We start from the raw sequence: 72,089 nt of genomic DNA, 5'->3' as shown, positions 1-72,089 counted from the left end.
ATAATCGAATTTCGATTTCAACTTAGCACTGCTATATTCCATATTCGTTAATTCTAGCCTAATATGGAATATAGCAGTGCTAAGTTGAAATCGAAATTTGATTATTATAACTTGAATTAATCGCATTGCTATTTCAACTTGAACCTGGTTTACTATGGTTGGCTTGGTAGAATTAGCGAATATGACGAATGTATTCCTCATATTCCTCAAAACGAAGATAACTAAGTATTCTCCATCTTCGTTTTAGCTACCTATTCGTCAACTTCGCTAATTCTAGCAATCAAATAGGAAGGTTGACTATAGAGACAGCTGTGTTTAATTCGCTATGCGATTATTATACTTAGCTTTTTTTTTTTTATAAATAGAATCATTATAATAATCAAGTATTTAACTATTACATTTAAAAAAAAAAAAGCAAAGTAATATAATCGCATAGCGAATTAAACTTAGCTGTCTCTATAGTCAACTTTCCTATTTGATTGCTAGAATTAGCGAAGTTGACGAATAGGTAGCTAAAATGAAGATGTAGAATACTTTGTTATCTTCGTTTTGAGGAATATGACGAATACATTCGTCATATTCGTCATCATCGCTAATTCTAGATATCAAACCAATAGGAAAGTAGCCTTAAGTTAAAATCGCAATACGCGATTATTTAAATCGCATAATAATCGCGATAGCTAGAATAATGACGAATATTCGATTTCGACGAATATGAAACGAATATTCTATCGAATATTCGCGAATTTCATCGAAATCGAATATGGCACCTGCCGCTCATCACTATAGCTTATGTGGGAACTGCAAAAGCTTGTTGTTGTCATCTGAATATCATTCTGTATTGTATTATGTGAAATCCCTCTTTACCAGGCTGTCAGGTGCACCACATACATCTTACCACTAGATGGGGTAGAACCGCAGTTCAGGCCTAGTTAGTCAGTTGAGAGGAGAAGTAGGAGCTGAAGGAGCGAGAGTGCAGCTGCTAGCTGTGTTTAATGAAAGCCAAGTCAAGGAAAAAGAGTGGATAAAGACACAAAGGACAACAGCCATTTATTCAGGCTTTAAGGACCTTTGTATATAGGTAATGGACTTATTAGCTTCTGGCAGCCTCACCATTAAAGAGCTGGAGAAACAGAACCAGATTAAAGAGCTGAAGATCAGTGAGTACACAACTAACTACCCTAGCCTGACACAATACTACCAGCACAGCCTGTTAATGGGATTAATCACATCCAACTTGCATGTGTACCAGAGACTTTTTTTTATTACTGGATGTAAACTGTTATCAAGAACCTGGTTATAGTAAAGTTCCCAGTTGGATTTAAACCTGCCTCTTTCTTCTAACGTCATACTACTACCACTCTCAACATTTTGCACCATCAAGGTGCTGGCGTCACGACAATACCTAAGTCAGGGTCCCATCTGCACAAGCACTAAGAAACCCAATCACCATCAAGGGCATCTCAATCACCACCTGGCCGGTGTCCCCTGTAATAGAGTGTGCCCCAGAGAATCCAGTGCTGTTCTCCCCTTCACTGCACTGCTGGCCCAGGGAGGCATCTGCTAAACCATGAGTAACCGATGAACTGTTTGTATGCTTCTGCCCACCGTGAACCTCACGTGTTCCACCCCTGCACGTTGCATATAAAATTGGCGTCACGAACAGGATGAATATCCTCAGTGCCTTATGTGAATGAGCCCCATTTGTTTGACTGTTTTTATTGGGCTAAAGAACTGTTTAAACTGCTTAAAACTGCGTGGCTATACTGTGCCAATTGACTACTTTGAAATCGCACTGTTAAAACTGAGGCAAGCGCAGATTTTTGTGTCACTAGAACTGCTTGCTGCGATTGAATTGACCCAAAATGGCCGCATGAAGTATAAATCTAAATTACTGCTGCGCCATCGCTCTGCAAAACGCCCTGCTTGGCGGGAAAATTGAGTGGCACCCCTATATGCAAAATAACTTGGACGGCCCCTTATACCTTCATTGTAGTGATCCGGAAAGGCCGGCCTTGTATGCAAAACATTGCGCCGTGTCGGACACACTGGAGGGAGGAGCCTCGCGCAAGAGGGGAGCATGACATGGGTACGCACGACCGAAAAAGACGCGAGACTTGGCGTGTAAGCAAATGGGAGGAAAGTAAGTGCGATCACCAGCCGTCCTCTACGGAACAATTATATGTTTAGTGCTCTGATACCCCTGCAGCCTGAGAACTCTCCAGAAATAACAGGGAGTGCTGCCAGAAAGGTTAACTTGAGAACTTATTAAGCATTATATTCAGCTAGCCCACGGTTTCTTAATAGAAACGCAGTAAAAGTGTTTAACCAGATTTCACCTGCCATTACTATGTCTGTGCAGGAAGATAATGTGCAACCTGATCTCAATAGGTCCCCTGCAGTAGCCGCAGCCGGTTCCAACGCATCACCAGCCGCTTCAGCACCAATTATGATGCCTTTAACAATGCCTTACTAATTTGGGGCACCCTGGTTTCCACAATACTCTGGGGAAGCTCAAACTTTAAGAGACTTTAAAGAAAAGATTCTTGTTGTATTCAGGTTGTACCCTGTGACAGAAGAGCAACAAATGGAAATTCTGCCTGCGCAATTGGAAGGAGCTGCCCTCAGAGAAGTGAAGTCCTGGCCAAACTCAGAAAGGAAAACGCTAGAGCAGATATTCGAACGGCTCTGCACCACCTTTGAACCCAAGATTGTGTTGGAGGTCAAGATGAGGTTCTTCAGCAAGAAACAGCAATCTGGTGAGTCACTCAGAGACTTTGCATTGTCATTACAGGAAGCACTCATAGCTGTTGTACAGGTAGACCCCATGAAGTGGAAAATGAAGATAAGACACTTAAGGAGCAATTCATTTAAGGTGTTAGCACAGAAAGCCTTAAAAAGTCATTTAAGAATGTTAGCGGCTCAGTATCCAAGTTCCACTTTCCTAGACTTCAAAGAGTTAGCAATCAGTATTATGGGGACAAATACACCATCGGAACCTACTAGGCCTGCTAAAATATCTTTGGATACGCAAGTTGCATCTCCAAAATGTTATTCTATAGCCAGTCAAGCAACTCCGGCTCCAGCTCCTGATGCAGTTGACGCCTTGACAGAGCAAGTCAACTTTACGACCAAAAGTCTGGAGAAAGTATGCAAAAAACTAAAACAGTGGGAAAAACCCTTGGTGCTGGAGGATGAGACACCATTACGAAGGAGGCTTTTCCCTCTGGATGATAAAGAGACATTTCACCGAAATTCTGGTGAACGCCTTCCTGACCGCTTAAGTGCCTGTAGTCGACCCACTTGCACATACTGTCACAAGCCAGGCCATTCAGAAATTATGTGCTAGCAGTTAAAAAGGGCAACCCTCGAGGTTAAGGATCGCACCTTGGGAGGTGAAACAGTAGGTCCAGAAGATCCCCACTGGATGCCCAGATTTGTAGGATCCCGTCTAGAAGTGGTTCTTCAAATAAAGTGGGTTCCCTTTGCTGCTTTATTAGACACCGGGTCTCAAGTCACAACTATTCAACAGTCGGCATTTAAGAAATACTGGGATCAGAGCCAGTTAACACAACCCCCAGAATCCTGGCTGAGTCTTATAGCCAGCAACGGCAAACCTGTGCCAATGCATGGTTACTGGGAGCCAACTCTCCTAGTAGGAGGAACTTTACTGCCCCAGCAAGGTATCATTGTTGTGCAGGTCAGGGAAGATAAGAACCCTCCGGTAGTCCTAGGGATGAACGTCCTTAGGAACTGTTATGCTGAAATGCTTGAAGCTTTACACAAATCTATGCCTACCGCCGCACCTTCCTCCAAAAAAGACGATACAACAGACTATCCGTGTGTTAAGGTATTATGTCCAAAAGTTCGGCACTGCAGGTAAGATGTCGTAGTGCTCGCGTCCTAGGATTGGCATCCTATTAAAATAACAGCAGAAAAAGGGCCGGCACTCACTTCCACTTATATTCAATGATTCTGTTTATTGTCACATAGCACTGTGACGCGTTTCGACACTCACAGGTGTCTTTGTCAAACAGTAGCAAACACATTGCAAACCACCCTTAAATAGCCAAACCCCTCATCAAGGTGTGTGAATCACATGATCGTGATGTCACAAAACACCCCCTCCCCCCAACTCAATACAAATACACACAATACATGCAGATATTACAGATATTAAGTCTCATCCTGGACAGAATCTTCTCTTATTGTCACTCTTAGTATACAGCGTAATTTCGCATCATTTCACCTGTAGAGAAACATATATAAATTTGTCTATCTCTCGAAAACCTGCCCATATTAAATACACAGAAATGTAAATAAAAGGTGAAAAATTAGAAAAAATCGGAAGAAAAGCCGATGGATCCAGTATGCCTCTCGTTTCCTCAACAATAAATTCCTGTCTCCTCCTTCAGATACCTTATGGTAGAAAGAACTCAACGTGGGGGATTCCTCTACCCTTGAGGAACAAATTGAAGGAGTCTTAAAAGTCGTGCAAGAGCATCATCATGCCTTCAGTAAACACCCTACAGATTATGGTGAAGTCAGTGTAATCAAGCACACCATCTCTACCGGTTCACATCCTCCAATCAAGGAAAGGTACCGGCCTATACCACCGACAATGTACCAATCTGTGAAACAGATGATCCAAGAAAGGAATCATTCAAAATATTCAAACATCATCCAAGACAGCCATAGTCCATGGTCTGCACCTCTAGTCCTTGTCCGAAAGAAAGATGGTAACATTCGATTCTGCGTGGACAATAGGAAGATTAACAAAATCACCCACAAGGATGCCTATCCTTTACCAAGAATCGAGGAGTCCCTGACAGCATTAGGGTCCTCAGCTTACTTCTCTACCCTGGATTTAACAAGTGGGTACTGGCAGGTACCTATGGCTCCCGAGGACCATGAAAAAACTGCATTTACTACCCCTATGGGCCTATTTGAATTTAATGACATGCCTTTTGGACTTTGCAATGCCCCTAAAACTTTCCAAAGACTAATGGAGAGATGCTTAGGCCCCAAAAACTTTGAAACTGTCCTGCTATACCTGGATGATGTAATCATCTATACAAAATCCTATGATGACCACTTGAAACATCTTGCAGAAGTTTTCATCAAGCATGGGCTCAAGATCAAACCATCTAAGTGCTATCTACTAAAGTCAGAAGTTAAGTACCTGGGACATGTAGTCGGTGCTGTCAAGCCAGACCCAGAAAAGATAGCGGCAGTCCGGAATTGGCCTACTCCTACCACAGTAATAGTTCGTTTTGCAGGATACTACAGACGTTTCATCCCTCACTTCGCCCAGATTGCTGAACCGATACAAGAGCTCCTGAGAGGACATCCTAAAAAGTACCAGAAATCCAATATATCTGTTGAATGGAATAAAGAAAGGGAAATCGCTTTCCAACTCCTGAAGAAGTAGTTAACAGAACCACCTATCTTGGGCTATGCGGATTATCGACAGCCATTCCATCTCTACACTGATGCCAGTCAGAGGGGCCTGGGAGCTGTCCTGTCTCAAGTGCAAGAAGGTAAAGAGAGAGTAATTGCTTATGCTAGCAGATCTCTTAGAGGTGCTCATAAGAATGACCAGAATTACAGTTCCTTCAAGTCCGAGTTCCAAGCACTTGTCTGGGCCGTCACAGAAAAATTTTAAGACTACCTCGCATCAACCCCATTTGTGGCCTATACTGATACCAACCCACTGGCGCATCTAAACACAGCCAAGTTAGGAGCCTTAGAACAAAGATGGGCCTCACGTCTTGCCAATTACGACTTCACCGTCAAGTACAGAACCGGCAAGTCAAATGAAAATGCGGATGCCTTATCCCGCCTGCCTACCACAGAAGATCCTGCTAAACAGATAGACGTATGGGAAGAAGTGGAGATGCCTGCTTTTTACCGACATTTTGTCCAACAAGATGTCATCAAAGTCAAAGGTAAAATAGTTTTCCAACTCCATCAACAGACAGAAAGTTACAATCAGAAAGCATAGTCATAGGTGAACTTCAAGACTTCTTCACCAGTGGAAGGACCCTGGAAAGAATTTGCAGGAGAAACGCAGACCCAGAGTTACTCAAGCTATGGAGACACCGAAAGCAACTCTTCATGCAAAAGGGTCTAATGTTAAGGAGAACCCTAGATCCAATCACCAACGATCGGCTGTATCAGATTCTAATACTACGCCGAAATGCCAGAATCATCCTTGAAATGTACCACGATACTTTGGGGTACAAAAAACTGAGGCTACTATCCACAGAAGATTTTATTGAATTGAAATGAGATGAGATATTGAGAATTGATGTCGAAAATGATCTACTTGTGCCGCTGGAAAAAGTGAAAGGCATGACCAAAGAGCACAATTACATTCTATCATGAAATAGTGGCCATTGATTATGTAAAGTTAAAACCAATTCGCTCAGGGTATATCTATGCCATGACCATAATTGATCACTACACCAAATTTGTAGTAGCTGTACCTGTTAAAGACCTGACAGCCAAAACCACAGCAAATGTTTTCTGGAAAAACTTCCTGTTGCCCTATGGATGCCCTGAAAAGATTCTTACAGATCAAGGATCTGCCTTCGAGTCCCAACTGTTTCATGAATTGTGTTCACTTCACAATTGTCAGAAGATCAGAACAACAGCTTACCATCCTCAAGGTAATGGACTTTGTGAAAAAATGAATCAAACCTTAATTGAAATGTTGAGGGCTGTACCACCTGCTAAGAGAATTGAGCGGCCAACTTTACTACCTCAATTGATGTATACTTACAACAATACCAGCCATTGTTCTACTGGATATACTCCAAATTATCTTATGTTTGGCCGCCAAGGAAAGTTGCCTGCAGATCACACCCTGGATGTACAAGTTCCAGATTCAATTAACCCTCTACCACACACTGATTGGGTGAGTGAACATCAAAAACGCCTAGCCGGAGCCCAGGAGATTGTCCAAATCCGCATGGCAAATGCACGCAACAAACAACAGACTACAGGGAGTGCAGAATTATTAGGCAAGTTGTATTTTTGAGGATTAATTTTATTATTGAACAACAACCATGTTCTCAATGAACCCAAAAAACTCATTAATATCAAAGCTGAATATTTTTGGAAGTAGTTTTTAGTTTGTTTTTAGTTTTAGCTATTTTAGGGGGATATCTGTGTGTGCAGGTGACTATTACTGTGCATAATTATTAGGCAACTTAACAAAAAACAAATATATACCCATTTAAATTATTTATTTTTACCAGTGAAACCAATATAACATCTCAACATTCACAAATATACATTTCTGACATTCAAAAACAAAACAAAAACAAATCAGTGACCAATATAGCCACCTTTCTTTGCAAGGACACTCAAAAGCCTGCCATCCATGGATTCTGTCAGTGTTTTGATCTGTTCACCATCAACATTGCGTGCAGCAGCAACCACAGCCTCCCAGACACTGTTCAGAGAGGTGTACTGTTTTCCCTCCTTGTAAATCTCACATTTGATGATGGACCACAGGTTCTCAATGGGGTTCAGATCAGGTGAACAAGGAGGCCATGTCATTAGATTTTCTTCTTTTATACCCTTTCTTGCCAGCCACGCTGTGGAGTACTTGGACGCGTGTGATGGAGCATTGTCCTGCATGAAAATCATGTTTTTCTTGAAGGATGCAGACTTCTTCCTGTACCACTGCTTGAAGAAAGTGTCTTCCAGAAACTGGCAGTAGGACAGGGAGTTGAGCTTGACTCCATCCTCAACCCGAAAAGGCCCCACAAGCTCATCTTTGATGATACCAGCCCAAACCAGTACTCCACCTCCACCTTGCTGGCGTCTGAGTCGGACTGGAGTGGTGGTCGTCTTTCAGCCTTTCTTACCTTGGCCATGTCTCTGAGTATTGCACACCTTGTGCTTTTGGGCACTCCAGTGATGTTGCAGCTCTGAAATATGGCCAAACTGGTGGCAAGTGGCATCTTGGCAGCTGCACGCTTGACTTTTCTCAGGGCAGTTATTTTGCGCCTTGGTTTTTCCACACGCTTCTTGTGACCCTGTTGACTATTTTGAATGAAACGCTTGATTGTTCGATGATCACGCTTCAGAAGCTTTGTAATTTTAAGAGTGCTGCATCCCTCTGCAAGATATCTCACTATTTTTGACTTTTCTGAGCCTGTCAAGTCCTTCTTTTGACCCATTTTGCCAAAGGAAAGGAAGTTGCCTAATAATTATGCACACCTAATATAGGGTGTTGATGTCATTAGACCACACCCCTTCTCATTACAGAGATGCACATCACCTAATATGCTTAATTGGTAGTAGGCTTTCGAGCCTATACAGCTTGGAGTAAGACAACATGCATAAAGAGGATTATGTGGTCAAAATACTAATTTGCCTAATAATTCTGCACGCAGTGTATAACCAGTCTGCTAAAGCAGAACCTTTAGAAATTGGTAACCATGTGTGGCTGAGAAATAACCATTGCACTAGCAAGCTGGATAGCAAATGGAAAAGAGAACTCTACCTCATCACAGCTATTCCTAATGGTGAGGATGATGTCTATGAAATCACTAAGGAAAACTGAGCACCACAAATAGTGCATAGCAACTGTCTTAAGTTGTGTCTAAAAAGAGCTGTTCAAGAAAAAATTCCATCCACAGTGCAAGTGCCTGAAAAATGAACTGAACCAGAAGGACCAATGCAGGCCATTGAGAAATTGTTACTGGAATCAGATCCTCTACAGTGGTTCCTTATGCCGTGGCTTAACATTCTTCTACCCGCAAAGGTAAATACAGTTCCACTTCAGCCAGAAGGCCTACCTCATGGAGGATCCTCGGAAGTCCCTGATGTACCCAGATCTCTTGAACCAACGTCTATGGAGTCACTACCACTTCGGAGATCCAACCGGACTACTAAGGGACAACTGCCTGCCCGTTACAGAGACTTTCTGCAACTGTGGCCGAGAAGAAGACTTCCAGCCCTGCCTGTTCAACAGTAATTCCCTTTCCTACAATTTGAAGCTACAGAGCCAGGTGAGAGACTTATTACTTTGATTGTTTTGCCTTACCCTAAGGACTCTCTACAAACCTGCTTCTACCTGTTTTTTTCAACATTTAAGCCTTGTGCCCGGAGATAGACTTTAACGTACCTGACCCTCCATGATATTCCCCTATTGACATTTTGCTCAGGGAACGGACTCATGCCCTGTGAGCCTCCTGTAAGGATTATTGTTGGATTTTATCATGGACTATCCTGGATTTGACTGCTCGCTGTGCCAGGTCAGCGCCTCAGATCACCAGTCTTGAAGAAGAATGACGGCCCCTTGTCACACAGATTATTCTTTGAAGTATTTTTATAATGTAAATTTTCATACTGTTTCTTATTTATACCTGTGTGAGGGGGTCACAGTCTGGGGCCCCCAAGATGAAACATATGATACTCCAATTGGATACATCTGTGACTACATTGAATAAGCTATAGTGATATAACATGCAGTTTGTGTGACTGGCCACTAGAGGCCCTTAGTCGGACAGCCCCCTTAGAACTAATGGAGCGAGATGTTGACAATTAATATATAAAAAGAAAAGTAATCTTATAGCTGCACCTGATTGGCTTTCTTATTGAAATAGACTGTAAAAAATAGCTTCTTATTTATTTTGTGCATTTTGTTATTTTGTTGCCATGTCCTAACTTCCTGAGAAAAGCTACAGGGGCTGGAGAAAGGAAGTGGCAGGAGGACAGAGAGTCGGCAGTTGGAGAGCAACGGATTCAGACGTGTCTGCTAAATTGTTTACCTGAGGTGTCCTGTCATCAGCCAGAGATTGAAGGCTTTATCCACAGCAAGCAAGGGACGATTGGTGAATATCTGCTGCCTGCTAAAGAGGATCTGTAGTCTTCATTTATAATCAGGAGCTGAGGAGACCAGAGGCCTGCCTGCCCTGAGGCCAGCGGTGAATCATCATCAAGAAAACCAAGCTGCCATTCAAGCCTGCACTGGAGATCTCAGCCTGAAGCATTTTACACTCGGTTAGTGCGCACTTTTAATAGGACTTAAATCCTGAGCTCAGGTCCCTCCCTGCAATCAGGGTGAGGACAAGTTTTGGCACCGCTGCAGCAATTAAAGCTTTACTGCGACAGCAAGTGGATCCACATCCCGGCTCTGGAGTTACAAATAGCCACGTGGAAGTTCAAGGGAGTCTAGCTGAGGTGGGGGAGTGGGCATTACCGGCATTTGGGGGGATAGTGTGGTATTTTTCTGTATTTGGCCTCTGTGAGCCACAGTGCCCCTCAGCCGAGATCCCAGGTACACAGACCCCAAATTTAGTGTTGATTCCTAGTGGCTTCGGTTCGCTGTGTTTGGTTAGGAGATCCTGCCATATTTAGTGGCATTTAGGCAAAATATGAATATTTAAAGGTACAGTACCTAAATTAGGGAATTCCCGGCTGAGGTCCCACTGTGGACAATCTTGGGTTGCTAACAACCCAGAGAGGTTGTATCACCACTTCAGTACACCAGAGCATACCTCACTCAGTGTGGTCCGGCTGGATCACGGTGTACATTTTTATTGTATATAGTTTTCTCTTCTAAAGTCAGTAAAACTATTTTGGTTCACACAGCTCACTGTCCGTGCATTCATTCTTGTGTGGTTCACTGTATCCCAACGGACTCCCTCGGGTCCACCTCTTACACCTGTATGCTTGTTTTGCATGCTTTCCTCTTTTGTGTCTTTCAGGAGACTTCATGCAGAATGTGTCGAGGTCGACACATATTAAACAAAGGGTATATGCAGCGTCCCACTAGCTTATGTGGGAACTGCAAAAGCTTGTTGTTGTCAACTGAATATCATGCTGTATTGTATTATCATGTGAAATCCCTTTTTACTAGGCTGTCAGGTGCACCACATACATCTCATTACTAGATGGGGCAGCACCACAGTATATATAGTGCAGTTCAGACCTAGTTAGTCAGTTGAGAGGAGAAGTAGGAGCTGAAGGAGTGAGAGTGCAGCTGCTAGCTGTGTTTAATGAAAGCCAAGTCAAGGAAAAAGAGAACAACCTAGATGGCCAGCAATTCATCAAAACAGCCATTCTAATTCACTCAGACCAATGATGCATCCTCGTTTAAAAACTTTCAACTGGGCAAACTGTCTTTGAGTGTGTTGTAGACGTATGTCTTAGCAGTCAACGATCTCTCACCAATAGATACACTACCCAAAAATAGCCTCTGAGAGTGTTTTTATAGAGGAATGAGGGAGGCACTTTTACCCCCTCCTGTGGCAAGACCCATTGTCTAATCAGACCACACCTGTAATCATTTATAATTCCAAAATTGTATAACAAATAAATTGCATTTTCAGATACATTTATCACTATATCTGTTTGGTTTTTGCCTTGTGAATAACCTTTGTGGTACTCACAATTAGGGGTATTTTGAATGGATAATGTTTGAGACCCAAGAAGTAAGTTAATGTTGGCAGAATTTATTTAATTATGAGGCATTTTGAACAAAATTAAAGGGGTTGTCCGGGTTCAGAGCTGAACCCGGACATATCCATAATTTCACCCAGCCAGCCCCCCTGATGTTAGCATCAGAGCATTTCATGCTCCGATGCGCTCCCTTGCCCTGAGCTGGATCGAGCATGGCTAGCAATCTTCCACCCAGCAGTTTGTTCGGTGATTTCACCGGCTCTGATGGGCGGGCTTTAGTGCTGCCCTAGCCATTTTACAGGCTAGGGCAGCACAAAGCCCGCCCATCAGTGCAAGTGACGTCACCGGGCTCACTGCTGGGCGGAAGCCTCCGCCTGGCAGCCCCATGGAGAGGCCGATACATTTTTATTGCTTATTGGTTTACAGTCAGCTATGAGTTGCCTTGTGTTTTCTACATGGATCACACTCATGATATAATCATTATATAATCTATCTAATCTATGATTCACACATGGCAAATATTCAGCCTAGTTCAGTGAAATTTACAGGACAAAATGTACTTGAAATTTTTTTGTACTACTGAAACAGCTTTAACGTCATGTCTTTTATATTTAATATGTTCCCCATTCACAATAGCTACTGATACTGAACTACAGTGAATAAGATTTCTGTTTTTCAAATTTCTAAAAATAAAATTCCATAAATGTGACACAACTGTGGAGGAGGCATAGAACATAGGAAAGGGTGTTGCCCTTAGAAAAACATGATGGCCAGTCTAGTTCTTGTCTGGAACTTAGTGTGATTAGGGGTGAATCATTGATCAGACCTCTCCTTCTGGTTGGAACTATGATGCATATCTAGGTTGGGTTTACATGGAGGAGAAAATTAGGTTTCCAAATTAAGCCACTTCAAATGAATCAGTCCATGGGCTCTGTAGAGTCTATATATAACAGTATCCTTAGATCCCATACTCTCTTGGATTATCCACAAGAAGGAAGACATGGATGTTTTCATTGCTTCCCAACACGAGTACATTTTCCCATTAAAACAGTGGGGATTCTAATGATAAATAGCTATAATTTCTGTTAGTGTGACTCCAGATAGTAAGCATGTTTATTCAGTGGAAACTAATTTGGCTATTTTGCCTGCTGGTAATTTGTAGATCACAATCATTTGGTAAGGAAAATGTATTAAAGGGAGTCTTTCACCTAAAATCACCATTATAGAACACTAACATCAGGATCTCCATTACATTCCCCATATTAGAATGCTACCTTCCATATTGCTGTCCATCGCCGATTTTATCAGAAAAACGCTTTAATTCAATATGTTAATTAGCTTCTGAAGGCCGTTGCCCAGGCCTCTCGTCGCTTTTTATACGAAACCCCTCCCCTTTCACCCCTCTGGCCCTCCCTAGGTTCTTCTGATTACATCCTCCAGCGCCGTTTAACAGATTTGCCGCGCCTGCGCACTTCATTCCCCATTATGGGCCAAGTTTTTCATTTTTACAATTGATAAAAGGAGAAAATCACCTCATAATTATTTTTACCCATTTTCTCCTGGATGCAACAATACCTAATGTGTATTTTTCTTTTTCTATTTTTTTTTTACAATTTTATATGACTTGATTACGGGAAAGGGCCTTTTTTACTTGAAACTTTTTTTTATTTTGTAAAACACTTTTAAAAAGGTTTTATTTTTGTCCCACTTCGTGTATCGTAATACATTGAACTGTCTTTAATAACTGACAATGTGCCTATGAGACCGAGCCTGGGGGCTGGGCCTCATCTGCTCCAGTAGGTGGCAGGCTCCTATGCTTGTGTTTAAGGGATCGGGCTGCCTTAGCACCTATCACCTCGCTATTCCAGCTAATCATATGTATCACAAATCATGACTGTCTGTGGCATTGTACACACATAGACAAAATTGTTGGTACGCTTCCATTAAAGAAAGAAAAATCACAATGATCTCTGAAAGAACTTGAAACTGACAAAAGTAATAACAAATCAAAATTTACTGAAAATCAACAAATGAAAATCAGACTTATGCTTATGAATTATAGTTCAAAAGAATAATTTATAAAACAAACTAATGAAACTGGCCTGGACAAAAATGATAGTACTCTTAACTTTTGTTGTACACATTTTTGAGGTAATGACTGCAATAAAGCGATTTCTATAACTCTCAATGAGACTTCTGTACCTGTCCACAGGTATTTTGGCCCACTCTTTGTCAGCAAACTGCAGCCGCTGTCTCAGATTTGAAAGGTGCCTTCTCTAGACTGCATGTTTCAACTCCTTCTACAGATGTTCAATAGGATTCAGATCAAGGCTCGTAGAAGGCTACTTCATAATAGTCCAAGGCCATTCTTGGATGGTTTTAGCTGTGTGTTTTGGGTAATTATCCTGTTGGAGGACACATGATCTGCGATCGAGACCAATTTTTTTCATACTGGGCAGCACATTTAGCTCCAGAATGCCTTGAAGGTCTTGAGATTTCATGGTACGCAGCACAGATTCAAGACACCTTGTGCCAGATGCAGCATGTTTCACAGTAGGTGCAATGTTCTTTTCTTTGTATGCTTCATTTTTGCATCTGTGAGTTAAAGTGACTTGTCAGAAAGCTCCAGTTTTGTCTCATCTGTCCAAAGTACATTCTCCCAGAAGATTTGGGGATTTTCAATATCCATTTAGGCAAATTCAAGTCTTGCTTTTTTATGATTTGCTTTCAACAATGGTTTCCACCTTGGCCGTCTTCCATTAAGTCCATTTTGGCTAAGACAATGACGGATGGTGCGATCTGACACTGATGTACCTTGACCTTAGAGTTCACCTTTAATCTCTTTAGAAGTTATTCTCGGCTCTTTGGTAACCATCTTATCCATCACTTCAATTTCTCATCAATTTTCCTCTTGTGGTCACGTCCAGGGAGGTTGGCTACAGTTCTGTAGACCTTAAACTTCTGAATAATATGTGCAACTGTAGTAGCAGGAACATAAGGCTGTTTGGAGATAGTCTTATAGCCTTTACCTTTAACATGTTTGTCTATAATTTTCTTTCTAATCTCCTGAGACAACTCTCTTAGCTTTCTCTGGTCCATGTTCAGTGTGGTACACACATGATACCAAACGGCACAGTAACTACTTTTCACCCTCTAAGTAGGCAGACTGACTGATTACAAGTTTGAAGACACCTGTGATGCTAATTGCAGGACACACCTTAGTTTAACATGTCCCTATGGTCAAATTATTTTCAGTGTTTTCTAGGGGTACCATCATTTTTGTCCAGGCCAGTTTAATTAGTTTGTTTTTTTAAAATGATTCAGTTGAACCACAATTCATAAACAATGTCTGATTTTTATTGGCGGATTTTCAGTAAATTTTGATTTGTTATTACTTTTGTGAGTTTTAAGTTAATTCAGTGACCATTATGTTTTTTCTCTTTTTTTTTTTTTTTTTAATTTTTCAAAGCTTTATTGAAAACTTATTTCAGCAGTACAAGTAGGTCTATTTCAATAGACAAAAGTAGAGATATACAGCCGTATACATTGTCAGTGTACCACAAAAGCAATCAATATAGTAACTGAGTTAACACAAGTTACAACATTAACATAGTAGATATTATTATTAACACAAGTTGCAACACTGAGAGGCATTGACAATTTGCAAAAAAGTTTGCTTCTCACCGAGCAAGCACTCTTTGGGGTAGATGAGGGAGAGGGTGACAGAGAGGAGGCTGAGGAAAGTGAGGTAGCTAGCTGGGTAACATTTAGAAAGCGGGGTAGAGGGAAGAGTGCCAGGGAGGCTAGCCCTGATCTGACACACCCCAACAAGTTTGCACGTTGGCAGATGAGGGGGATGTCAGTCCAGGGACGGCACTGCCGCAGCCGGACACTTCCTCTGCCAGTCAGGGGAATGTCAGCTCCGGTAAGCAGGGGACCAGGAGAGCAGGGCAGGCCAGACAGGTGCTGGTAGTGGGAGACTCAATTATTAGGGGAACAGATAGGGAAATCTGTCACAAAGACCGTGATCGCCGAACAGTGTGCTGTCTTCCTGGCGCTAGAGTTCGACATATCGCGGATCGGGTTGACAGATTACTGGGAGGGGCTGGAGAAGATCCAGCGGTCATGGTCCATATCGGAACCAATGACAAAGTTAGGGGTAGGTGGAGAGTCCTTAAAAATGATTTCAGGGATTTAGGGCAAAAGCTTAGGGCAAGGACCTCAAAGGTAGTATTTTCCGAAATACTACCGGTACCACGGGCCACACAAGAAAGGCAGCGGGAGATTAGGGAAATTAACAAGTGGCTCAAGAACTGGTGTAGGATGGAGGGGTTTGGGTTCCTGGAGAACTGGGCCGACTTCGCTGTCGGCTACAGCCTCTATCGTAGGGACGGGCTGCACCTCAATGGGGAAGGAGCAGCTGTGTTGGGGAAGAAGATGGCTAGAAGGTTGGAGGAGTGTTTAAACTAGGGACTGGGGGGGAGGGTAATTACACTATAGAAGGGGAAGATAGTGCAGATAGAGACCGGGGGCAAGGTAGTGGGACTGGGGGAGAAATGGAAGGAGGGACAAGAACAGTTCAGAAGGAAAGGTGTAGGGTAAAAAATATACATAAACCTCTCATATGTATGTATACTAATGCCAGAAGTCTGACTAATAAAACTGGTGAACTGGAATTAGTGATGTGTGAGGAGGACTATGACATAGTGGGAATAACTGAGACATGGCTGGATGATAGCTATGACTGGGCAGTTAATGTACAAGGTTACAGTCTGTTCAGAAAGGATCGTCAAAACCGGAGAGGTGGAGGGGTCTGCCTTTATGTAAAATCTTGTCTAAAGCCCACACTCCGTGAAGATATAAGTGAGGGACATGAACATGTGGAGTCACTGTGGGTAGAGATACATGGAGCTAAAAACAACAATAAATTACTAATAGGAGTCTACTATAAACCACCTAATATACCAGAGTCCACAGAAAATCTACTACTAAACGAGATAGACAAGGCGGCAAATCATAATGAGGTGGTTATTATGGGGGACTTCAACTACCCAGATATAGACTGGGAAACTGAAACTTGTATATCTCATAAAGGAAACAGATTCTTGGCAATAACCAAAGACCATTATCTCTCCCAACTGGTTCAGGACCCGACTAGAGGGACGGCCATACTGGACTTAATATTAACCAATAGACCTGACAGAACAACAGACGTGCAGGTCGGGGGACACCTGGGAAATAGTGACCATAAAGTAATAACCTTCCAATTATCATTCAAAAGAGCGTTTCTACAGGGAGAAACAAAAATACCAAACTTCAAAAAAGCTAAATTTAGCCAACTAAGAGAGGCCATAGGCCTAACTAACTGGGACAAAGTCCTCAAAAATAAAAATACAGCCAAAAAATGGGATATCTTTAAAAACATCCTAAAATCTCATTGTGAGAGGTACATACCGTATGGGAATAAAAGGTTAAGGAACAAAAAGAAACCAATGTGGATAAACAGAACTGTAAAGAAAGCAATAAATGACAAAAAGAAAGCATATAAAACCCTAAAACAGGAGGGTAGCACGGAAGCACTGAAAAACTATAAGGAAAAAAACAGAACATGTAAAAAACAAATAAAAGCGGCCAAACTAGAGACCGAGAGATTAATTGCCAAACAGAGTAAAACTAACCCTAAAATGTTCTTCAATTATATAAATGTTAAAAAGTATAAATCTGAAGGTGTCGGCCCTTTAAAGAGTAATGAGGGGGGAGTCGCAGAGAGCGACGAGGAGAAAGCAAAGCTGTTAAATATTTTTTTCTCCAATGTATTCACTGAGGAAAATAAACTGTCAGATGAAATGCTGAATGCTGAAATAAATTCGCCATTAAAAGTGTCCTGTCTGACCCAGGAAGAAGTACAACAGCGACTTAAAAAAAATCAAAATAGACAAATCGCCAGGACCGGATGGCATACACCCCCGTATCCTAAGGGAATTAAGTAATGTCATAGCCAGACCCTTATTTCTGATATTTGCGGACTCTGTACTGACAGGGAATGTCCCACAGGATTGGCGCATGGCAAATGTGGTGCCAATATTCAAAAAGGGTCCAAAAACAGAGCCTGGAAACTATAGGCCGGTAAGTTTAACATCTGTTGTGGGTAAACTGTTTGAAGGTTTTCTGAGAGATGCTATGTTAGAGCATCTTATGGGAAATAAGCAAATAACGCCATATCAGCATGGCTTCGTGAGGGATCGGTCATGTCAAACTAATTTAATCAGTTTCTATGAGGAGGTAAGTACTAGACTTGACAGCGGCGAATCAATGGATGTCGTGTATCTGGACTTCTCCAAAGCATTTGACACTGTACCTCATAAAAGGTTAGTATATAAAATGAGAATGCTCGGACTCGGAGAAAACGTCTGTAAGTGGGTAAGTAACTGGCTCAATGATAGAAAACAGAGGGTGGTTATTAACGGTACATACTCAGATTGGGTCACTGTCACTAGTGGAGTATCTCAGGGGTCAGTATTGGGCCCTATTCTCTTCAATATATTTATTAATGATCTTGTAGAAGGCTTGCATAGTAAAATATCAATTTTCGCAGATGACACTAAACTGTGTAAAGTAATTAACACTGAAGAGGACAGTATACTACTACAGAGGGATCTGGATAGATTGGAGGCTTGGGCAGATAAGTGGCAGATGAGGTTTAACACTGAGAAATGTAAAGTTATGCACATGGGAAGGAATAATGCAAGTCACCCGTACATACTAAATGGTAAAACACTCGGTAACACTGACATGGAAAAGGATCTAGGAATTTTAATAAACAGCAAACTAAGCTGCAAAAAACAGTGTCAGGCAGCGGCTGCCAAGGCCAATAAGATAATGGGTTGCATCAAAAGGGGCATAGATGCCCGTGATGAGAACATATTCCTACTACTTTACAAATCACTGGTCAGACCACACATGGAGTACTGTGTACAGTTCTGGGCTCCTGTAAACAAGGCAGACATAGCAGAGCTGGAGAGGGTCCAGAGGAGGGCAACTAAAGTAATAACTGGAATGGGGCAACTACAGTACCCTGAAAGATTATCAAAATTAGGGTTATTCACGTTAGAAAAAAGACGACTGAGGGGAGATCTAATTACTATGTATAAATATATCAGGGGGCAGTACAGAGATCTATCCCATCATCTATTTATCCCCAGGACTGTGACTGTGACGAGGGGACATCCTCTGCGTTTGGAGGAAAGAAGGTTTGTACACAAACATAGAAAAGGGTTCTTTACGGTAAGAGCAGTGAGACTATGGAACTCTCTGCCTGAGGAGGTGGTGATGGTGAGTACAATAAAGGAATTCAAGAGGGGCCTGGATGTATTTCTGGAGTGTAATAATATTACAGGCTATAGCTACTAGAGAGGGGTCGTTGATCCAGGGAGTTATTCTGATTGCCTGATTGGAGTCGGGAAGGAATTTTTTATTCCCCTAAAGTGAGGAAAATTGGCTTCTACCTCACAGGTTTTTTTTGCCTTCCTCTGGATCAACTTGTAGGATGACAGGCCGAACTGGATGGACAAATGTCTTTTTTCGGCCTTATGTACTATGTTACTATGTTACTATGATATCAGTGCCAGGCGTATTGCATATTTGAGCAGTATAAGTGCAGATATATAAGAAATATAGTAGGTCCCATATCCATTAGTGGATCTCGTTGAAATGCCTATAGACACTCCAGGGTTTCCAAAGGGCAGTGAATTTATCGTGAGACCGGTTTTCCCAAGCTGAGAGTTCTTCAAATCTATATATGGAATCCACTTTATTAACCCAGTAATCAGTAGGTGGGAGGTCTGAAGAAAGCCAAAATCTAGGGATTAAGAGGCGTGCAGCTGATAAAAGCTTCTTAAAAAGTGGAGTGACACCGATGTTCGCATGGGGGGGAGGAAGGCCCAAGAGGGCAAGTTGAGGAGATAATGTAATCTTGGTTTTGCAGACTGTATTACAGTGTTTGAAGATCTCGGTCCACCAGTTGTATATAGGTGAGCAGGACCACCATATATGTAGAAATTTGCCAACCTCTTCTCCACACCTCCAGCACGCGTCAGAACCAGAACTGTTGTATCTATATGTGATATCTGGCGTTTTGTACCACCTGGTGAGTATTTTGTACCCATTTTCCTGAGTCCTGACGCAACGGGATGAGTAATGGGGTTCTCTAAAGAGTTTAAGCTGGTTCTCTTCAGAAAGAGTAATATTTAGGTCTTTCTCCCAGGCACCAATGAATGCCAGTTTAGGAGGGCAGATAGGGATACTCAACCTTCTATATATCTGAGAGATTAACTTCTTGGGGGGTTGTTTCGTGTTTATGAGGCTTTCAAACCAAGTGAGGGGTCTTAGCAGTGCATGGTAGGGAACATATTTTGTTATGTTGGATTGTAAAAATGAATACAGGGAGGGAAATAGCTTAGTTTCAGGGAAAAGGGAGGCAAATTGATCTTTCTGGATCATGTTATCATCTTCTCCAAAGAGGGAGAGAATCAGGGTTTCAGAGTTGCGAATGTAAGTAGGAAGGCTTTGTTTCAGTTCCATTGGGGCCAAATCTATTAAATCCTTTATTTGTATAAGTGGGGAGGGTAGTGGGATTCCGTTATCAGATTTTTGGAATGTATTCCATGCTTCTATAGTGGCCATTATGTTAGGGCTGGTATTTTTGAATGTGTTATGGTTTTGTTGAGAGTGGATCAATAAAGTTCTAAAGGGGATTTTAGCTATGGCCGCTTCCATGTCAGGCCAGGATTTGTATGTGGGGTTCCTGAACCAGTCGACAGATCTGGCTAATAGGGAAGCTAAATTGTATAGAGAAGGATTCGGGAGATTAATACCTCCGAAGTTTTTGGGTTTCTGAAGTATAGAAAGGCGTATGCGGGCTTTCTTATGAATCCATATGAAGGATCGAATTTCTTTGTCAAAGGCTTGAAAGAAGGTTTTAGGGATGGGGAGGGGGAGGACTTGTTGTAAATAATTTAACTTAGGGAGAACTAGTGAGGTAAATACATTTTTTCGGCCAAACCAGGATAATGTATGAGAGTGGAGGTTCCTTAGTTGTTCTTGCATATTTTGTAACAATGGGGCATAATTTAGTTGGAACAATTTGGAAATGTCAGTACTAATTTTAACTCCCAAGTAAGTTATATAAGGGGTATCCCAATTAAACGGGGATTGGGCTGCTAGATCACTTTTGGTTCGAGATTTTAGACCTATGCTCAGAACATGTGATTTTTTCATATTAATTTTAAGGTTAGAGAGGGGACTGATTTTTTCTAAGGTTTCGTATATTAGTGGGAGGGAGGTTTTGGGGTTGGAGGTAAGAAGAAGGAGGTCGTCGGCAAATGCTGCGACCTTGTGTTCATGGTTACCGAGTTTAATACCTTTAATTTTGTCGTTTTGACGGAAGGATTGTAGGAGCTGTTACATGGTTAAAACGAATACTAGGGGAGACAGTGGGCAGCCCTGGCGAGTGCCATTTCTAATGGGGAAAGGAGGGGAGATGGTTTCGTTCACCAGCACCGACGCCGAGGCCTTGGAATACATAGAAAAGATCGCTTCTATAAAAGGTGTTGGCATTCCAAATTTAGACAAGGTAAGACGCAAGAAGTCCCAACTAATCCTGTCGAACGCCTTTTCGGCATCGGTGCTGAGAAGAACTAAGGGGTGAGAGAGTTTGGTGGCATAATGAATGGCATTAATAATTCTGACCGAATTATCTTTACCTTCTCTTCCAATCACAAAGCCAGTTTGATCTCTGTGTATTAGTGAGGGGAGAATAGGGGAGAGACGGTTTGCCAACATCTTAGCCATAAGCTTCAGGTCAAGGTTTAGTAAAGAAATGGGCCGGTAATTAGCACAATGTGCTGGATCTTTGCCCTCTTTAGGAAAAATGGTTATTAGGGCTCTGGTCATATCAGTAGTGAGGGGGGTACCTTTGAGCGACTGGTTACAGATATTTAGAAGATAAGGGGAAATAGTTTCTCTAAAGGAGTTATAATAATGGGCTGAAAGACCGTCGGGACCTGGGGCTTTATTTTTTGGTAGTTGTTTGATGGCTTTCTCCAGTTCCAACATAGAAAAAGGAGATCCCAATGTTTCCATATTGGAAGTGTTGAGTTTAGGGAGGGAAACAGTATCTAGGAAGTTGTTGATAGCTTCTATGGTAGGTGGGGCATTAGATGGTGGGGCATGTTGGGGTAAATTGTAAAGGGCTTGGTAGAAAGCTTGAAATTGGGAGGCTATATCTTTAGATGAAGTGACTATTTCACCTTTATTATCATGGATCTTACAGATATAGTTAAAATTCCTTCTTTTCTTTATCCTGTTCATGATGAACTTAGATGCTTTATCGCCATGGGCGAAATATTTAAATTGGGAATTTAAGAAATATTTGGCCGATATAGCATTTAAATTGTTTTTAAGTTCAGATCGAAGGGAGTTAAGTTTAGGAAGATAGTGGTCAGAAAGGGATTTTTTGTGGATCGTTTCCAACTTTCGGATTTCAGACAAAAGGTTATCAATGTGAGCTTTCCTCATTTTGTTAATATGAGCACCAAGGCTAATAAATTGGCCTCTTATGTAGGCTTTGTGTGTATCCCATAGAACATGTGGGGAGGTATCTGGGAGGGCATTTAGGGAGAAGAAGTCATTAAGGGTTTTTTGGATTTTTTCTTTGTTTTCTTTTGAAGAGATCAATTGCTCATTGAGTCTCCAGGTGTTAGTTTTACCGGCTGGTTGAGGGGTTGTTATAGTGACAAATATTGGAGAGTGATCGGATAAATGTATAGAGTCTATATGGGTTTTTGAGCATAACTGTAGGTGTGCTTTTGAAATAAATAAGTAGTCTAATCTTTGGTATGAGCCATGTACACTTGAAAAGAAAGTATAATCTTTTTCTGTGGGATTAAATGTTCTCCATGTGTCAATAAGGTTAAGATTATGTAGTTTATTGTTTATGGAGTTAAGTTTTTTCTGTGAAAGGGCAGACTTCCCTTTTGAAGAGTCTAGTATGGGGTTGAGGGTAACATTGAAGTCTCCTCCCATGATAATTGTGCCTTCTTGGAAAGATTCTATAATTGGGTATATAGTATCAAACCATGAAGCCTGGTCAACGTTAGGAGCATATATGTTTATTAGTGTGTAGGTTTGGTTAGCTATGGTACCTTTTAGCATAATGTATCTCCCGTCCGCATCCTGAATATGTGCAATGTATTGGAAGGCTGTGTTCTTGTTAAAACCGATGCTGACCCCTCTGGAGGCGGAGGAATCCGAGCCGCAGTGGAACCACTCAGGAAAGCTGGAACGGGAAAGATCAGGGTAATGGTTAAACTTAAAATGAGTTTCTTGTAATAATAGTATGGAGGTGTTTCTTTTTTTCAAAAGAGAGAAAATTTGACATCTTTTTGAGGGGGCATTAAAGCCTTTTACGTTAAATGATGCTACAGTGAGATCAGCCATATCTTTCTGTTTTGTAAGATGAACCACTGCGTCTCAGATCCCTCCACACGAGAGGTCCACATATAGCCCAAGATGTCTGTTGGAATATACCTTGGAAATAGGAACACACTTATATGAAGTCTCAATTGAGAGACGGTTTGGTCGCCACATGCAAGATATCTACGGAACAAGTACAATTGAAAAGAACTTAAACATGGAAATAAGAACAAACTAAAATAAAAGAATATCTGCGCACTTGCGCAAGTAATTATTTGGTTGATCAGAGGGGGAATTATCAACCTGTGAAAGATATCACCCTATTTGGGCTAAATATCCAAGATTTTGCTGGACAGTAATAGGAATTGGATTGGAGGTAAAAGTAGAAGGGTTAGATAAGAGAGAGGAAAATCAGGATGAGAGGTTGTATGTAGATAAATCAGTTAAAGGGTTAAAGTTTGAAGAGTATGAGAGATAATACATGACATAAAATATACATGTGACAGATCATCTCACTCTCCCAATGGAAGTCTTCTCGGTGTTGACTGTGGGACTTCTCTTCTGGTTCTATTAGGTCTTGGGGTATGTTGTTTTTCCCATGGAATCGGGATAGGCAGTTCTGGTAGTGAGGATAGGTCTTGAACAAGATCCCAGTTCTGGATGTTCATAGGTTCAATGTTGAGGTGGTCGTACACTGAGTTAAGATCAGTGTAGGTGGAAATATTCATCCTGCGGCCTTCGTGGAAGAAAGAGAGACCAAAAGGAAAGGTCTATCTGTACGGTATGTTGCGTGCTCTAAGCCAATCTGTTAGGGGTTTTAAAGACCTTCTCTTCTTGAGTGTAGATTGGGAAAGATCTTGGTAGATGGTGATGCTGCTTCCATCCCAGGATATCTCTTCCATAGGACGGGCTTTGATTAGTATGGCTTCTTTAACTTGGAAGCTTAAAAATCTGCAGATTATATCCCTTGGTGGGTCTGTTGCGGCTGGTTTGGGTCTTAGTGCCCTATGAGCTCTCTCAATCAAGACTTCATGGGCTGAGTCAGGGCCCAAAATAGAGAGGCAGATTTGAGTGATGGTATGGGGAATATCTCTTGCGGTGATTGTCTCCGGCACCCCCCGGAATCGCAGGTTATTACGCCTGCCGCGGTTTTCCTGATCTTCAATAGCACAGTATAGGCTGTTTAGATTTCTTTGTACAAGGATCAGGTTATTTGTTACCCCCATTTGGTGACTCACCAGAGCCGCTTGTGTCTCCTCCAGGACCTCGACTCTTCTGCCTACTTGCCGGACATCCTGTTTTATCTCCGAAAGATCAGTGCTCAGGGGTTCCAGCGCTGCTGTCAGGGAGGAGGTAAGTATGTCTTTTAGGTATGTTCTTGATATAGGTAGCTTGTCTGATTCTGCCTCTGTGAGCTGCGCTGCTGCAGACGGTTCTTTCTGCGAGCGGCCTGAGGCGCGAGGTGAAGTCGGCGCCATCTTGTCTTCTCGTGCTACATAGATAGCCGCCGCTTTCTTGATAAATTTGTCCATGTCCCCTTTGCAGACAGGGGTTTTATGTGGATCAGTAGTGTCGCTAGGCTTGGGACCTCCGATCTTGACCATTTTTGGATTTTCAAGCGATGATAACAAGCTTACTAGGGTGATTTATGTACGGAGCTATCTACTCATGCAGCCATCTCCTGACGGCGCTAGCTCCGCCCCCCCGTTTTTTCTCTTTTTTAAAGGAAGGGTACCAACAATTTTGTCCACGTGGATACAATGCCACAGACAGTTCTGATTTTTGATACATATGATTAGCTGGAATACTCAACCACTCAGCATGCACTTCTCCAAAGGTCTTGTGACTGACCACAGAAAACAAATGCATCACATTATGTGCAAGTGTTCAGTGGGCAATGTACTAATAAAGCACGCTAATTTAGTGTCTATATACAGTATAGTGCTAAATGTACTGTTACCTTTTTGAGCAGCTTGTTCTTTACTGGTCTATGTCTCTACTACATGTACTGCTATCGGCATATATTGTACTGCTATGTACATGTACTGGTATCTACCTGAGCTACGTGTACTGTACTGCTTTCTTCCAGTACCAGGATGAGCTGATCCCTTGAACACCAAGTACTCCACATTATGTTTCTAGGTACAGAAGCTCCTATTTTCCCACATACAGTAGAAAGTGAATAAATAGCTTCCAATAACTTTTTCTGACTTTATTGGTTATCCTCTTATTTTTTTATTCAAATATTTTTTTCTTCTTATTTTGCATTGATATTTTGGGGGCTTTGGAACCACTTACAATTTGAGTTATGGCCACAAGTTATTATGCTTTAGGCTTCACAGGTCTTTTCTGAATTAATTAATATAGTAACTTGAGAGAGCACTGTATATTTTTAGACCATGATAACTGTACAAATAAATTTACAACAATTTAAATTGTATAAATCAGAGGGAACAAATATTTTAGTGAGCTGTTTCAAGATAAGATAGAGCTAAATCCAGAGTGAGGAGTATATATACGTATACAAAGAAAAAAAAAATTACATTAGAACAAGGTATTCACAAGCTGAAATACATATGCATTAAAAGCAATTTGTTTTTTAAATTAAACATAATGGGACCCATTTACTATGACTACTATGCCAGCTTCAGGTCTGTCATTTTTTAATCAGTATTTTGCCTAAATTTTGGTGCAATGGAGTTTCTCTGCCACCCTTTCTGAAAAGGGACTCTCCAGCCCTCCTGTGAACTTTGATGTGGCCATCATTAGTACAAAGGCAGGACCTACTTTCATCACTGAACACGATTGTTTGCCATTGATGACCACATCAGAGTTCACAGGAGGGCCTACTGCCATCATCCACACTGTGGAGACACACAGGACCAACACTATGTCTCATGGTGTGGGTCACCATTAGCTACCTTGGCTGTTTCCATCTGATATTCATGGAGGGAACATTGACCAGCCTTCAGGATATCCAGGACATTGTGGAACCAGTTCTACTGCCTTTTTTTTTACTCAGTTAGGGGACGTGGTGTTTCAACAAGATAACACCTCTGCACACACACTGCCCACACTACACAATGTGCTCTTCATGGTCTCCAGAAGCTCCCTTGACCAGCATGATCATCAGCTCTCTCCCCCATCGAGAATGTCTGGGACTGGAAGGGGCAACAGATCTCCCATGCACAGCAGCCAACAACCACCTTGGCTGAACTACGGCTCCAAGCTGAAAGAGCTTGCATATGACAGCAGGATACTCAGCATCTGTATGACTGTTACCATGCCAGAGTGGCAGCAGGGCCGGCCTTTGGGGTGTGCGGGCTGTGCGGCCGCACAGGGCGCCATAGTAACAGGGGCGCTGGGCGGCCGACAGCTCGCAATGTAATATGCGGCAGGCGAGGCTGAACTTGTGTTCTCCCTCGGGGCGCCCCCTCCATCTAGCCCTCCCCTGTCTGACCTGATTCGTTCCTCCTCCCCTGTGCCTGACCTGCCTGCTGCCCCCGCCGCTGCCAATAAGAAGAGACAGGAGGAGGAGGGGAGGGGCTGTGGCCACTGCGCCACCAATGAAGATAACTGACCTGAAATACAAATACAGGAGGCGGGTGCCGGAATCAAATAGCCGACACCCGACCTCTGTGACAGGGAGCTGCGATCAGCTGCAGTTGAGTTAACCCTTCAGGTGCGGTACCTGAGGGGTTAACTGCCGCTGATCGCAGCTCCCTGTCACAGAGGTCGGGTGTCGGCTATTTGATTCCGGCACCCGCCTCCTGTATTTGTATAAGAAACGTTGGTGGCACAGTGCGCCCCCCCCCCCAACACCCCAGTATAAGAAACGGTGGCACAGTGCGGCCTCCCCCCCAACACCCCAGTATAAGAAACGGTGGCACAGTGCGGCCCCCCCCCCCAACACCCCAGTATAAGAAACGGTGGCACAGTGCGGCCCCCCCCCCCAACACCCCAGTATAAGAAACGGTGGCACAGTGCGGCCCCCCCCCCAACACCCCAGTATAAGAAACGGTGGCACAGTGCGGCCCCCCCCCCCCCCCCCAACACCCCAGTATAAGAAACATTGGTGGCACAGTGGGAAGTGCCAGTGAGGGTTAAAAAAAAATAAAAAAAAATTAACTCACCTCCTCCAGTTGATCGCATAGCTGCCGGTCTCCTGTTTTCTTCAGGACCTGTGGTGACGTCACTGAGCTCATCACATGACCCATTACCATGGTGATGGATCATGTGATGAGCACAGTGATGTCACCACAGGTCCTTTTACAGGTCATGAAGAAAGAACAGAAGACGATCAATTGGAGGAGGTGAGTTAATTATTTTTTAACCCTCATTGGCACTGCCCACTGCGCCACCAATGTTTATTATATTGAGGGGGGGCGCACTGCGCCACCAATGTTTATTATATTGGGGGGGGGCGCACTGCGCCACCAATGTTTATTATACTGGGGTGTTGGGGGGGGGCGCACTGCGCCACCAATGTTTATTATACTGGGGTGTTGGGGGGGCGCACTGCGCCACCAATGTTTATTATACTGGGGTGTTGGGGGGGGGCGCACTGCGCCACCAATGTTTATTATACTGGGGTGTTGGGGGGGCGCACTGCGCCACCAATGTTTATTATACTGGGGTGTTGGGGGGGCGCACTGCGCCACCAATGTTTATTATACTGGGGTGTTGGGGGGGGGCGCACTGCACCACCAATGTTTATTATATTGGGGTGTTGGGGGGGCGCACTGCACCACCAATGTTTATTATATTGGGGGGGCGCACTGCGCCAATGTTTATTATATTGGGGGGGGCGCACTGCGCACAACAATGGGTTAGGGAAATTTCACAGCAGAGTGCGCATGCGCTGGGAGCCTCGCCGGCGGTTAGGGTAGGGAAAAATTATGGGCCAGTGCACAGGTGCGGTGATCGGATGGATGTTCTCAGCTGGACACCGGCCGACACTGCGCATGCGCTGGGAGCCTCACCAGCGGTTAGGGTAGGGAAAAAGCACTGGCCCGTACGTAATTTTTCCCTTCCCTAACCGCTGGTGAGGCTCCTGGCGCATGCGCACTCTGCTGTGAAACTTCCCTAACCTGTCGTTGTGCGCCTGCGTGGCGCTGCACACCTCCTCACGTCATGTCCGGTGCGACTGGAAGTGACGAGGGTAGGGAAATCTCACGAAGTAGGGAAGTATAACATTACACCGGCCTTTGGGGTGTGTGGGCTCGTAACTACTTGGTTGGATAGTCAGCCAGCCTATGCCATGATGCCAGCAACAAGCAGTGTTTTTTTTTTGGGGGGGGGGGGGGGGGGGCGCCACAAGGTTAGCTCGCACAGGGCGCCTGAACACCTAAGGCCGGCCCTGAGTGGCAGCCTGTATTGCAGCAAGGGAGATGCCACATATCACTATTGTATCTGTACTGTAGTAACATAGATAAATTCTCTTCAGTAAATTTGGCCTGTAATAAATACTAAAAACAGCAATGTTCTGTTACTGAGAATACTGTAATTAGTTTAGAGCATGATTGTGTAAGGCTTTGCTGTGTAATTGCTGTTGGTTTAGATAATCTTCATCATCTTGTTTAAAGGGGTATTCCCATCTCAGAAATCATCAGTCTATGAACTACCTTCATGGTGTGCCTGTGAGCTGCATGTAAGGAGGTAGGGCAATGGTCTTTAGACTTCTATAGACTTCCTGTAGGCACTGTAGCCAAAATGTAGTCGGATATGTCCTAATGGAGCTGAACAAAAATAGTATATGCAAGGAAATTAAATAGCAGATAATTAATACCTGTATATACTGAATTACATGTTATTTTGAGTTCACAACTCCTCATTATTGTTATCATTATTATTTATTTTGAGGTGAAGTTAATTAATGTTTGCTGTACATACAATGCATTTTGAAAGTCTTCAGACCCTTTCACCTTTTTGACATTTTGTTATGTTGAGGCCTTGTGCTAAAATTAAAAGAAATGCAAGTTTTCCCCCATTAATCTGTACTCAATATCCCAAAATGAGAAAGCGAAAATAGAATTTTAGAACGTTTAGCAAATTTATTAAAAAAAGGAAAAACTAAATTTTTGCATGGACATATGTATTCAGACCCTTTGCTATGACAATTGAAATTTAGATCTGGGGGCCTCCTATTTCTCGTTATCATCTTTGAGATGTTTCTACATCTTAAATAGAAGAAGTTTAGAACAACCAGGACTCTTGCTAGAGCTGGCCACCTTGCCTAAATAATGAATTAGGGGAGAAGGACCTTGGTAAGAGAGGTCACCAAGAACCCAATAGTCACTGTGGCTAAAGATCAACTCTGGCTAAAGATCCTGTGTGTATATGGCAGAGACTTCTAGAAGGTCAACCATCACTGCAGCACTCCACCAATCTGGACTTTATAGCAGAGTAGCCAGAAAGACACATGAAAGCTCACCTGGAGATTTAAATAAAGCACCTAAAGGACCTCAGACTGTGAGAAACAAAATTCTCTGGTCTGATAATGAAACAAAAATTGACCTTTTGTTACTCAATTCTAAGTAACATGTCTAGAGGAAACCAGGCACTGCTCATCATCTAACATCAATAATGGCTGGACTTGGAACAAGAAGTCCCAATTACTTGAAAGTGAAGTCTATTTAAATATTAATATTAAAGTAGGCATATGAAGTATCTAGATCTCACCAAATTGGGTACTAAAGTAAGTTTACAGTTAGACATGTGCAGCCCAAGCAGCTAGCTATACAGTACAGGATCATTCCTTTATTATTCCTCCTGGCTGGTATGTCTGCAAGTGCTGCAATGAAACTCCACCGCAGATACCAGGTTTCTTCGTGTAGTATGGTATTCAGCATAGAAAAACTCATAGTGCCCGACCAGTTTAGCTTTGCAGCTTTCTAAAGGGCATTAACATAAAATACCTCCCCACTTGTATTTAAAAGGTTACACCCCATCTGAGGTCTGATATCATCAAAGTCCAAAACTGTTTTTTTTTTTAAATCATATAAAACAATTTAAATCCAACTCCACATTTAGACCATTAGGAACCAATGTGTTCAATAGGAAAATAAATTCAGTTTCTTTTTGGGATATTTATTTTATAATTTCCCCTCCTCTCCAGTCTAGTTCACACTACATTATCCCCCTGGCCCTATGGCCCTCCGGATTCTTGTTGTGTTTCTCAACGAAAGGACCTGGTATCTGCAGTGGTGCTTCATTGCAGCACTTGCAGACAAAACAGCTAGGAGGAATAATAATGGAACAATCCCGTATTGTATAGCTGGCTGCTTGGATTGCACATGGCTCACTAGAAACGTACTACAACAGCCGATTTGGTGAGATCTGGATAATTAAAATGCCTTTTTAATATCAATATTTAAATAGACTTCAGCTGTCAGGTAATCAGGACGTCTTGCTCCAAGTCCAGCTATTATTGATGTTTGTTGTTTCTTGGTCCATCTCACAAGGACTTACTGGGACTTGTTTAAGATCGCCATTTATGGTTCTACGCGTATTAATTTTGCTCTACTGCTCTTCACCTGTCTAATACCATCTCTACAGTGAAGCATGGTGGTGGCAGCATCATGCTATGGGGGTGTTTTTAAGTGGCTGGGAACCTGGGACAGGGACACTGGTCAGGGTCAAGGGAAGGCTGAGTGGTTCAATGTACAGAGATAATCTTAACAAAAACCTGATCCAAAGTGCTCTGGACCTCAGATTCATCCAAAGGTTTTCCTTCTAACAAAACAATGACACTAAGCACATAGACAAAACATCACAGGAGTGGCTTAGGGACAACTCTGTGAATGTCCTTGAGTGGTCCAGATAAAGCCCTGATGAACCCATTTAAATATCTCTGTAGAGTCCTGAAATGGCTGTCCTCCAACAGGCCCCATTCAATCTGACAGAGCTTGAGAGGATCTGCAAAAAAGACACAAAATCCCCAAATTAAGATATGCAAACCTTGTGGCATCTTACCCAAGAAGACTGGAGGCTGTATTCGCTGCTAAAAGTGCTTCAACTAAGTACTAAGTAAAGGGTCTGAATACTTATGTCATTGTAAGAGTTTAGTTTTTCCTTTTCAATAAATTAGAAAATATTTCAATCGTTTTGTTTTCACTTTTCATTATGAGATACTGATTGCAGAGTATAGGGATTTTTTTTTTTACATTTTAGCACAAGGCCGCAACATAACAAAATGTGATAAAAAGTGAAAGGCTCTCAAGACTTTCTGAATGCCCTGCATACTGCATACAGTAAAGGGTTCAAGTATACAGTATGATACAAAAATAAGAAAAATCCTAAGCATGAGTCAAAGCAACTGTCTGATCTAGGGTGTGAATCTGCTGATAGAGGGCCCCCTCTGTGTCACAAAGTGACCAAACCAATGCTGACAGGATACTCAATTTTTGGTTACACCCAGATATTTCATGCAGATGTTATGTATGCAAAGGGTGCTGCATAATAGTATTCGTCATATAACCTTCTAAATAGTAATCAATATTTTTCAGAACAACAAAGTCTCATTGTTGCTCATGTTGGACAACTAGTCTCATCCTCTGGTGCATGTTCTATCAGGGGAGTCTTCAGATCTCAAAAGGCTCCATGGCAGAACTTAGTATGCTGCCTCATCCAGTTTCCCAATTTATATACAGTCATGGCCCAAAGTATTGAGACTCACACAAATTTTGGTTTTCATGAAGTTTGCGGCTTTCAGTTTTTATGGTGGCAATTTGCATTAACTTTAGATTGATATGAAAAGTGATCTGACAAATTGCAATTTATTCCACAGTCATTCCTTGGCATAAAAGGGAATGACTGTGCCACAAAATGGCCTGCTATCATCAGGAGAATGTGTTAATGAGGGCAAGGCAGCTGATATCACTCTGTCATGCTGATTGAATTAGAAGACTGGTTGCTTTAAAAGAAAGGAGGTTGCATGAAATATTTATCTTCTTCTGTTAACCATGGTTACCTTCAAGGAAACACGTGCAGGCATCATTGCTTTTCAAAAGGGCTTCACAGACAAAGACGTTGCTACTTGTAAGATGGCACCTAAATCAACCATATATTGAATCATTAAGAACTTCAAGAAGAAAGGTTCAATTGCTGTGAAGAAGGCTTTAGGACACCTAAAAAGTCCAAAAAGTGTCAGGACCATCTGTTAAAGAGGATTTAGCTATGGGATAAGTTCACCACCAGTGCAGAGCTTGCTCAGGAATGGCAGCAGGCAGGTATGAGTGCAAATAGTAAGGTGAAGGCTTTTAGAGGATGGCCTGGTGTCAATAAGGGCAGCAAAGAAGCCACTTCTCTCCTTCTATCTCACTGGTCCTAGTGGATTTATAGCATTAGAGCTTAAAAAGTACCAGAATGGTGTTTTCCACCATCTATGATTTAAATCTAAACTTGAGGTTTGTTATAAATTCCAATGTGTAGTAATATATTTATGAAAAACACTGAATATTTTATTATTTTATTTTTGGGACTTTCCACCTCTCCCTGAAATGTCATCTGCAGACATAAATATAATAAATATATATGGTAGTTTAAAGTTAATGTTTCACTTGTAATTTTTCTGTCAGTTAAAACCAGATAGTACAGATAATGTAGTAGATGTCACCTGCAGTCCTATGTAACACCACAGATAACACAGTGATAACTCTCTGAGTACAGATAGTAGATGTTACCTGTAGTCTTATGTCCTCATATAATATTTGGGGAGGAAGTGACATTATGCGTTCCACCTTGGAACGCACGCCAACAAATTGAGTGTGGAAAATGTGGGCCCAAGTTGAGGTATTAATGGATTTTACTTTTTGGTCATTTACAGAGTATAAATAGGTTTGTAGTGCAAACCCTGAGGAAGCTTAGGGCGAAACGTACGTCGGGGCTGAAGCTGCACTGGTCGGTATTAGATTCTCATTACTTATCCCCCTGCAGGGCTATCTTTATATATTGCACTACTTATTGTTATATGGATTTATCTTGAGAATTTGTATTTTAGCTGTTTATTCGTATCTACCTCATTACCTCCACTTTATGATTGCACTAAGCACTTTGTTACTTGCTAAATTTGGAGGTATATATTACTTAAGGGATTTACCATATTTAAATAATCAGTTACAACCAGATAGCGACAGATTTTTCTAATGTGTTTTTATTTTCCAATTATAGATTTTTTATTCTGTTTCCTGATCATGATGTAGCATATGCCTGATTTGTTGTGTAAAGCTTCAAGAGAGATGCTTTACAGCAGCCACCATGGGCCCTAGATACAAGAGACTGGTAGTGGCCGGGGGGGTTAGACACATTAACATTTAAAAGGAGAGTTTTCTAGCCATGTTCTGTGACCTATGCAGTGGTAATTCAATAAGGAAGGAGTAGATAAGATGTGACAATCACCTTATATGAATTATGTATCCTACGTTGCCTACATACAGTCCTGATCAAAAGTTTAAGACCACTTGAAAAATGGCAAAAAATCATATTTTACATTGTTGGATCTTAACAAGGTTCCAAGTAGAGCTTCAACATGCAACAAAAAAAAAAGCATTTTTTGAGCATTCAATTAATTGAAAATAACGATTAAACTGAAACAGGCTGTTTTTCAACTGATCCAAATTTTAGGACCACATGCCTTTAAAAGGCCAAATCTGTGCAAAGATGTGGATTCATTGTCATTTTCTGTCAGGTAGTCACACATTGTGCTGGCCAAGGCAAAAAAACTCTCCCTTTTTGAACGTGGTCGGGTTGTTGAACTGCATAAGCAGGGTCTCTCACAGCGCGCCATCGCTGCTGAGGTTGGACAGTCATTTGGAATTTCATAAATGATCCTGAGGGTTATGGAACAAAAAAGTCAAGTGGAAGACCCCAAAAAATTTCATCAGCACTGAGCCGGAGGATCCAATTGGCTGTCCGTCAAGACACTGGACGATCCTCGACCCAAATTAAGGCCCTTACTGGTGCTGACTGCAGCCCCATAACCATCAGACGGCATCTGAGACTAAAGGGCTTCAAAAACAAAAAACGTCTTTAAAGACCTCGTCTCCTTGAACGCCACAGAACTGCTCGTTTGGACTTTGCAAGAGAGCACCAAACATGGGACATTCAAAGGTGGAAGAAAGTTTTATTCTCTGATGAGAAAAAATGTAACCTTGATGGTCCTGATGGTTTCCAACATTACTGGCATGACAAGCAGATCCCACCTGAGATGTTTTCTACGCGCCACAGTGGAGGGGGCGCCATAATGGTCTGGGGTGCTTTTTCCTACAGTGGAACAATGGAGCTTCAGGAAGTGCAGGGGCGTCAAATGGCCGCTGGCTATGTCCAGATGTTGCAGAGAGCTTTCCTCATGACTGAGGGCCCTCGTCTGTGTGGTAACGACTGGGTTTTTCAACAGGAAAATGCTACAGTACACAATGCCCGCAGGACCAGGGACTTCTTCCAGGAGAATAACATCACTCTTTTGGCCCATCCTGCGTGTTCCCCTGATCTAAATCTAATTGAGAACCTTTGGGGATGGATGGCAAGGGAAGTTTACAAAAATGGACAACAGTTCCAGACAGTAGATGGCCTTTGTGCGGCCGTCTTCACCACTTGGAGAAATGTTCCCACTCACCTCATGGAGATGCTTGCATCAAGCATGCCAAAACAAATTTTTGAAGTGATAAACAATAACGGCGGAGCTACTTGTTACTGAGTTCATGTTGGATTTCTATCTTTTGGGGAGGTTTAGTTTTTTTTGGAGGTGTGGTCCTAAACTTTTGATCAGCTGAAAAACAGCCTGTTTCAGTTTATTCATTGTTTTCATTAAATTGAATGCTCAAAAAAAGTTTTGTCTCACTCCCATTTCTTCTTGTTGCATGTTGAAGCTCTACTTGGAACCTTGTTAAGATCCAGCCATGCTAAATATGATTTTTTGCCATTTTTCAAGTGGTCTTAAACTTTTGATCAGGACTGTATAAGAGATGTTTGTCATTACAGTCCTTTCTGTGATGATAACGAGATGACTACTGAAAAAGGATATGGATCAAGAAGTGATGTCTATTTGTAGGCTTACTGGCCAGTGCAAAAACTGCAGGAGTTTAGGATTTTTAAAGATATAGATACCAACATGGAAAATTAAAAATAAAATCACTAAAAAAGCTTGATTTAAAGACTAGGTCATTTTCTGATGACATATTCCCTTTATACATAAAGAAAAAAATAATATTGCTGTAGTAATGAAAAGAGCTCACTGGATCCAACTCCAGCACCATCTTATAGGGTCCGGACATGTACCGGTAGATAATACATATAGCTTTTCAAGCTTTAAAAGAGACCCAGCCTTATATCAATCTGTTTCTCTGTTTTACCCAAGGGCATACACACCATAGAGACAGACCATGCAGTTGCCATGTGACCCTTTGAGTAAAGGCCCAGCCATGATTGGCATGGCGCCATCAGGGCAGGATGTCTGTACTGCTGTCTGGGGCACAGCCACAAAAGGCAATATTGCTGTATATGGTGGTAGATAAAAGGGAATATTTTTACTGACCATGATCCTCTGTCTGGCAAGTGTGACCCCCTTTGCTCTACAAGTAATTTGGGGTTCTGAAATTATTTTGGTATAGAGCTATGCAGGTGATATGGGTGCCACATATAAGGAGGAGAAATAGAATTTGTCCAGGCATGCAAGGGGGTGGGAAATCATGGAGCTTACATATCCCCCCCCCTTCCACACACAACCTCCCTCACACCCCTGCCAATTTCCATTACCCTGCATTGTTTTGTGATTCTGGAGTCACGGTCACAGGACCCATGTGTTGCACTGCAATTCTATTAATTTGTATGGCTGCAGTGTGATCCTAGGTTGCTCAACAGCTGTCATGCCCAAGATCGCCGTGTAACCCCTATACACATATGAAACTTGCACCAAACAGAACTGTATTGAGCTGCTGTGAAGTAGCGTTGAGCGCGAAAATTCGATTCACGAACATTAATCGCGAATATTGGCACTTCGAGAATTCGCGAATATTTAGAATATAGTGATATATATTCGTAATTTTGAATATTCTATATTTTTTTTCACAGTACACATGATCCCTCCTTGCTTCTTGCTTGAGGGCCAATGAGAAGGCTGCAATGTCTTTGTCTGAGCTTAGCAACATCCCTAGCAACCAATAGGAAAGTTGCCTACCCCTTACTATACTATATAAGAACATTTCCAGCAGCCATTTTGTGCTGTTTCATGCAGTTTTGAGAGAGAGAGAGGAGTGTGCTAATTGTGCTGTGCTGAATTGCTGCTTTATAATACTTCTTATACCTCATATATAATCCAGATATTTAATGGTAGATAGTGTAGGTTAGTTAGGGAATAGGTTAGCTGATTAGGTTCAAGTGTAGGGTGTTAGGTACATCAGTTAGTTAGCTCAATCATATATATAATCCAGATAGTTAGTGGTAGATAGTGTAGGTTAGTTAGTGTAGCTTATAGGTTCCGGTGTAGGGTGTAGTGTAGGTTACTTAGTTAATAGTTAGTTAATAGTGTAGCTGATAGGGTTTAGTGCAGGGTGTAGTGTAGGTTAGATAGAGATATACAGTAGTATAGTGTAGCCTTTTGCTGTCTGTTTAGCCTGTGAAAAAAAAAAAGTCTTTTGCTGTGGTTTAGGTTTTTGTGTGCTAGGATTGTCTGCGTCTTTTTAGTCTGTTTAGTCTGTGAAAAAACAAACAAAAAAAAAAGTCTTTTTGTTTTAGTGTTACCGTTTTAGGGTTTTGTTTGTTAGGGAGGGATTATTGCCTGCGTCTTTTGTCTGTGAAAAAAATTAAATAAAAAAGAAACAAAAAAAAAGTATTTGCCTGTGTTTTAGTGTTACTGTTTTAGGGTTTCGTTAACTAGGTAGGCATTATTGTCTGCTTTTTTGTCTGTGGAAAAAAACCAAAAAAAATCTTTGCCTGTGTTTTAGTGTTACAGTTTTAGGGTTTTGTGTTGATTTTTTTTCTTTTTTGCCCCAACCCAATTAAGTTTGCCCAAACTCCCTCATTATTTTCTTTCTATATTTTTTTCGGGGTTGTTTAAAAACATTGTGGTCATTTACTCTTTTGGTGAAATAATAAGTGGACATGGTCGTGCCGGCAGCTGTGGTCGTGGTAGGGGAGTTGGTTCTGGTGCTGGACCACTGCCAGCACGGGGCCGCTCCTCTACCCACAGAGGGGCGGGCGCCAGGCTGATCCCCTTTACCCTTTGACACCGCACGGTGGGGGGTTCCCCCACTCCCCGCCGTGACATTTGTGCTCTGTTCATCATAGATTGACAATATTTATATATATATATATATATTAAGATTCATTTGAATAAAATATAATCATGCGGTGTTATGCTTCATTCACCAAAAAACTTTTTTTATTTTTTATTTTATTTCATATGTTATAATTTTGCTTTACTTGGGTTTTGGGCGGCCCTAGTTGTGGTTCTTACTAAAATTGGTTGGGGAACGCATGTGGGCTTCACTTGTCAAAAGGTCTTGTGCAGTTAACATTGTACAGGACTGATTGAGGACCCTAATTAAATTTTATTATTTTATTATTTTCTTGTTTGCTTTAGGCCTCATGCACACGAACGTTTTTTTTCACGGTCCGCAAAAACAGGGTCCGTAGGTCCGTGATCCGTGACCGTTTTTTCGTCCGTGGGTCTTCCTTGATTTTTGGCGGATCCACGGTCATGAAAAAAAAGTCATTTTGGTGTCCGCCTGGCCGTGCGGAGCCAAACGGATCCGTCCTGAATTACAATGCAAGTCAATGGGGACGGATCCGTTTGACGTTGACACAATATGGTGCCATTTCAAACGGATCCGTCCCCATTGACTTTCAATGTAAAGTCCGGAGTCCCTTTTATACCATCAGATCGGAGTTTTCTCCAATCCGATGGTATATTTTAACTTGAAGCGTCCCCATCACCATGGGAACGCCTCTATGTTAGAATATACTGTCGGATATGAGTTAGATCGTGAAACCTCATTTCCGACAGTATATTCTAACACAGAGGCGTTCCCATGGTGATGGGGACGCTTCTAGTTAGAATATACTACAAACTGTGTACATGACTGCCCCCTGCTGCCTAGCAGCATCCGATCTCTTACAGGGGGCCGTGATCAGCACAATTAACCCCTCAGGTGCCGCACCTGAAGGGGTTAATTGTACTATCATATCCCCCTGTAAGAGATCAGGGCTGCCAGGCAGCAGGGGGGCAGACCCCCCCCCCCCCCCGTTTGAATATCATTGGTGGCCAGTGCGGCCCCCCCCCCCTTCCTCCATTGTAATAAATCGTTGGTGGCACAGTGTGCGCCCCCCCCCCCTTCCTCCCTCTATTGTAATAATTCGTTGGTGGCACAGTGTGGCCCCCCCCCCCGCCCCCTTCCTCCCTCTATTGTAATAAATCGTTGGTGGCAATCATTGGCCCCCCTCCCTCTATAGCATTAACAACATTGGTGGCCAGTGTGCGGCCTCCCATCTTGCGCCCCCCCCCCCCCCCCCCGATCATTGGTGGCAGCGGGTTACTAGCAATAGTACAAGATTCATACTTACCTGGGAGCTGTGATGTTCGTGTCCGGCCGGGAGCTCCTCCTACTGGTAAGTGACGGTTCATTTAGCAATGCGCCGCACAGACCTGTCACTGTCACTTACCAGTAGGTGGAGCTCCCGGCCGGACACGAACATCGCAGCAGCAGGTAAGTATTAATCTTCTACTATTGTACTATTGCTAAGTAACCATGGCAACGAGGACTGTAGTAGCGTCCTGGTTGCCATGGTTACCGATCGGAGCCCCAGCGATTAAACTGGGACTCCGATCAGAACTCCGCTGCCACCAATGATGATGGGGGGGAGGGGGGGGGGGGAGATGGGAGGCTGCACACTGGCCACCAACGTTGTTAATGCTATAGGGGGGGGGGGGGGGGGGGGGCAATGGGGGGCGCACACTGTGCCACCAACGATTTATTACAATAGAGGGAGGAAGGGGGGGGGGGCGCACACTGTGCCACCAACGAATTATTACAATAGAGGGAGGGGGGGGGTGCCGCACTGGCCACCAATGATATTCAAACTGGGGAGGGGGGGGGGGGTCTGCCCCCTGCTGCCTGGCAGCCCTGATCTCTTACAGGGGGATATGATAGTACAATTAACCCTTTCAGGTGCCGCACCTGAAGGGGTTAATTGTGCTGATCACGGCCCCCTGTAAGAGATCGGGTGCTGCCAGGCAGCAGGGGGCAGTCTTGTACACAGTTTGTAGTGTATTCTAACTAGAAGCGTCCCCATCACCATGGGAACGCTTCTGTGTTAGAATATACTGTCGGTTCTGAGTTTTCACGAAGTGAAAACTCAGCTTTGAAAAAGCTTTATGCAGACGGATCTTCGGATCCGTCTGTATAAAAACTAACCTACGGCCACGGATCACGGACACGGATGCCAATCTTGTGTGCATCCGTGTTCTTTCACGGACCCATTGACTTGAATGGGTCCGTGAACCGTTGGCCGTGAAAAAAATAGGACAGGTCATATTTTTTTCACGGCCAGGAAACACGGATCACGGATGCGGCTGCAAAACGGTGCATTTTCCGATTTTTCCACGGACCCATTGAAAGTCAATGGGTCCGCGAAAAAAAACGGAAAACGGCACAACGGCCACGGGTGCACACAACGGTCGTGTGCATGAGGCCTTAATCAGGATATAGGTTCGAACATTGTGTTTGTCCTGAACAGGATGCCTGACTTCCATGTTGACCTCTACACATGGTTGGGTGTGACTGGCGTTATACTCATCCGTGTGGTAATCCTGTTTTGGGAATGGAGCGTTATTGCCACATGTATATATCTATATATACATTTTTATTTGATGTTACTTCTTGACAACTATGTAATGATAATGTGCACATGCGATTTTTATAGAATCAAAGCTTTTCACTTTACAATATAAAATGTGGTATATATAATATTCTTGCAGCCATGTCACCATTTTGGGAGCTATTTTTATCATTTACAAGGTTTGCTATCATGTGACTGCATAGAATGGATGTGTTTGTGGCTCAGCTTGCGTTCACTTTCTGGTGGGAACACGTGATCTGTTATCATTTGAACGCCCTGTCTTGGACACTCTTGTTCCTCCTCCAAGAGTGTGAGTTCCTCATTCGATGCGATCACATTATTGCATCACATTTTTCTTTATGTAATGTGGCAGCAATGCGCCAACATGTGCAGTTAACCAAAGGGGACGCTATATTGGATCCATGCTGGTTCTTGGCCCCCTCCATTATGTTTTTAATTAGTATACCTGATATTTTAGTGACAAAATTGCAAAATTAATAGTTTTCATAAAATAATCACCTGAGTTTGTATTTTTACTTGTCTCCATTTACTTTTGTCACTGCTTGAGAAAGGTCCCATTGTGTGGACTGCAAAGTCACTTTTGGTTGAATAAACGCACATTTTCTTGAGGCTGTGCCGTGGCATGTATATATATATATATATATATTTATATTTATATTATTAAATTTTTTTACATTTCTTGTTGGCTTTACAATCTGAAAAATGCTTTAAAATAAAAATTGTCAAAGGTATATATTGAAATTTGTATGCATGGGAACACATTCCTGCTGCCAACAAAGAACATGCTGCTGTCAGATGTGTATAAGTTTATTTTTGGTGTTGATCCGATCAGGCAGGGTCCCATTCGTGGGAACATATTCATCCTACAAACAAAGCACCGGCTCCTGTCTGTTCTGACTGAGTTTGGCCCACCTATGTGTAGGGCCTTATACTACACCCTTACCATTTACCTGTTGCTGTCTGTCCTGATGTGTTTGGCTGAGCTATGTGTAGGCCTTTTACTACACCATTATCATTTACCTGATTATGTTTGTCTTGATGAGTGTGGTGGAGCTATGTGTAGGCCTTATACTACCACGTTACCATTTACCTGCTGCTGCCTGTCCTGATCCTGATAAGATTTACCCAGAACTAAAGCAACCTTATCAGTTTAAATTACATGAAAACATAACAATATTAAAAAACTTAACCACATGTTATAACAGGAAAACAATATTTATTTACAAACATGCCGCTAAGGCAACTTTTTCAACACTTCATGGAGGTCTGACATTTCCTTAATTTTTTTTTTGTGCAGCACCCCCATCTTGCGCAGCTGTCTCCGCATGTCCTGCAGCCGCCTCCGCATGTTCTGCATGCTTTCATCTTGTTGGGCTTGCAGTTGGGCCATTTATTTTTGCAATTGAATTAGTACTGTTAGGATTGAATATTTTTTTTAAAATTAAGTGCAATTCAGATTAAGATGCAAGGATACCGAATGATATTGCTGTGTGAACATATTTACCCTCCTGGCTGGCGCTGGTGACAACCTCCTCCTCATCAGGAGCCGGGTGTGTGGAATTTGGCTTCTGGAAGGGACCAGACTCTGCAACCTCCACCTCCACACCCACTTAAGGTGGTGTTGTTGGTGTCTCAGGCTCTTGCTGTAAGGGTCCGTCTGGTCTCACTTCCCCTCCTCGCTGGACATCACCACCACCTCCATCCCGTCTGTCGACGACCTGCGACGAACTGAGGGAAGTAGAACCCCTGTAATCAAACAATATTTAGAATTTAAACAATCAACTCAGAACTCATAACATAATAATAATTTTTCACCATTCTGGCCAGGCCATTTTTAGCAAATCTGACATGTGTCACTTTATGTGGTAGTAACTTTAAAACGCTTTTACTTATACAGGCCATTCTGATATTGTTTTCTCATCACATATAGTATTTCATGACAGTGGTAAAATTCTCAAAATGTAATTTTTATATTTAAAAAAATACCAAATTTACCAAAAATGTTATCACTTGGAATGACGCTTTTTGTGATGTATGACTTTTTTGAAACAGTTTTTACTTTCTTTTTTTTTACGGTGTTCACCTCAGGGGTTAGGTCATGTGATATTTTGTTATAGCAGGTTATTACTGACGTGGCAATACCTAATATGTATACTTTTTGGGGGATTTTAGTATTACACAAAGATAGCATTTTGGAACCGAAAAAAATAATGTTTTAGTGTCTCCATATTCTGAGAGACATATTTGTTTTATTTTTTGTGCGATTGTCTTAGGTAGGGGCTCATGTTTTGTGTGATGAGGTGACTGTTAGATTGCTACTATTTTGGGGGTCATACACCTTTTTGATCGCTTGGTGCTGCACTTTTAGTGATGTAATGTGCCCCAAAAATGGTTTATTTAGCAGTTTATATAAAAATAAAATTTAACAGTGTTCCCTCAGGTTAGGTCATGTTATATTTTTATAGAGCCGTTCGATACGGACGCGTCGATACATAATATGTCACTTACTTTTTCATTAACTTTATTTTGGGAAAAGGACGCTTTCTTTTTCTAATTGAAAATATATATATAATTTTTGGAAACCTTTCATTTTTTTAACTTTCTTTTAAGTTTATTTTTCGTCCCCTTCTGGGACTTCAACTTTTGGGGGTCTGATCCCCTTTACAATGCATTACAATACTTCTGTATTGTAATGCATTGGCTGTACGTGTATTACCAGTGTAATACAGGGGGCTGGATCTCACAGGCCCTCCCGGAAGGCAGCCATGATGCCTAAGGAAGGCATCGGGCTACCTTCTGTGTCATCAGGTCCCCGTCACAGCAGCGCGGGGACCCGATGGAAACCACGCACATGTTTGAAGCTCGCAAGTGCCGTGGTCAGCGGCCGTGCAGGGGTTAATTTGCCGGCATCTGTGATTTCACCCATGCCGGTGCATATAGCAGTGGTCCGGCTATCAGTGACTGCCGGACCCCTGCCGCCGATCGGGCGGGCGCAGCTCCTGCACCCTCTCGATCACCATGCACTGGGATTTAAGTCACATCCAGATCTGACGTACATGTACGTCATCGGGCGTTAAGGAGTAAAGTGTGTGATGTATCTAATGTAATGATGTACGGGGCCTTTTACTGGAATACAGAATGATGATTGCAGTTTATGTATATATATACACACACACACACACATATATATTTCTGTGTGTGTAAAATGCACAAAATCAGCTGGTTACATCATATTTGTACCTCGCTGTGTGTATAAATATATATACACTCATGGCGAGGTAGAGATGTATGTATGATGTAACCGGCTGATTTGCTACATGTCACACCAGTTAATAAGTAATCATTTGTAAAGGAATGAAATACTTATTTTTATAACTGCATATATACACATTACAGAGTGTTGGAGAGAGATACAAAAGTAATGTAAGCATTGTACCTGGGCATTTTCTGTCACGGATCTCTCTGATTCGATCCAAATTCCGACGCTTCAAATCGGACACCGAGGGTGATTGCCCTTAAATCTCCTTTTCAGCTCGGAACGGATCTCACTCACAATGGCCTGCTTCTCTGCGTGGACCCGGGTGCTGTCGTAGCCCCGCTCCACCATGACCTGCAGGATAAAGACGCAAGCATATAATCCCAATTTTTTTTTATACAAGTATTGAAAATAATGTCCTCAACATAACATCAAAAAGTATTTAAGTCTTTGAACGGGAAATATTAGATTTAATGTTACCGTTATAAGATGGGATTGTATTGCGATTGTATGTGTGTGGGATATGAGCAATCGGATATTGGCCAGCTGAGCAGAGATGTGCCTGTCTAGTGAAGTGACTGTACGGTATGGGGTGTAAAGCTGGTTCGCCCTGGGTAACGCTAAATGAACCAGCAAATACTGGCAGTAAGACAAAGAAAGCTTCTCCTGAGTCCTGACCAATAGGAGACAAACTCTAATCTATAGACTGTGTTTGTGTGTGTGTGTGTGGTATATAGTGTGCGGCAGGAAAATGGATGTGCAATGTGCATGTGAGAGATATTTCTCTGCTGTCCATACATACCGTACATGCTACTGACATAGTGCTGTGATGTCACAACAATACTTAGCGCACCAATCAGTAATATCTATTGAGACCTGATAAAAAGTGAAGTTATATGTATCGCTGAAAAAAAAAATTGGATCATAAGTGGCGATTTTCGCTATCACGAATATTTTATAACACTCTATCTGCATTGTGGCAGTGGAGCTGCCAGAGGGCCACATGACAGCCATTGAAAGGATGTATCTCACCCAGAGGAGCCTGGATGAGAACAGAAAAGTCCCAGGAAAGCATGGAAAGGGGGTGTTGTTTGCACCAGGAGTGTGTCACCAAGGGGCCCGGCCTTGGTGGTGTGAAGACCCTAGATATAGGTGGCCACTACGCTAGTTGGTGGACACCAAGCTATATAGCTTAGCTGGCTCCAGCTAGTCCAGGGCGGGCTTTTACTGGGAACAGGCAATGTGTTGGGTGGGTGCCCGTTCCCCATGCTCCACTCTGGGATTTAAGTATATGCCTATGTCCAGGGATGCTATTTAATCCTGTTGCTGGACTTGGGTGGGGCTCTCAGTCTGAGGAAGGAATAGGCTGTGCTAAAGCCTATGGGAGCCGGGACCCTTTGACCCTGTGTAGGGTAAGCACTGCAGTGTTTTGGGGAGCTGGGTGGTAGACCCGGATCCTGCTAGAGAGGGACTATACTGTTTAGTCAGTGGCCAGACAGCTGAGGATATGTTTTGATTTATGTTTTGGTTGCTGTTTGTGCATGAAGACTGCAAAATAAATGCACTGTTTGGACACTAAAGCCTTTGTCTGGAAGAAGTCTGTGAGAATGACCCCAGAATAAAAAGAAGATCCCTTACAGCATATAAAGCGATTGTTCTGATATGCATGTGAAAAGTAATCAAATACACTGGTGTAATGTCAAATTACTTACAGTGATCATTAGTTCTTCCTCACCATTGCGAAAATTGCTTCCCACCATCTTTTCCTATCTTCTGAAACTTCGGGTAGTTTGAAAACAGTTCAGGAATTAGACCACGACTCTTGTGCATGCGCATTACGCGAATTTTATGGTACGAAGATATATATCGCGAAATCAAATATTGCCCCTGCCGTTCATCACTACTGTGAAACTATAACTCCCAGCATGCACACATACTGTCCTTGTAACTCCCACAGAAGTGAAAGGAGGATTTTGGGCGTTGTAGTTGAGTAACAGCTAGAGTGCTGGAGGTTGCTGATCCCTGTTGTATGCTGTCATACTGATCATGGGCATCTGAACGCCATGTCCCCCACCAATCATCACAGTGAAAGGAGCTCCACGTTCCTGCAAGTCATGCACCTTGTTTTTTATTTTGCAAATGTTACCTGTAGTCCTATATAACACCACAGATAACACAGTGATCTCTCAGAACACAGATAATGTAATAGATGTCACCTGCAGTCCTATGTAACACAATAGATAACACAGTGATCTCTCAGAGCACAGATAATATAGTAGATGTCACCTGCAGTCCTATGTAACACTACAGATAACACAGTGATCTCTCCGAGTACAGATAATGTAGTAGATGTCACCTGCAGTCCTATGTAACAACACAGATAACAAAGTGATAACTCTTGAGTACAGATAGTAGACGTTACCTGTAGTCCTATGTCCTCATATAATTTTTGGGGAGGAAGTGACATTATGCGTTCCACCTTGGAACGCACGCTGAGAAATTGAGTGTGGAACATGTGGACCCAAGTTGAGGTATTTATCTCCATCTGATTTTACTTTTTGGTCATTTACAGGGTATAAATAGGTTTGTAGTCAGGAGCAGGGCATCCCCTGAGGAAGCTTAAGGCGAAACGTACGTCGGGACTGAAGCTACACTGGTCGGTATTAGATTCTCATTACTTATCCCCCTGCAGGGCTATCTTTATATATTGCACTACTTATTGTTATATGGATTTATCTTGAGAAGTTACCCCAGCGCAACATTGAGGAAGGCTTTTCAGCATGCTTTAGGCACAAATAGAGAGGCCTTGCTTACCCCTAAAAAACAAGATAAAAATGAAAAAGCACAGACCAGACTTATTTCCATCTATGATACTGCAAATAAAGAGGTAAAATAAATATTAGAAAAATACTGGCCAATCCTTAAAATGGATCCGGAAGTGAGTAAGAACATCATGTCCTATCCAAGTATTACATACCGTAAAGGCAGAAGCCTGAGAGACAGGCTGGTGTGTAGTCACTATGTACCAGTGGCACTGTCAGGAACTTGGCTGGACCGTAGACCTACGGGCATGTTTAGATGTGGAGCATGCAAGGCGTGCACCTCGATCTCCACTTGTAAGACAGTTACGTGCTCGGCGACTGGCAGAGTTTTCACTATAAGAGATTTCATCAATTGTAGGACCAAAGGGGTGATTTATATTTTCCAATGCCCATGCCCGAAAAATTATATAGGGAAGACTTATAGGGAACTCAGGAAAAGAATCTGCGAACACTTAAATGATGTAGTGAAGAAGAATGTAATGCCAGTCGCCGACCATGTAAATGAATTCCATGGAGGAAGTGCTAAGGCTCTAAAATTTTCTGCTCTGGAGTGCGTACCCATGGACTGGAATAAAAAAATCCTCCAAAGAGAAGCGGAGTGGATCTTTAGATGTAAGTCTCAAGCACCCCTACGCCTAAATGAGCGATTATCTTTTACTTGCTTTATTGAATAGTATAGGTCTGGTCTATCAATATATATAAATATATATAAAAAAATAATTCTATAGATAAAAAGAGAAATTAGTTTGGACCAGATTCTAGATGGACGGTATGAAATTGGTTATTTAAAAATATACATTTAAAAATATACATAAAAATTGGGGAAAATTTCTTAACTAAAAGATCTCCCAGAAAAGAGGATTAAGCGCCCTAAAGCTTCTGTTTAAAGTATCAATGATAGTTCAAAAATTGGTCATGAGTGCGGTAAGTACTCAAAATAAATGCAGGATGACGTCACCAGAGTCATGATTGCGATCTGTCATGAATCAGGATTTGCATCCAAGGATCCGAGATTCCCCTATGTCCTAAATCATTGGACGAATAATTATAGCATCATAAGCCACTGGGGGACCTCTCCCCCCATGTAGGAGGTGTATCAAGGGTTAAACTGTTCACTGCCTGGCCTAAAAGGAGTGCCACTGTGTCTTCCTACCTCTAATAATCATTGGAGGCCGGTGTTCTGGTGAAATCGCGAAACCGGAAGTGACGTTTCAGTTCCACCAGACCGGAAGTAAGGCTGCGGCGTGCGTTCCACGGGCCGGAAGTGCCTGAGGAACGCCGATTTTAAAAGAACAGAATCTCCCATATATGCCACTGCCATATCGACCCTGGGAGGAGGCAGTTATGTCAGGAGCTGGGAGCTAAACTGTAAGTGAACTTGAATGTCTCTGGATGTTTGAAGTAAGGATCTTGACTAAGGGTCTCTCTGTATACATCCTCATTTGCATTTATTACTTGTTCGTTACTATATATGTTGGATTACAGGCAGCAGCACCTATCATCAAAATAGGAGCTAGCGCGATACCCGGCCCACATCTGATAAAGTCTGTTATACCATTTATTGATTATGACGTCTGCAATACCTATTTGAGACGACCAATGGGATAATACATATATGGTGATTGAACCATCTATTTAGACAATGCAAAAAGTGTTGTTGTATATATCTTGGGATAAACACTTTAATAGGTGTCACTATACTCTGTGTATCATTGGAACTGAGACCCCCTGAGGAGCCCTTGAATGGGTGAAACGCGTTGGGTCATTGCTTAGTACAACAATCATCCATGTTGTGGCAGCATCTTTTATATGTTAATTGTTTACACCACACTATCACGGTTAGGGTGTATAGGGAAGGGAGGTGAGGTACGCGGACAGGGAACCCCACCATCAGGTGCGACCCCTGGGCAAAGGTTAGAAGGAGTGTGTATTAGGGAAAGTTTTCCTACACCAATCATCTACCTTCCAATTCACACTATACACTGTGTAAGTCTGTATTGTTTGTATGTCATAACTGTGGCGGAGAAAAATGTAGTAGATGTCACCTGCAGTCCTATGTAACACCACAGATAACACAGTGATAACTCTCCGAGTACAGATAATGTAGTAGATGTCACCTGCAGTCCTATGTAACACCACAGATAACAAAGTGATAACTCCGAGTACAGATAGTAGACGTTACCTGTAGTCCTATGTCCTCATATAATATTTGGGGAGGAAGTGACATTATGCGTTCCACCTTGCAACGCACGCCGACAAATTGAGTGTGGAACATGTGGACCCAAGTTGAGGTATTTATCTCAATTCTGATTTAACTTTTTGGTCATTTACAGAGTATAAATAGGTTTGTAGTCAGGAGCAGGGCAACCCCTGAGGAAGCTTAAGGCGAAACGTACGTCGGGACTGAAGCTACACTGGTCGGTATTAGATTCTCATTACTTATCCCCTTGTAGGGCTATCTTTATATATTGCACTACTTATTGTTATATGGATTTATCTTGAGAAGTTGTATTTTACCTGTTTATTCGTATCTACCTAATTACCTTCACTATATGATTGCATTAAGAATTTACGGTAACCTGCTTAGTGTATCTTCTTTTTGCTGAAAATGTATGCCACTGTTATATGATTAATTTTAATATTATGTTATATATATTAATAAAGTTAATGACTATTTTGGAATTTGATTGTGTTATAGTTGGTTTTTTAATCGGGGTGCTGTAGTCCTATGTAACACCACAGATAACACAGTGATAACTCTCTGAGTACAGATAGTAGATGTTACCTGTAGTCCTATGTAACACCACAGTGATAACTCTCTGAGTACTGGGGCGATCAGCTCAAATGGCAACTCCAGAAATAGTCCAAGTAACAGGTTTTTCTTTATGGTCCAAAAACTGTATAAACAGCAGACTCTCTGTTGAAGCAACTCCACCAAGCTGTACACTCAGTCTAACACATTTCCAGATTAGGAACCACACCCCCAGCTCTCCTGGGCTTCCTGGCTAATATAGGCCAGTCAACACCTGGCCTGGATATGTGGGAGTAGTCATCCCACCCTGCTCTTTGACTATTCCAATGAAAATGTGGCACGGATCAGCTCAGCTGCTGCCAACTAGCTAAACTATCACGGGTGATGCTAGGGATGCTCGTCACCGCCCCCGCCTGCCATTGGCTGCCCCCCCGGGGAGAAGCAGCGGCAGTGCAGGGACCAGGAGCGGCGCAGGGAGCAGGGAGTCAGGTAAGTATATTCATTGTGAGGGGCCCATCATATATCAATTTATAGTCTTGGATAACCCCTTTAATGCCCTGCTGGAAAGGATATAGTGGAAGCTACGACCACATTGTGTAAACAAGACTTCTTGTGGGTGTTTCACATTCACCATGCTTGTTACCAAGGTCCAGAATTGCGCCACCAACAGCATGCCATCTTTGATTTGCACCATGTGCGCCGAAGCAAATGGAAATGGAAAAAAAAAATATTCCAAGCCCTGGTGGTCTAGGGCAGTGGATAAAGTAAAGCAACTGTCCTTTGTAGTCTAGTGTAATGAAAGGGTTAATATGTTTTTTGGTGGTCTAGGGTAATGGAAGAGTTAATAGAATAGATTTCCCCTTTCCTCTAGGGCAGTTGAGGGTTTTACTTAAAGGGGTTGTCTCATCATGGACAATGGGGGCATATTGCTAGGATATGCCTCCATTGTCTTATAGGTGCGAGTCCCACCGCTGGGACCTGCACCTATATCGAGAACGGAACCCCGCAAGGTGGTGTCTGGAGGTCTCTGGTCCAGCCACCACCAAGCCGGCACCCCATAGAAATGAATGGGAGCGTACCGCGCATGTGCGGCCCCTGCTCCTATTCATTTCTATGGGGCCGACGGAAATAGCCGCGCCAGCGCTTGGCTATTTTCTCCGGCCCCATAGAAAATAAATGGAGGGCGGCTGCGCATGCCTTCACTTGCAGGGCTCAGTTCTCGATATAGGTGCGGGTCCCACTGGCACCGCTGGGACCTAGTGATATGCCCCCATTGTCCATGATGGAGACAACCCCTTTAACTACCCAGGTTCTAGGGATGTGTGCTGTTGTGTCCTGTCACTGACAAAAAGCTTTTCATATTCAGCATCCACTGCTGCTGTACATTGATTCTGAAATGTTATCTGTAAGAAAAAAATGAGGGGGGGGGGAGGGATCTGATGCTATTAGACCCTCATGTCTCTAGATCATTATATATCAATTTTAGTCTGTAAAATATGGTATACATTTGGGTTTCTGGGAAATATTTTCAAACTACGGTAGATTTCCTTCAAAAAAGAAAAGAACACTGATTCCAAGAGAAGTAAAATATTTTCCTAGAAACTCAGAGCAGCGTTGGCTGGACTACAATACTCCTCATGCATGTTAGGTGATCTCCCTAATTAGAAAGAGGACCCCCTAGACTATCAAAAGGCCAAAAGAATCCAAATTTTGTGGGGAAATTCCGGACAAATTCTGAATTGGTAGAATCAAATTATTCATCTCTAATTTAAACCATTTAAAAAAACATGCAATGAGCATTAATAAATTCAAATAGCCTCACTTGGGGTCATGGAAACAATTCTTATTCATGCTTGATAGCACTTTATCTTAGTTTTGTACGTAATACCCTTGCAACAAAAGAACGCGTTATAAGCTAATCACCTTAACGAAAGATCCATTCATGCTGTTTTTTGTTTGTATTGAGACTGTTGTGTTTTGTACTATTCTTCCCATGGTTTTTGCTTGTACCAGCAATACATTCATTTATGTGCTTTAGCTTTTATTAGAATAGACATGCAACTTTAAATCATATCTGTACATAATCAACTGGTTATAAGAAGCACATTAAGTCATTACGTTATGAATTCAAAGGCTCAGATTAAAATAAATTGCTTTATCATTGTTTCTGACACAAATACACATTGCTACATTGGTGATAAATGGTTCTGTTTTCCCTCAGTGGTAAACACATTGTAAGCACTGATTACATTTTCTCTAATGCAGAAGACTTCCAGAGGCCTACAATAACAAGTCTATGCAGAAATTGTTTGTACGTATTATTCTAGGTTTATAAGCTTAATTGGCAGAGATTTTAGAGACATAACAAGATTAAGAACAACAGACTCAAACAATTTTAGGGCCATAAGAAATATGTTAATTTACAGTTTTTGGTAATGAGTGGTCATCGAATCTGAGCTGCATTATTCACATTTCAATACATTACAACGTAACATAGCATACCCAGAGAAAATGCCATATTTATATGCATATTGTTATGGCGGTGGTCTGTGCCCACCATTGCTCCTCTCCGGCTAGCAGCCACTTTGCTCACCCACTCTATAGCTTCAGGGCTTTAATGGCCTGGTGCTGCCAGCATTTTCCTCTCCCTGCCCAGCAATCCCGGCTGGTGGAGTAGCGATGCTCCTTCCAAGCAGGCTAAGGCCTGCTTCCTGCTGGTAATGCCTCTGTATGCCTGTAGGGCAAGAATGTTCACCCTAATTATCCTGAGCCAATGGCTGCTTGCCCTGGGGTACTTTGGGCACTGTGGGAAGGTGCCTGAGAAATGGGTTTTAGAATGTTTCTTGCAAAGGTGCACCATTTGTTCATTTGCCTGTTCCATGTACTGGCTTCTGCCTGACTTTTGGTATTGACCCTTAGCTGTCGGACCTGACGTCTGCTTGCCTGTCCTGTCCCTAACTATTTTGCCTGATCCCTCTGTGCAGAAACAGAAACTACTTAAACAGTTAACAGCCTGGTGGTTTCCCTACAGTGGAGTCCAGATCTATCCCAAAAAGGATATCTTAGATTCAAGGTGCTGATAGTGTCATTCAGAAAAAATTAACACACACGCTACCGTGCAGATACAAGTCTAATTCTGTGATTAAACCTATAACTGTTACACAGCGCAAAAAAAATAGGCCTCACATTTCTATTCAACCAAATCTGTGGACATGGTCGTGGTGGTGTTAGTGGACCCTCTGGTGCTGGGAGAGGACGTGGCCGTTCTGCCACAGCCACACGTCTGTCACGGGGTTCCGAAGGTGCACTCGGTCCCCCATTGCCCGCAGAACTGTTGCTTAGCTTTTGGAATGAGGTTCTGTGTTTGACCTCATTCCCAGGGCGGCTTTACTAGCTGGGTGGCTCCCTGCTCCTAGTCTGCCTTGAGCGCCGAGCTGATCACTCGGTGCTCGACTGTTTGGTCTGTCGGTCATGTGATGCTGGCCACGTCACATGACCCTCACTCCCCACTATAAATACAGGCAGCCTGCTGGCTACAGGTTGCCTGTTAATTTCTAGGTTCCTGGCTATTTGTTGGACTACTGAATATTTACCTGATCCTGTTCCCTGACGATCCTCTGCCTGCTCCTCCTGTACTGCGCATACATCCTGGTATTGTGACCTCGGCTCCCACCTGACTACTCTCTTAGGACTCCTCTTGTACTTCGCTACTCTCCTGGTATTTGACCCCGGCTTCTCCTGACCATTCTTTGCTTAATCCGTTGTACTGCGTAGCTCTCTTGGTTCTGACCCGGTCCGTTCATGTTCCGTATTTTGTCTTGTCTGTCTTCCCTGCACATATCCTAAGTTAGGGATTGCCGTCCAGTTGTCCCCTGTCATCAGGACTCGTGAGGCAAGTAGGCAGGGCCAGGGGTGAGGGTGGAGCGCAGTGGTCACTACCCTTCCCCCTGTGTGTGTGTGGATGTGACCGTTACAGATTAACAGGCCCAATAACTACTGTATCAAGAATCCTCTTACTACCCTGACTGACCATGTCTCTAACTTGACACAGAGGGTGCAGGAGCTAGGAGAGAAACTCAGTTCTTGTGAGTTAGGGCAAGGTTCTTCCACTCCTCTGTCCTCCAGTCCATATTTTGAACCCCAGATCAAACTCCCAGAACCCTTTTCTGGAGACCGGAAGAGGTTTCTCTCCTTTAAGGATAATTGCAAACTCTACTTCCGTTTGCGCCCCGTGTCCTCCGGTCCCGAGACCAACGCGTGGGGATTATCATTTCTCTACTACAGAGTGATCCCCAGGACTGGGCATTTTCATTACCTCCTGGGGTCAGTTGTCTAACTTCTGTGGAGGGTTTTTTTCAGGCCCTGGGTACCCTCTATGATGAACCAGACAGGGCCCTGGTAGCCTAGACAGCTCTTAGGGCACTGGTTCAGGGCCATCTCCCTGCGGAGGAGTATTGCACCCAATTCAGACGGTGGTGTGTCCCCTCAGGATGGAATGAACCAGCCCTGAAGAGTCAGTTTAGGTCTGGTCTATCTGATAATTTAAAAGATCTATTGGTCAATTACCAAATTCCTGAGACCTTAGAGGAGATGATGACCCTAGTTGTCCGACTTGACAGACGAGTTAGAGAGAGACGACAAGAACGACAGTTCTGTTCTCAGATAGTGGTCCAGCCAGAGGCCTTTTCCAGGGACAACACTGAGGTCTCCACCGAGGAACCCATGCAAGTTGGCATGACCCGGGGTAATCTTCGTCGCAGACGCGGAGAGTGCTTCTACTGTGGAGATCCTGGCCATTGGATCAACAAGTGTCCTAAGAGGGACCTCTCTGACAAGTCTTCTAAAGCAAGACAACCTAAAGACCAGGTACACCCTGATTTTTCTAAAGGTAAGCTTTTGGTACCCATAACAATTTCTCTGGGGGTTAATAAGTGGCCGGGTAAGGCCTTTATTGACTCCGGTTCAGCGGCCAGCTTTATTGACTTTGAGTTTGCTTGTAAATTGGGTATTCCAATGTTTGCTTTACCTACACCTATCCATGTCATGGCTATTGATGCTACTCCCCTGATTGGTGGTACGGTGAGGTCATGTACCTCTGAAATTTCTCTGTCCGTGGGTGTGTGCCACTCTGAGAGATGTTCTCTTCTAGTCCTGGAGAACCTACCGGTTGAGGTGGTACTAGGGTTGCCTTGGCTCCGTTTACATAACCCCACAATTGATTGGTCCAAAGGAGAGTTGGTGAAATGGGGACCTAAGTGTGACTCATGCTTGTCCGTGGTCCAGGCTGGGGTTTCAGTAAGGTCTAATACATTACCCTCTGTTATTAAGGAATATTCTGATGTGTTCTCGTCCCTTACTCCAGAGGTTCTACCCCCCCACAGACCTTATGATTGCGCCATAGAGCTAATTGAGGGTGCAGAATTTCCTAAAGGTCGAATTTATAATCTTTCAGGGCCCGAACGCAAGGCTATGGAAGATTATATTAAGGAGAGCCTTGCTAAAGGGCATATTAGACCTTCAGTCTCTCCTATGGGAGCAGGGTTTTTCTTTGTTAAAAAGAAGGATGGTGGTCTTAGGCCTTGTATTGATTACCGGAGATTAAATAAAATCACTGTACAAAATAGATACTCTCTCCCATTGATTCCGGATTTATTTAACCAGGTTTTGGGGTCAACCTGGTTTTCCAAGATTGACCTGAAAGGGGCATACAATCTAATCCGAATCAAGGAGGGAGACGAATGGAAGACAGCGTTCAATACTCCGATAGGACACTTTGAATATCAGGTGATGCCTTTTGGACTCAGCAATGCCCCAGCTGTGTTCCAAAACTTAATGAACGATATTCTTAGGGAGTTCTTAGGTAAATTTATTATTGTCTATCTTGACGACATTTTGATATTCTCTCCTGATTTCGAATCTCATGTGTCCCATGTCAAACAAGTATTAGAGGTGTTGAGGGAGAACCAGCTATCCTCTAAGCAAGAGAAATGTGTCTTTGGTGTACAGGAGATACTGTTTCTAGGGCATGTTTTGACTCCTCATGCCTTTAAGATGGATCCTGGTAAGGTTTTAGCAATTAAGGAATGGGTAAGGCCTTCATCCTTAAAGGCTTTACAACGGTTTTTGGGTTTCGCTAATTACTACCGTAAATTTATCATGAATTTTTCTGCAATTGCTAAGCCATTGACCGACCTTACTAGGAAAGGGGCGGATTTGGAGAATTGGTCTACCAAGGCCATTTCTTCATTTGAAACATTAAAAAAGGCATTTAGTAGCGCTCCCGTTCTGATCCAGCCTGATCAGGAGAGACCTATTATTGTGGAGGTGGATGCTTCCGAGGATGGCGCAGGAGCAGTCGTTTCACAAGGTCCTGCTAGCCTCACTAACCTGAAACCGTGTGCCTTCTTCTCTAGGAAATTCTCTCCCACGGAGAGAAACTACAACATAGGGAATAGGGAGCTGTTGGCCATTAAATGGGCATTTGAGGAGTGGAGACATTTTTTGGAGGGGGCAAGGCATCGAGTAACTGTTGTCACTGACCATAAAAACCTAATGTTTCTTGAGTCCGCTAAGAGGTTGAATCCCCGACAAGCCCGATGGGTTCTGTTTTTTACCTGTTTTGATTTCTCCATTACGTTCAGGCTGGGAAGTAAAAATGTGAAGGCAGATGCATTATCTCGGAGCTTCCATGCTTTTCAACCCACTGAGACGCCGCCTGAATCCATCCTACCAGCAAACATCTTCTTAGCGGCTCTAACCCAGGATATCTCGGCTCGCATTAAGGCTGAACAACATCTGGCACCGGCATCCACCCCAACAGATAAGTTGTTTGTTCCCGTACAATTTCGTCTCCAGCTGTTGGGTGAGTGTCACGATTCTGCCTTTTGTGGACATCCGGGTATTGAGGGCACTAAGGATCTGGTTTCTAGATCTTATTGGTGGCCCACTCTGACCAGGGATGTCAAGTCCTACGTGTCAGCCTGTGAGGTTTGTGCCAGGTCTAAGACACCTAGGACTCGCCCTGCTGGTAACCTACGACCCCTACCCATTCCCAGTAGACCCTGGTCCCATATCTCGATGGACTTTATAACTGACCTACCGCTGGTGGAGGATAAGACTGTGGTTTGGGTAGTGGTCGATAGGTTTAGCAAGATGGTTCATTTCATTCCCCTGTCTAAACTTCCGAATGCTAAAACCCTGGCTTCTATTTTTGTGAGAGAGATTGTTCGTTTACATGGCATCCTGGAAAATATTGTTTCGGACAGGGGTGTGCAGTTTGTGTCCAAATTCTGGAGGGCCTTCTGTCAAAGATGTAAAATTTTGTTGTCTTTTTCTTCCGCCTACCATCCTGAGAGTAATGGGCAGACTGAACGCCTTAATCAGTCTGTGGAACAATTCCTGAGGTTGTATGTTGCTGATGACCAGCAATTATGGGTCAAATTCCTTCCGTTGGCTGAATTTGCTCTGAATAACCGTGTCAATTCTTCTGCTGGGGTCTCCCCTTTCTTTTGTAACCATGGTTTTCATCCCTGTTTTCATTCTGGGTCGTCCGTCTCCTCCTCTAACCCTGAAGCTGATAAACTCTCCTTCGAACTGTGCATAGTTTGGGCCCGGGTTCAATCGAACCTAGAAAAGGCTCAAAGTTCTCAAAAACTCAAGGCCGATAGGAGACGTTCAAGGGGGGTGAACTTTCAGGTTGGGGATAAAGTATGGTTGTCCTCCAAGAATCTATCTCTCAAGTTAGCTTCTAGAAAATTTGCTCCTCGTTTTATTGGTCCATATAAGATCACGGAGGTGATTAACCCGGTATCATTTAGGTTGGAGCTGCCCGAGTCATTCCACATTCATAATGTGTTCCATAAATCTCTACTTAAAAAATATTTTGAACCGGTAGTACCATCGAAAGCCTCGCTTCCGCCGGTTCTTGTTAATGATGCTGTCGAGTATGTCGTGTCTAAAATAGTGGATGTCAGGAATGTGCGTAACTCCTTGCAGTATCTGAATCACTGGAAGGGGTATGGACCTGAAGAGAGATCTTGGGTACCTGCCAGGGAGGTTCATGCTCCTAGACTGGTTCGTAAATTTCATTTAGAACACCCTGAAAAGCCATCGCCTGAAGTCTTGGGTCCGGTGGCCCCTCGTAAAAGGAGGGGTACTGTCACGGGGTTCCGAAGGTGCACTCGGTCCCCCATTGCCCGCAGAACTGTTGCTTAGCTTTTGGAATGAGGTTCTGTGTTTGACCTCATTCCCAGGGCAGCTTTACTAGCTGGGTGGCTCCCTGCTCCTAGTCTGCCTTGAGCGCCGAGCTGATCACTCGGTGCTCGACTGTTTGGTCTGTCGGTCATGTGATGCTGGCCACGTCACATGACCCTCACTCCCCACTATAAATACAGGCAGCCTGCTGGCTACAGGTTGCCTGTTAATTTCTAGGTTCCTGGCTATTTGTTGGACTACTGAATATTTACCTGATCCTGTTCCCTGACGATCCTCTGCCTGCTCCTCCTGTACTGCGCATACATCCTGGTATTGTGACCTCGGCTCCCACCTGACTACTCTCTTAGGACTCCTCTTGTACTTCTCTACTCTCCTAGTATTTGACCCCGGCTTCTCCTGACCATTCTTTGCTTAATCCGTTGTACTGCGTAGCTCTCTTGGTTCTGACCCGGTCCGTTCATGTTCCGTATTTTGTCTTGTCTGTCTTCCCTGCACATATCCTAAGTTAGGGATTGCCGTCCAGTTGTCCCCTGTCATCAGGACTCGTGAGGCAAGTAGGCAGGGCCAGGGGTGAGGGTGGAGCGCAGTGGTCACTACCCTTCCCCCTGTGTGTGTGTGGACGTGACCGTTACAACGTCCTAGTGAACCAACTACCTCAGGTCCCAGTAGCCAGCAGAATTTACAGCGATATTTGGTGGGGCCCAATGCCGTTCTAAGGATGGTAAGGCCTGAGCAGGTACAGGCATTAGTCAATTGGGTGGCCGACAGTGGATCCAGCACGTTCACATTATCTCCCACCCAGTCTTCTGCAGAAAGCGCACAGATGGCGCATGAAAACCAAGCCCATCGGTCTGTCACATCACCCCCATGCATATCAGGGAAACTGTCTAAGCCACAAGTTATGCAGCAGTCTCTTATGCTGTTTGAAGACTCTGCTGCCAGGGTTTCCCAAGGGCATCCACCTAGCCCTTCCCCAGGGGTGGAAGAGATAGAATGCACTAACGCACAACCACTTATGTTTCCTGATGATGAGGACATGGGAATACCACCTCAGCACGTCTCTGATGATGACGAAACACAGGTGCCAACTGCTGCGTCTTTCTGCAGTGTGCAGACTGAACAGGAGGTCAGGGATCAAGACTGGGTGGAAGACGATGCAGGGGACGATGAGGTCCTAGACCCCACATGGAATGAAGGTCGTGCCACTGACTTTCACAGTTCAGAGGAAGAGGCAGTGGTGAGACCGAGCCAACAGCATAGCAAAAGCGGGAGCAGTGGGCAAAATCAGAACACCCGCCGCCAAGAGACTCCGCCTGCTACTGACCACCGCCATCTGGGACCGAGCACCCCAAAGGCAGCTTCAAGGAGTTCCCTGGCATGGCACTTCTTTAAACAATGTGCTGACGACAAGACCCGAGTGGTTTGCACGCTGTGCCATCAGAGCCTGAAGCGAGGCATTAACGTTCTGAACCTTAGCACAACCTGCATGACCAGGCACCTGCATGCAAAGCATGAACTGCAGTGGAGTAAACACCTTAAAAACAAGGAAGTCACTCAGGCTCCCCCTGCTACCTCTTCTGCTGCTGCCGCCTCGGCCTCTTCTGCTGCTGCTGCCGCCGCCTCGGCCTCTTCCTCCGCCTCTGGAGGAACGTTGGCACCTGCCGCCCAGCAAACATGGGATGTACCACCAACACCACCACCTGCGTCACCAAGCATCTCAACCATGTCACACGGCAGCGTTCAGCTCTCCATCTCACAAACATTTGAGAGAAAGCGTAAATTCCCACCTAGCCACCCTCGATCCCTGGCCCTGAATGCCAGCATTTCTAAACTACTGGCCTATGAAATGCTGTCATTTAGGCTGGTGGACACACACAGCTTCAAACAGCTCATGTCACTTGCTGTCCCACAGTATGTTGTTCCCAGCCGCCACTACTTCTCCAAGAGAGCCGTGCCTTCCCTGCACAAACAAGTGTCCGATAAAATCAAGTGTGCACTGCGCAACGCCATCTGTGGCAAGGTCCACCTAACCACAGATACGTAGACCAGTAAGCACGGCCAGGGACGCTATATCTCCCTAACTGCACACTGGGTAAATGTAGTGGCGGCTGGGCCCCAGGCGGAGAGCTGTTTGGCGCACGTCCTTCCGCCGCCAAGGATCGCAGGGCAACATTCTTTGCCTCCTGTCTCCTCCTACTCAGCTTCCTCCTCCTCTTCTTCCACCTGCTCATCCAGTCAGCCACACACCTTCACCACCAACTTCAGCACAGCCCGGGGTAAACGTCAGCAGGCCGTTCTGGATCTCATATGTTTGGGGGACAGGCCCCACACCGCACAGGAGTTGTGGGGGGGTATAGAACAACAGACCGACGAGTGGTTGCTGCCGGTGAGCCTCAAGCCCGGCCTGGTGGTGTGCGATAATGGGCGAAATCTCGTTGCAGCTCTGGGACTAGCCGGTTTGACGCACATCCCTTGCCTGGCGCATGTGCTGAATTTGGTGGTGCAGAAGTTCATTCGCAACTACCCCGACATGTCAGAGCTGCTGCATAAAGTGCGGGCCGTCTGTTTGCGCTTCCGGCGTTCACACCCTGCCGCTGCTCGCCTGTCTGCGCTACAGCGTAACTTCGGCCTTCCCGCTCAACGCCTCATATGCGACGTGCCCACCAGGTGGAACTCCACCTTGCATATGCTGGACAGACTGTGCGAGCAGCAGCAGGCCATAGTGGAGTTTCAGCTGCAGCACGCAAAAAATGGTTGAAAAAATGGCCATGAAACTGACAGTGTGTCATGTGAATGTAGCCTCAGATAGGCAAGCGAAAGCAAAGTCAAAACCAAGGAGGAAGTTAAGAGACAGGAAAGGAAGTAGAATACAGCAAGTGACTTCAAAAAATGGTGTCTTTTTTACTGTATCACTGGAGCCCTAGCATAGTAACATAGTACATAAGGCCGAAAAAAGACATTTGTCCATCCAGTTTGGCCCTGAAACAAGAAAGCAGAGCTCCAACCCTGGTGAAAATATACAGAAAATCAATTATTACAGTATTTCAGAACAATTCAAATGACATATGAAACCTTAAGTATAAAGTTATATAATATCATCTCTATTTGTCCATTTTTGTGTTTTCTATTTTTATAACCACTGCAGTTTTTCTATAAGCGTTCCTAGCCTTTAGCTAGAGTATTTAAAATTAATTTTATCTTCTCAAAATATACTGGTCTTAAAAACTTGGGAAAAACTGAAATAAAATATTGCTGGTCCAGTGTCCTCTAACCCACAGATATTCTTCTAAGCTCTTTTCTAATCTGTGGAAGGAATTGAAACAATCTTTACGTTTATTAAACTAATCCTCCAGCCCTTTGTTTTGCTTACATGATACGCTTTCCATATGGCATTATCTATAAATCATATACAGTTTATTTTCTTACAACCTGTCCTTAAAGCTACATAGTCATTTGGCTCTTTTCAGACCGCAAAATGCAAATATTTATAAAATCTCAATTTTTAACCCATTCTTAGCTGCAGACGTAGATTTGTCACTTCATGCTCACTATACTGTAATAGCTTTTTAATGAAAGGAGTTTTTCTGCTCTAGTGTTTTGGTTCAACTTAAAGAGGACCTGTCGCCTCTCCTGACGATAATTATTTTATTCCATATGAAATGGCAATTCTGGATATCTTTTGTTATAACTGTATGCTGTGCTATTCCTCTATTATTCCCTGCTAGAAGTTTATGAATAAGGATAAATATGGGTGTTACTAGTCAGACACTGGCAGCATTGATTGGACAGTGTCAGATTATGCAGGACATGGCCCTAGTAGGTTACACCCTGTTGGATCCTTATTCATAAATTTCGAGCAGGAATAGCAGAGGAATGGAATAACATACAGTTATAAAAATAGATGCTCCAGAATTGTTATTACATTGCAAGTAGTTACTAAAATAGGCAGGAGAGGTGAAAATCATAAACACTAACAGCTTACATAACTTTTTATTACACAATTGATTACTACCATATTTATTATTAAAGTTTTGTTTTTTCCCATGGTACTGTACATATGAAAAGGGCCTTATTGATGTCCACTTCTGGTGTATTATTATCACACCTTATTTAAGACATGAATATGAATAAGCCATAATGAATAATGCACTGTGCCTAGCTTGGCTGTTTTTGTTTCGACAACTCGAAAAGAGGACATGACTTAAAGGGAACCTGTCACCACGAAAATGCAATATAAGTGACAGGTGGCATGTTATAGAGCAGGAAGAGCTGAGCAGATTGATATAGTTTTATCTGAAAAGATTCAGTAAAACTTGTAATTTATTCATTTAATATCCTGCTCATTCTTTGAAGTCCAGGAGGCAGTCCTATCAGTGATTGACAGCCTGCCCTCTATGACTGTGCACACATAGGTAGCTGTCAATCACTGATTAAACTATATATTGATCTTCTCAGCTCCTCCTGCTCTATAATATGCTGCCTGTAGCTTACATTGCATTTACATGGAGACAGGTTCCCTCCAAGAAACAAAGTGACCCAAACTTGCACCCAAATTTTGGTGCAAAGTGGGCCAACCAATAGTTGGTGTAAAGATAGCCTAGTCATGCACCACATTTATCATCCAGTCTGAACCACTATGATAAATATGCCACATCTTTAGACTGTTTGAGTTTACACTGTCTGCAGTTTAGACAGAGGTAGTAAATCTGTCCAGTGAGTTTTCCCATCAAAACTGGTCAGTTTCTACTGCACCTATTCATTTTAATAGAGAATGGCTTTATATGGGTCACCTGCATTCCACCATTGATGGGAATTTAAAAAAACACTCTGTTTTGGGAATTGATATGGGTTGAAACTGTTGAACTTGGCTCTTGAATGAATAATTAGCCAGCAAGAAAAACATCACATTCATTAGATTGTTAACCGATGTTTTAATACTTTCTGATTTTTAGCCAAAGCCAAGAAAGGGAAGATCGATTGTGAAGGAAAAATTTCTGTCTTTTGTATACATGCCTTTTTTCGCTAGAAAAGGATGCATCAAAAACTGCACGTATATCTGGCCAGTGTTATGTGAATAAAATGTTAACCCCTTACCAACATCCTCTGTAAATGTACGGCGGATGTCGTGTTTTAAGATGGCACCAGGTTTCTACATAGCATACTTCCGGAGAAAAAGTCTGGGATTGGCAACAATGTTGATCACTAACTTTTAACCCCTCAGATGCTATGGTCAATTGTGACCATGACATCTAAGAGGCTTTTCTCAGGAACTCTGTGCTCCAGGGGCCTGAACGGCACCCCTGTGCTAAGATTAGGGAAGCCATTGTGATCCTGTGGCAGCCACAGGCCATTTGAAGGATCCAAGGTCTGCCACAGCTATATTTCTATTAACATAGCAACACCGCGAATCAGAACGTTGCATGTTACAGTACCCTAGGGTGACTTTAACCACTTAAGGACCACAGGTTTATACCCCCCTAAAGACCAGGCCCTTTTTTACAAATCGGCACTCCACAACTTTAGCGGTTTATTGCTCGGTCATGCAACTTACCACCCAAATGAATTTTACCTCCTTTTCTTCTCACTAATAGAGCTTTCATTTGGTGGTATTTCATTGCTGCTGACATTTTTACTTTTTTTGTTATTAATCGAAATTTAACGATTTTTTTTGCAAAAAAATGGTATTTTTCACTTTCAGTTGCAAAATTTTGCAAAAAAACGACATCCATATATAAATTTTTCTCTAAATTTATTGTTCTACATGTCTTTGATAAAAAAAAAATGTTTGGGTAAAAAAAAAATGGCTTGGGTAAAAGTTATAGCGTTTACAAACTATGGTACAAAAATGTGAATTTCCGCTTTTTGAAGCAGCTCTGACTTTCTGAGCACCTGTCATGTTTCCTGAGGTTCTACAATGGCCAGACAGTACAAACACCCCACAAATGACCCCATTTCGGAAAGTAGACACCCTAAGGTATTCACTGATGGGCATAGTGAGTTCATAGAACTTTTTATTTTTTGTCACAAGTTAGCGGAAAATGATGATTTTTTTTTTTTCTTACAAAGTCTCATATTCCACTAACTTGTGACAAAAAATAAAAACTTCCATGAACTCACTATGCTCATCAGCGAATACCTTGGGGTGTCTTCTTTCCAAAATGGGGTCACTTGTGGGGTAGTTATACTGCCCTGGTATTTTAGGGGCCCAAATGTGTGGTAAGGAGTTTGAAATCAAATTCTGTAAAAAATGGCCGGTGAAATCCGAAAGGTGCTCTTTGGAATGTGGGCCCCTTTGCCCACCTAGGCTGCAAAAAAGTGTCACACATGTGGTATCTCCGTATTCAGGAGAAGTTGGGGAATGTGTTTTGGGGTGTCATTTTACATATACCCATGCTGGGTGAGAGAAATATCTTGGCAAAGACAACTTTGTATAAAAAAATGGGAAAAGTTGTCTTTTGCCAAGATATTTCTCTCACCCAGCATGGGTATATGTAAAATGACACCCCAAAACACATTCCCCAACTTCTCCTGAATACAGAGATACCAGATGTGTGACACTTTTTTGCAGCCTAGGTGGGCAAAGGGGCCCATATTCCAAAGAGCACCTTTCGGATTTCACCGGTCATTTTTTACACATTTTGATTTCAAACTTCTTACCACACATTTGGGCCCCTAGAATGCCAGGGCAGTATAACTACCCCACAAGTGACCCCATTTTGGAAAGAAGACACCCCAAGGTATTTGCTGATGGGCATAGTGAGTTCATGGAAGTTTTTATTTTTTGTCACAAGTTAGTGGAATATGAGACTTTTGTAAGAAAAAAATAAAAAAAAATCATCATTTTCCACTAACTTGGGACAAAAAATATAAAATTCTAGGAACTCGCCATGCCCCTCACGGAATACCTTGGGGTCCTCTTCTTTCCAAAATGGGGTCACTTGTGGGGTAGTTATACTGCCCTGGCATTCTAGGGGCCCAAATGTGTGGTAAGGAGTTTGAAATCAAATTCTGTAAAAAATGGCCAGTGAAATCCGAAAGGTGCTCTTTGGAATGTGGGCCCCTTTGCCCACCTAGGCTGCAAAAAAGTTTCACACATCTGGTATCTCCGTATTCAGGAGAAGTTGGGCAATGTGTTTTGGGGTGTCATTTTACATATACCCATGCTGGGTGAGATAAATATCTTGGTCAAATGCCAACTTTGAATAAAAAAATTGGAAAAGTTGTCTTTTGCCAAGATATTTCTCTCACCCAGCATGGGTATATGTAAAATGACACCCCAAAACACATTGCCCAACTTCTCCTGAGTACGGAGATACCACATGTGTGACACTTTTTTGCAGCCTAGGTGGGCAAAGGGGCCCATATTCCAAAGAGCACCTTTCGGATTTCACCGGTCATTTTTTACACATTTTGATTTCAAACTTCTTACCACACATTTGGGCCCCTAGAATGCCAGGGCAGTATAACTACCCCACAAGTGACCCCATTTTGGAAAGAAGACACCCCAAGGTATTTCGTGATGGGCATAGTGAGTTCATGGAAGTTTTTATTTTTTGTTAGTGGAATATGAGACTTTGTAAGGGAAAAAAAATATATAAAAAAATCATCATTTTCCGCTAACTTGTGACAAAAAATATAAAATTCTAGGAACTCGCCATGCCCCTCACAGAATACCTTGGGGTGTCTTCTTTCCAAAATGGGGTCACTTGTGGGGTAGTTATACTGCCCTGGCATTTTCCAGGGGCCCTAATGTGTGGTAAGTAGGTAAATGACCTGTGAAATCCTAAAGGTGCTCTTTGGAATGTGGGCCCCTTTGCCCAACTAGGCTGCAAAAAAGTGTCACACATGTGGTATCGCCGTATTCAGGAGAAGTTGGGCAATGTGATTTGGGGTGTCTTTTTACATATATTCATGCTGGGTGAGAGAAATATCTCGGCAAATGACAACTTTTCCAATTTTTTTATACAAAGTTGGCATTTGACCAAGATATTTATCTCACCCAGCATGGGTATATGTAAAATGACACCCCAAAACACATTGCCCAACTTCTCCTGAGTACGGCGATACCAGATATGTGACACTTTTTTGCAGCCTAGATGCGCAAAGGGGCCCACATTCCTTTTATGAGGGCATTTTTAGACATTTGGATCCCAGACTTCTTCTCACGCTTTAGGGCCACTAAAATGCCAGGGCAGTATAAATACCCCACATGTGACCCCATTTTGGAAATAAGACACCCCAAGGTATTCAATGAGGGGCATGGCGAGTTCATAGAATTTTTTTTTTTGGCACAAGTTAGCTGAAATTGATTTTATTTATTTTTTTCTCAAAAAGTCTCCCTTTCCGCTAACTTGGGACAAAAATTTCAATCTTTCATGGACTCAATATGCCCCTCACGGAATACCTGGGGGTGTCTTCTTTCCGAAATGGGGTCACATGTGGGGTATTTATACTGCCCTGGCATTCTAGGGGCCCTAAAGCGTGAGAAGAAGTCTGGAATATAAATGTCTAAAATTTTTTACGCATTTGGATTCCGTGAGGGGTATGGTGAGTTCATGTGAGATTTAATTTTTTGACACAAGTTAGTGGAATATGAGACTTTGTAAGAAAAAAATAATAATTTCCGCTAACTTGGGCCAAAAAAATTTCTGAATGGAGCCTTACAGAGGGGTGATCAATGACAGGGGGGTGATCAATGACGGGGGTGATCAGGGAGTCTATATGGGGTGATCACCCCCCTGTCATTGATCACCCCACTATAAGGCTCCATTCAGATGTCCGTATGTGTTTTGCGGATCCGATCCATGTATCCGTGGATCCGTAAAAATCATACGGACATCTGAATGCAGCCTGACAGGGGGGGTTGATCAATGACAGGGGGGGTGATCAGGGAGTCTATATGGGGTGATCACCCCCCCTGGAAGGCTCCAGGGAGACGCCTATATGTGTTTTGCGGATCCGATCTATCTATCAGTGGATCCGTAAAAATCATGCGGACGTCTGAATGGAGCTTTACAGGGGGGTGATCAATGACAGGGGGGTGATCAGGGAGTCTATATGGGGTGATCACCACAGTCATTGATCACGCCCCTGTAAGGCTCCATTCAGACGTCCGTATGCGTTTTGCGGATCCGATCCATCTATCAGTGGATCCGTAAAAATCATGCGGACGTCTGAATGGAGCTTTACAGGGGGGTGATCAATGACAGGGGGGTAATCAATGACAGGGGGGTGATCAGGGAGTCTATATGGGGTGATCACCACAGTCATTGATCACGCCCCTGTAAGGCTCCATTCAGACGTCCGTATGCGTTTTGCGGATCCGATCCATCTATTAGTGGATCCTTAAAAATCATGCGGACGTCTGAATGGAGCTTTACAGGGAGGTGATCAATGACAGGGGGGTAATCAATGACAGGGGGGTGATCAGGGAGTCTATATGGGGTGATCACCACAGTCATTGATCACCCCCCTGTAAGGCTCCATTCAGACGTCCGTATGCGTTTTGCGGATCCGATCCATCTATCAGTGGATCCGTAAAAATCATGCGGACGTCTGAATGGAGCTTTACAGGGGGGTGATCAATGACAGGGGGGTAATCAATGACAGGGGGGTGATCAGGGAGTCTATATGGGGTGATCACCACAGTCATTGATCACGCCCCTGTAAGGCTCCATTCAGACGTCTGTATGCGTTTTGCGGATCCGATCCATCTATCAGTGGATCCGTAAAAATCATGCGAACGTCTGAATGGAGCTTTACAGGGGGGTGATCAATGACAGGGGGGTAATCAATGACAGGGGGGTGATCAGGGAGTCTATATGGGGTGATCACCACAGTCATTGATCACGCCCCTGTAAGGCTCCATTCAGACGTCCGTATGCGTTTTGCGGATCCGATCCATCTATCAGTGGATCCGTAAAAATCATGCGGACATCTGAATGGAGCTTTACAGGGGGGTGATCAATGACAGGGGGGTAATCAATGACAGGGGGTGATCAGGGAGTCTATATGGGGTGATCAGGGGCTAATAAGGGGTTAATAAGTGACGGGGGGGGGGGTGTAGTGTAGTGTAGTGGTGTTTGGTGCTACTTTACTGAGCTACCTGTGTCCTCTGGTGGTCGATCCAAACAAAAGGGACCACCAGAGGACCAGGTAGCAGGTATATTAGACGCTGTTATCAAAACAGCGTCTAATATACCTGTTAGGGGTTAAAAAAATCGCATCTCCAGCCTGCCAGCGAACGATCGCGGCTGGCAGGCTGGAGATCCACTCTCTTACCTTCCGTTCCTGTGAGCGGGCGCGCCTGTGTGCGCGCATTCACAGGAAATCTCGGCTCGCGCGAGATGACGCCAATCGGCGTTAGTGTAGCCTGGGGGAGCCGCCGCGATGACGCCTTTCGGCGTTACGGTTGCGGCAACTGGTTAAAGAAATATAAAAAAAAAAGTTAAATAAACATTTTTAAAAATATCAAAAAACATAAAAAAATATAACATGCTATTAACCCCTTATACTTTATTAAAAATAAACAATAACAAAATAATGATCATAGGCATCAACACATTCCAAAAGGCTCGAACTATTAAAATCTAAAAATATTTAACTGGTACAGTGAATGCTAGTGAATGGAAAAAAGATTAAATTGGCCAATGTGCCATTTTTTCATCGCTTCACCTCTACAAAAAAAGTGATACGCACCACCTAATGACAAACACACCCCAAAATGGCATCAATAAAACTGAAGATCACTCTGCAAAAAAAGAGCCTTCACATAACTCCTTAGATATAAATATAAAAAAGTTATGGGGGTCATAATATATAAAATAAATCTTTTCCAAGGTTTTTATTTTTTAAGTGTTAAAACACAAGAAAAACTATAAAATGTGGTATCACTGTAACCGTACAGACCCGGAGGTAACATGCCAGTTTTACTGCATAGGGGACCCATAAAAATGAAACTTACTGTGGTGGAATTGTGTTTTTTTTTTTTTTTTCAGTTTCGTGCTACATTGTATGCAATATTAAATGGCATTAGAAAGTACGACTTGTCCTGAAACAAACAAGCCCCATATGTCTATGTGAATGGAAAAGTAAAAAAAAGTTATGGCTCTGGGAAGGCAGACAGGAAACAAAACAAAAAAATTGCTCCATCAGGAAAGTAACTGGCCCATCTGAGACATTTATGGCATATCACTAGGATATGTCATAAATGTCTGAGGCACCAGTCCCACCTCTAGGACACACTCCTATCTCTAGAATGGGCTCCCTGAAGTAAAGAAAGAGCAACTAGCACATTCTTCATTCACTGCTATGGCACTTCTGAAAATAACCAAGTGCACTTGCTTGGCTGTTTTCAGAAGTCCCATAGTAGTCCCACTGAGAAATTTAGGGTCTATGGCCAATCTGCCCCTGTTGCTATCATTTGACCAGAGTACCTTCTTCCATATGTTTGCTGTGTCTCCTACATGGCTTGTGGCAAACTGCAAACAGGACTTCTTATGGCTTGATTTCAAAAATGGCTTTCTTCTTGCCACTCTCCCATTAAGGCCAGATATGTGGAGTACACGACTAATAGTTGTCCGGTGGACAGATTCTCCCACCTAAACTGTGAATCTCTGTAGCTCCTCCAGAGTGAACCTGGGCCTCTTGGCTGCTTCTCTAATTAGTGCTCTCCTTGCTTGGGCTGTCAGTTTAGGTGGATGGCCATGTCTTGGTAGGTTTGCAGTTGTGCCATAATCCTTCCCTTTTCCAATGATAGACTGAACAGTGCTCCGTGAGATGTTCAGAGCTTGGGATATTTTTTTAACCTAACCCTGCTTTACACTTGTCTACAAATTTATTCCTGACCTGTCTGGTGTGGTCCTTGGTTTTCATAATGCTGTTTGGTCACTAATGTTCTCTAACAAACTTCTGAGGCCGTCCCAGAACAGCTGTAGTTAGACTGAGAATAAATTACACACAGGTGGACTCTATTTACTAATTAGGTGACTTCTAAAGGTAACTGGTCACGCTGGTTTTATTTAAGGGTATTAAAGTACAAGGGGCTTTATAGAAATGCATGCCACACTTTTACGATTTTTATTTATTAATAATTTTGAAAACCATGTATCATTTTCTTCTTACTTCACACACATATTTGCTACTTTGTGTTGGTCTATCACATAAAATCCCAATAACATATATTTGACACCAGTGTCGGACTGGGGTACTTAGGGCCAACCAGTGTAACTGATTCTGGGGGCCCACCTTAGAGCTCTTGCACACTAACTTATTTTTTTTCCATGTCTGTACCATTCACTTCAATGGGCCCGCAAAAAAAAAAAAGACTGTGTGCATTCCGTTTCTGTGTGTTCGCATGGCCGTTCTGCAAAATGATAGAACATGTCCTATTATTATCGGCATTACAGACAAGGATAGGACTGTTCTATTAGAGGCTGGCTGTTCTGTTCCGCATAATGTGGAATGCACACACCCGGTATCCATGTTTTGCGAATCTTCAATTTGCAGACAGCAAAACATCCAACGGTTGTGTTCATGAGCACTTACAGTGATAACAGAAATATTAAAGATGAAGTATGATGGAAGACATTCACAGCAAAATGCACAAACTTACATGTGGCAGAATTTACACATATATGGATATCCTGCACTTAAGGCCTCCGTAAAAAACGAATCCTCAAAAAATACGGATGACGTCCGTGTGCATTCCGTATTTTGCGGGCCCTAATAGAACAGTACTATCCCTGTCCGTAATGCAAACAATAATAGGATATTTTTTTGCGGAATGAAAATGTGGACATACGGAAACGGAATGCAAACGGAATGCACACAGAGGATCCTTCAGGTTTTTTTTTGTGGACTCCTACCTGCTGGGTTAGCTAAAGCGGTTAGAGTTATGCCGAAACCGCGACGTTGAAGGGATAGCTGAAGGAGGCCATCCCCTTGGTGTGAAGCTGAGATTGAGGGTGGGTAGGGTGGGAGAATTGACACGTCGTTCATTGAAGGAGGGGCAGAAGCGCCATGATATAGGCAACCGTGCCCCTCCCACAAATACAGGCCAATGAATCGGCCTTACCACTTGTGGTCGGGCACTCATGAAAAGAAGGACTCCTACCTGCTGGGTTAGCTAAAGCGGTTAGAGTTATGCCGAAACCGCGACGTTGAAGGGATAGCTGAAGGAGGCCAAAAAACAACAACAATTCCTTTTCATTCCAGAAGGCTACAAAGATTTATTCATAACACCAAATCCTGACAAGCAAGATTAATTTCAGTATACGGACAAGGAATGTAGCGGCTGAAACAGGACGAACGCCAACGACCTAGTCTTTTGATTACATGTGCTGGAACCCGATTCTTTGAAGCGGCAGATGCCGCCCCTATGCGGAAGGAATGCCCGGATATTGAGGACGGGTCTACTGCAAGATTGGTTAGTAAAACTCGAATATGGGTTATGAATTGGGGACAGGTAAGGTGAGTGTTGTCGAACGGTAGTAAAGGACTGTCGGGCGGCTTGTTCGGCAGAGAGGACAGAAGCTGTTGCAGAACGCGCACGGGGCACCAATGATGAGAGGTCGGGAAGTAAAACACCTGGGTTGGGGGGCCTACCTGAGAGGTCTTAGTGGTGAGTAGCGAGAGTATGAAACCATCTCGGGAAGCCAAGAGCTGACGTATCTGCTACTGTTAGCCAGGGATGTAAACTCGGCCGGTCTCAAAAACCCATAAAAGGCCAGGTACATGGCAGCTTTAATTACCAAACTATGCAGGGCACCGAATGGTTTCTTGTCTAACAGGTCAGAAAGGTCGCGAAAAATCTGGCCAGTGACGGGTAGTCGGTGAGTGCGAGTCTCGCTGTCGCTTTTCTCGAGACCCTTCAGAGTAGCTTTAACGGCATGGATTGAAAACAACGAACCTGGCTGGGTGAAACTCATAGCTCTAAAATGTTGCACCCCTGCGAGGTAGGACTTGACCGTGGTGTGAGATAATTTCAAATTGGTGTGACAGTAACCTATGAACGCCAGGACATGAGTCCTGAAATTTCTGGAAGGCTCTCCAACCTGTCTGGTAGGCTCTGGCTGTATTGGGCGTGAGGGACTTGACTAATAGTGACTGAGCGGTAGCGAGATGAGCTTCTATGGAAGGATCAGAGCAGCGTATGGAGGGACTGGGCTCCCGATGGCGTCTGCTTCTGGACAGATCTGTGAAAAGAGGGTAAAATTAAAACAAGATAATGCGTCGGCTGCTGCATTGTGGTTCCCAGCTATATGTGAAGCTATGTAACGGAACTGGTGTTGTAATGACAAAAGGACCAGGCGCCTAAGAAATAACATGACATATGGAGACTTAGAAGATCCACTATTGAGAATCTCGATGACGGCTGCATTATCGGACACGAAGGACACAGTCTGACCCGACCAACTTCGACCCCAGGTATAGGATGCTGCAACTAAGGGGTAGAGTTCAAACACTGCTGACGTACGAAAAAACCCAGGGATGGAACTAACTTCGATTGGCCATCTGTCTGCTAACCAATGGTTGCCAAAAATAGCTGCGAAACCTGTATTGGCAGCGGCGTCGGACAAAACTACGGGGGAGTTGTTGGATATCGTGGGAACAAAGAGTGAGATGCCATTCCATTGCGTGAGGAATTGATCCCACATGTTCAAGTCAGCCACGACCATATCGTCCAGGCCTATGCTGCTATCCTGGGAAAGGGCTGTAGGAAGGAGTGAAAGTAAACGAGACACAAATGCCCTACCTTGTGGAATTATGCGCATCGCAAAATTCAGCATGCCTAACAGAGACTGTAGCTGTACTTTCTTAAACACTCTAGTTGACGTGAAATTATGAACTACTTCCCTGATTCTCTGTAATTTGTCCCTTGGCAACCTGGCAACCATGTTCTGGGTGTCCAATACTATACCAAGGAATGTGATGACTGCGGAGGGACCTTCCACTTTCTTGGAAGAGACAGGAACCCCCAATTGTCTGAAACACTCCAGTAGCAAATGAAGGTCTTTGGGGGGAGCGTCAGGACACTCGATAATTAAAAAATCATCCAGGTAGTGAATAATATTGTTACAGTGGAATTCATGGACTAAAATCCAGTGGAGAGCCTTGGCTAACTGGTCAAATAACCATGCGCTACTCTTAGACCCGAATGTAAGATTGGAAGCAAAATAATAAAGGCCCCTTGACACCATACCACTGCCAGAGGGACGGTTTGATCGGTAGTAATTTGAAGGCGTCTGCAATATCGGCTTTAGAAAGGATGGTGCCGGGACCTAAGTGTAAGATAAGA

The sequence above is a fragment of the Bufo bufo genome, chromosome 3, assembly GCF_905171765.1.
Source record: "Bufo bufo chromosome 3, aBufBuf1.1, whole genome shotgun sequence".
Classification (NCBI taxonomy): Eukaryota; Metazoa; Chordata; class Amphibia; order Anura; family Bufonidae; genus Bufo; species Bufo bufo.
Note: the sequence above shows the minus strand (reverse complement) of the source record.